Source organism: Capricornis sumatraensis, chromosome 11 (genome assembly GCF_032405125.1).
Source record: "Capricornis sumatraensis isolate serow.1 chromosome 11, serow.2, whole genome shotgun sequence".
In the NCBI taxonomy this organism is placed as follows: domain Eukaryota; kingdom Metazoa; phylum Chordata; class Mammalia; order Artiodactyla; family Bovidae; genus Capricornis; species Capricornis sumatraensis.
The window spans coordinates 61,125,198-61,197,286 of NC_091079.1; the positions used below are offsets into that span (position 1 = coordinate 61,125,198).

At 37.8% G+C, this 72,089-nt stretch overlaps 1 protein-coding gene across 5 annotated transcripts; it reads right to left on the bottom strand.

Moving 5' to 3' along the window:
* Window positions 1–351: 351 nt before the first annotated feature.
* IL7 (interleukin 7) lies at window positions 352–59,513 on the bottom strand. 5 transcript variants are annotated; one of them, XM_068983977.1, is made up of 6 exons: window positions 59,407–59,513; window positions 52,092–52,225; window positions 8,209–8,289; window positions 7,042–7,173; window positions 3,881–3,934; window positions 352–471 (listed from the first exon to the last, which is right to left on the bottom strand). In XM_068983977.1, the coding sequence occupies exons 1-6, from the start codon at window positions 59,414–59,416 to the stop codon at window positions 352–354; spliced, it is 531 nt and encodes a 176-aa protein (XP_068840078.1). In that variant the 5' UTR covers window positions 59,417–59,513. The 5 variants fall into 5 exon arrangements, with proteins under 5 accessions (XP_068840078.1, XP_068840080.1, XP_068840082.1 ...); XM_068983979.1 differs by having other exon boundaries at window positions 52,086–52,225; XM_068983981.1 differs by lacking the exon at window positions 7,042–7,173 and having other exon boundaries at window positions 52,086–52,225.
* Between the last annotated feature and the right edge of the window lie 12,576 nt (window positions 59,514–72,089).

Here is a 72,089-nt window from a genome sequence, read left to right on the forward strand (position 1 = left end):
TTATATACTTCACAGAATTTATATATCTTTGATATATCTTCTGAAGATTTTAAACACATTTAAAAAATATTATTAAACTAATACCTTACATGGATTGTCTTAAACTGTTCAGAATTGATACCAATTAATATATGTCCTCATACGTGTGAAATAGTTTTGTTGATTGCAGCATTTGGTTTCCATTGTTTAGGTCCATCATCTGGTAAGGATTTCTCAGTTGCTGTAATCTGTTTTAACCAGGATGCATTCAGTAACTTCCAGGAGGCATTCTGCCCTCAAAAATTGCATGAGCAGATAGATTCTTGGAGGATACAAATAAAGCTCAAGGTTTTATATTGCTACTCCATATTTTCAATGTTCTGTAATGCCCCTCAAAATTTTATTCCAACAAGTTTTTATCTTTTGTAGTAGTATCTTTAGGAAACACAGGTCATTCTGTTTTCTCTGTTCCTTTAAAGATTTATTCTCTTCCTAGAGAAATATATAAAAAAAAAGGTTTTAAGTTCACATTTTAGTAAAGATACACATTGCAAAACTTTCAATCTGTTTCCACTATACTAGGTTATACTAACAATTTCGTAATTAAAAAGAAGAATCTTGGGACTTCCCTGGTAGTCCCAGTGGTTAAGACTTTGCCTTCTAGTATAGGGTGTACTGGTTCGATCCCTGGTTAGGGAGCTAAGATCCTACGAGCCTTGTAGGATCCTTAGCTTGTGGCCAAAAAAACAAAACATAAAAGCATTATTGTAGCAAATTTTAAAAATGGTCCACATCAAAAGAATCTAAAAAAGGAGAACATTGAATGACATTTTTTAAAATTATGGTTCCTAGCTGCAGTCATTGATGTGTAGGATATACAAGGTTGTTATGATTTAAAATTTAGGATTAAAGAGCTATGTCAGGTGGCCACCATTTTTACCAGTGCAACATAAGTGGACATAAGAGTACTGTTTAAACTTTTGTGAGACAAATCTGTACATTATTCAACTGAGTTTTTTTTTTCAATGGAAAAATATTTTTATGGAAGAAATAATACTGAAAATATTCAGTTTATTTTGGCAAAGATGATTAGTAAGGATATATCCTTATTAATATATATATCCCAATTAAGTTTGTTCCCTAGTCTTCACTAGAGAATGGAAGATGCCTGCCTCATAAGCTAGCTTTCCTACTCTGTCAGAAATCTTCAAATGGGCTACCTGTACAACCTACAGAAAGTGGAGAGACACCTGATATGTAACAGACGTAGAAGAGAGTAGCTGTGCGTACCCTCAGTTATATTTTCATGAGTCCCAGAGATGTGGACTCTGGATGCCTGAGAAGTGAATTACTACAGGGTAATTTCTTCATTTCAATAGCAACCAATTATTAGGTGTTTTCTAGGTCAGGTACTGAGCTCAGTGCTATACATATATTATTTCATCTACTTAGTAACTATAAAATTGATGATTTCACCTTTCACATTTCAGGAAACTGAGATGCAAACAGGGTAAGTAATCTGCCATGGTCACATAATCAAGTAATTGTAGTAGATTGGGTCTTGAGCTTGTCTGTCCTATTTTTAGTTTGGTCACATTCAGATTTCTTTCAATTATATATTTAGTAACACTAACACATACTCTTAATTCATTTAAAAGATTAGAGGACAGATTTCAAAGGTAAACATGAAGGAGGATTTCTAATATTCTTTGTATTGAGGATCCCAGAACTTTTTTTTTTTTTTTTTGAGGCAGGGAATATGACTTTATTTTGAAAGTCAGAAGACCAAGAAGATGGCTATGTCAAAAATCTTCAAAAGGGCTACCTGTACAACCTACAGGAAGTGGAGAAAAGACACCTCAGATGTAATAGACATAAAAGAGAGCAGCTCTGCGTATCCTCAGTTATATTTTTGTTAGTCCCTGAGATGTGGACTCTGGATGTCTGAGAAGTGAATTAATGCCTCTGAATTAACTAATGTCTCAGGGTTTGGATGCAAGATTCCTGTACAGAACAGAGAGCGAGGGGTGTGAGGAAGTAAAATAAAAAAGTCATATACCAAAATATCTTTAAAAAGTATAAACTGAAGTTTATGTGACTAGCAGACTTGAAATACATAGACATGAACATTTCATGACTTTTCTACGTAGACCAAGATTAAACATTCATTAAAAAGACAAATAAACATGATTTTATGTCTGTAACTTCAGGCACACAGGTGTTATCTCCTTTTTCTAAACTTTCTTTCCAAATTCCCTTAGCGAGAAGCACTCCGTATATTGATACTACTCATTTCAACTATTCCACTTTAAGTTGGAATACCTAGGGCTTCCTGAGTGTCAGGGTGTGCAGACTCACTCTGCTTCTCTGAGGAGTAAGGGATTTCCATACTCCTATCCTGGGCTGAGAAGATCTCCTGGAGAAGGGAATGGCAACCCACTCCAGTATCCTTGCCTGTAAAATTCCATGTACATAGGAGCCTAGTGGGGCTACAGTCCATCGAGACACAGAGTCAGACACGACTGATGACTAACACACACAGAGTGGTCAAATAACGTAATAATGGAAATGTGAAAAAAGAGTCTATCACTGTCATGAACCAGGTGTGTGTATTTTTCCATGCCTCATTCTAGTTAATATATCATTGTCACATTTAGTGAAATATTCTTTTTCATTCCTAAATATTTTGCATATTGCTATATAATTTTGTGTAACAATCTAATAGAATGTGTGTACATATAATATAGAGTATTCATGTCCTATTACACGTATACAGTATATAGTGTATGGGCTTCCCTGGTGGCTCAGTAGTAAAGAATCTGCCTGCCAATGAAGGAGACATGAATTCAGTTCCTGGGTCAAGAAGATCCCCTGCAGAAAGAAATGGCAACCCACTCCAGTATTCTTGCCTGGGAGATCCCATGGACAGAGGAGACTGGCAGATGACTTAGCAACAAAACAACAACACTAATATATTGTATAATCTGTACGATTAAAATAGATTTAAAAAGGGTCCTCATTTTTAATATGCATTTCTTTACTAAGGTCACTTTTTTTATTTGTATCTTGTTTTCTAGTTTATTTTTTTCTATATAGTTTGGTCATGTCCTTTGCTTATTACCTATTGAGGTTTTAATTTTCTTTTTTAAAAAATCAATGCTCTGACATTTTCCCTAGCTTCTTTTAATTTTAAAATAGTGGTTTTTAAAAATGCAGTTTAAAGAGGTCCAATTTCTAAGTGGTATCTCACTTCTCCTTTACCAATATTATAATGACTATTTTCAAAACCAACCATTTATAAAAGGAAACAATTCAAAGAGAAACATTCAGAAATTGTTGAGCGAAAAGCTGATAGAAAAGATGTTTGCCTTCACATTGGCCTCTGCCAATTTGCATGGTCTCCAGCCCATGTGTGCGCACAAGCTGTTAGTCGTGTCCAACTCTTGCGACCTCAGGGACTGTGGCCTGCCAGGCTCCTCTGTCCATGGGATTCTTCAGGCAAGAACCTAAAGTGGGCTGCCATGCCCTCTTCCAGGGGGTCTTCCTGACCCAGGGATCGAACCCACGTCTCGTCTCCTGCGTTGGCAGGCAGGTTCTTTACCACTAATGTCATCTAAGAAGCCCCCTCATGCCTGTAGACAGTACCAAACTACTAAAACGACAACATAGAACATGGAGTTGGGAAGAGAGGCGCACACTGGCTCCAGCCCACCACCCAAAGGTTACAGAGTGCTGCTCTGAGGCCTGGCCTTACGGCCCTCCTGATTCATTTATTTTGAAAGCTTGTCATGTATGAGGACTTCTACTTTGTTGTTTCCTTAACAGGGCTGAGCTGTATCAGGATGCTGGAGTTATTTCAAGCTGTTGAAGGCAAACATCTGGAGGGTGTGGTAACTCTTACCAAATTCTTAGTGGGTTGAGCTTCACCCAGGGAAGGTGGTTTTCTTCCTTTACCCTTAAAAACAAAGTCATATTTATAATATTGATTATTAGTCCTTAATTACTCCTTCCATTATTATAACTGCTAAATTTCATATTACCTTCAGCTCATGTAATCTACTTGAGAATCTAAATTGTTAGTATGGCAGAATACTAATTTCATTTAGAAATATTATGAAATATCAGAGAAAAGGGAGAAACAAGAAAGGTTAGTCCTCCAAATAACCTAGACTCATAATTTTGCACATGTATCCAGCACTGTGTTAATTGCTGTGAGATCTGAAAAACAAACATGGAAGGGTATACTGACAGAGACAAAACTAGCATTTCAGTCAACATGAAAATGATATTGCACTAAGTTGTTAAATCCTAACCATAAATTTTATTAAACTTTACCCATCAGAAGCAAGATGAAATACACAACAATAAAAAGCTTGTAGCATGCCTGACTCATGAAGAAAATTCAATGTAGTTAACCATCTTTAATATCTTGTCTTCTCATTACAAGAAAAAAGTGGATTGTATCAGTTAATTTTGTAACTATTTTAATATCAAGATTTAAATTTTTGTGTTATTTCTCTCTCTAAAATTAGTTGATTTTGGAACATGGTGATCCATGCAAAGTTCCTCACACAAGAGAAAGAATTGCAAACATACAGCATATCTATGACCTTTAACCCTTCCTATTCCAAGAGGTGAGATTGCTAGTTTGCTCTGCAGTCTTTTCAGTTAAGCCCTGACTTGAAACTTATACTCAACATAAGGCATTACTAAGCAATTGCATTTGTAAGCAACATGAAATGAACTTCTCATTCCTGCATAAGATAGTACAGTAACCCTTCTGTATTTGTAGGGGGATTGGTTCTGGGACCGTGGTGGATACCAAAATCCAAGGACAGATGCTCAAGTTCCGTATATAAAATAGCATTGAATTTGCTTATCACCAGGCACATCCTCCTGTAGACTTTAAATCATCTCTAGATTACTTATAATACCTAATACAATGTAAATGCTGTGTAAGTAGTTGTAAACACAATGTAGGTGTGGCATAAATAGTTGTAAATGTGGCTTGACAAATTTTAAGTTTTGCTTTTTGGAAGTTTCTGGAATTTTTTTTTTTGAATATTTTTGATCCACAGTTGGTTGAATAAGAGAATGCAGAACCAACAGATATGACAGGCTGACTGTACTTTTTTTTATGTCATCCTCCTTATTTTTTTTGTTTTTTAAGTGTAGAATAATTGCTTTACAATGTTGTATCAGTTTCTGCCAAACAACGTGAATCAGTCATAATTTTATATATATATATATATATCCCCTCTCTCAGAAGCCTCCCTACCCCTTCCCATCCCACCCTTCTAGGTCATCACAGAGTGCCAGACTTGGGCTCCCTGTGTTGTATCGAAGCTTTCCACTAATTACCAGTTTTACACATGATAGTGTATATATATGTCAATATTACTTTCTCAGTTAGTCCTTCCCTCTCCTTCTCCTGCTGACTGTACTTTAAATCATTTGTTATAAGTAAGGATTAAGAGCTGAAATATAAGCTCTTCATGAATCTTAAACTTTGCCTTGAAGGATGTATAGATAGAACAGGAGAGATCAAGTATATAGAAAACAGAACAGAAGAAATTCTATATAAGAAATTAACATGAGTAAGTGGACAAGATTGGAAATAAGCTTGGCAAAAACACCACCAGGAGGAGGCTGGCTTGCATGAAGTAAATAACCATGATGATAAATGAAATAGTTCAACTTATTAAGGTCCAACATGTATTTTCCTCACTGTCTGTAGGGCTCAAGGACAATCATGACATTTTACCTTCTGTGGGCAACTACTAGTATTAAATTTTTTTAAAAAACAATCCTTTTTCTATCATAAAACTGTTAAATATAAGATTAATTTTTTAATATATATTTTGGCTTTATATGGCAGCTGGTAAAATTCCTAAAGAAAGAGTAAAGTAATAATAGTAATAATAAAAATTTATTGAAGCTTTTTAGTACAAAGCAGGCATTCCAGATGGCTCAGTGGTAAAGAATCCACCTGCAATGCAGGGGATACGGATTTGATCCCTGGGTCAGGAAGACCGCTTAGAGGAGGAAATGGCAACCCACTCCAGTGTTCTTGATGGGATAATCCCATGGATAGAGGAGCCTGGCAAGCAACAGTGCATGGGGTTGCAAAGAGTTGGACATGACTGAGCTCTCATGCATGCATGCTATATGCATTATATCATTTAACACTTAACCTTTTCAGCATCCTATAATGCAGATACTATATTTTTCTCCACTTTGCAGGTGAAGAAATTGTTGTCTAGTCCCAAGATAATGTCTTCCAAATTTTGTTTTATTGGTTATATTTCATAACTGCTAATAGAGAAGTAGAAAAAATTAGCCCTGTACTTATCAAAATTATTGAGGCAAAAAAACTGAAAATTGTTGGACATAAATACACTCAAATTTTATATAAAAAGATATTTGTTAAATGTTTGATGAATTTTTATAGGTTCTGAGTTCTTACAAATGTGTACATAAATGGATTAAAATTAAGATATTCTAGAAATAAAAATTCACCATCCTCGTCACTAGCCTCCTTGAAAGTTACTATGGCAATGTGAAGTGAAAGCTGCTCAGTTGTGTCCGATCTTTGTGACCCCATGAATTAGGCAGTCCATGGAATTCTCCAGGCCAGAACACTGGAGTGGGTAGCCTATCCCTTCTCCAGTGGATCTTCCCAGCCCAGGAATCAAACCAGGGTCTCCTGAATTGAAGGCAGATTCTTTACCAACTGAACTATGAGGGACGCCCATGGCAATACTATTTATTATTTTCTTTCATTGATTTGTTTTCCTTTTTTAATTGAAGTATAGTTGATTTACAGTGTTACCCTTTTTTATTTTTAGTCCCCTTTTATAAATGACTTCTTTGCCCTAGTCAAAAGAGGAATAGGTACTTTACAAGTTGAAATTTTCCTCTTCTAGAATTGAGTAAATGCATTTTAGTTTTCTTATAAGCACTTGGATTTTTCTGCTAATGCTTATGATCATCAGAGAATAATAGTATCCTATCACGGGAGGAGTTTATATTTTGGCTCAAAGTAAATAGTCCTCAGCTTACCTTGCTGGTGCAGTTCAGCAGGGTCAGTGTGCCCTGTGAAACTGTTGATAGGTGAAGCTTGAAATCGTCACTGATATTCATTTTAAGGAATTGCTTCAACTTTCGAGCAGCACGATTTAAAAATGAAGCTTCCTATTATAGAAAAAACATCAGAAGGGCTGTGGTTCAAATAAAATATTAAGAAATAGCAAGCTTTTCTAAAGAGCCTAAAGCCAGAACTGTATTGCCAAATAATGCCCCACCTCCACCCCACTTTTCTTCTATTCCAGTTAATCACATGACTGATGAGCAATTAAACTGAAACTGTTTAGCTCCCAGGTGACAGCCTAAAGTGCCTAGAACTCAGTTTAATGATTATGTGACTTTTTAAACTCTCTTTTCTTTGTTATGTATGATCTTATCGCTTATGAGTGAGCACATAAGTTTATTCAGTTTTAAACAAGATAACTAAAGGAGAGCGCTTCTGAAAGCAGCAGTAATAAAAGGTATGTGTGATTTTTATTATTACTGTATTTGCCTCTTTGGAGATATGGATGAATAACTGGCAATAATAAAGGGCCTATTTTCCTAAAACAAATGTTTCAAATACTTTAAGGAATTTTTTTTAGGAATTTATGGATACACTCAAATGCCATGAGGTTAACTCAGTTATTGTGAGTTTCGAAAAGACTTGAATAGCACACTAGTTTCTGAAGAAAGAGATGACACAAACTTTTATTCAAAATTCTGTAAATTGTAACATTACACCAAATAGAGGAGGTAATGATTTGAAGATAAGAAAATATTGAAAGAAAAAATTTTAAAATGCATAAAACTAAATTATGCCCATCAATTATGTGTGTATATGCAAGCAATCATTCTGACAAGCATTTTCCTGAATAAATGTTTCAGAACTGAGATGTGTATCTTTGAATTCAGCAGTTCTACTGTTTTCAAGGTGAAAAACACAATGCTAAAATTGAAAGGAATATTTATCAAATAAGTATAGGGCAATTTGTAAAATAAAAGTATGAAAGACCACAATATAACAATATATCAATGGGAATTGTCAGGTTAGAACCAAAAGACTATGTCATTAATAATCAATATAATAAACAGATACAGGAAATATAAACTTCTATGATATCAAGCTAAAATGACATATAAACTCCAAATAATTATCATTACCTTATTATCATCACATGAATGTTTTTTAAAAAAGTTAGGTTCGTTATTCAGGCAATTGCTATCAAAGTTTATCATGTTGTCCTGTAATAAATAATATAAAATAATATGGTTAAACTGGGGACCTTTCTAGTATGTTGTAATTATAAAAATAACAATGTTATGATATTTGGTATTTATATGTGCATTTTTAGGAAAACAACCTGGCTCAGCTGACTAGGCAGGAAAAATAATTTTCTATATTTGAAGAATAAACAAGTATATACACAAACCCTTAAAAAGAGCTTCTCTAGACTCCATAGCTTAATTCAAGAAATGAGAGAAACTGGTTCTTGGGAGGGGGTAATGAAAGTATCTATTATAGTAGTTCTACTATATAGGAGTTGTACTATATGGGAGAAGGGAATGGCAACCCACTCCAGTATTCTTGCCTGGAGGATTCCATGGACAAGGGAGCGTGGCAGACTGCAGTCCATGGGGTCAAAAGGAGTCTTTCACTATATAGGAAACACTATAAATTTTGAAATCATGAAGTTGAGATTAATTTAAGCAGTTATTTGGTCCAGTTTCCTGGCACAATCAAACAGCGACAAAGGGAATTAAGAATAATTTACTTGACAGAGTGAAGTTGAAATTCATTCTACAACATTTTAATCCGGTTGGTGATGTTTGAGGTAGAATTTTGCTGTGAAAAAGTGAGATTGAATGTGTGTATTGTCATGTAGGAGTGGGAAGGCAGACTGGCACATTCTCATTTTTCTTATCTAAGGAATTTCTTATCTTTCAAAGGTGGGGATTACCTGAATCCAGAATACAGCTGACATATTAGAATTTCCTAAGGATTCAGATTCTTTATGCACAGGATTGGACTAGCTCTGTCCAGCAAGCTAGCAATTCCATCATAATCAAAGCTGCTATCAAGCAATCTTAACCTATGTGTTGTCATCAAAGAAACAGACAAAACTTGGAGTAATGGCAGGATTTAATCATGGGCTTCTAATCTTCATCTGGCTCTCAGAAAAATATGCATTAGTCTTCTCACCTGTGAAAAGCATAAATAGTCTCTGCGTTTATCCTGACTTTAAATGTATATATTATCTATTTTGCCTGTAAGAATTATACAGCCTGAACATGTAATCATTCATTTAACCATTCAGCACTTCCTACAGGTCAGTGTACAAGGTTCTCTGCCAAGCTTAATGGGAAAACAAAGATTAAAAAAAAAAAGTTGCATTTTTTTTGTGCCATTTGATATAAAGGGCAGATGCTGTATTGTTTGACACTTGTACATCATTTGTTATGTTTGTAAAAGTGTGCTTATATAAACAAGATTTATTAGCACCAACCATCCTAGTCATTCTGAAAATACCTCAAGTGCAAATAGATATATTTTTCTATAACTATCCTCATGTTGCCATTATATTAATACACATTCCTGAAAAGATAGTGGAGAATTAATGTTCTCCAACGTTCTCTCATTTTCCTATTGACTTATATTTAACCTCAAGAAGGACAATAAATCATTCATACATTTCTCTCTGATAAGACATGCATTTTGTTTTTGCCATGTTATTGTTGTTTAGTTGCTAAGTCATGTCGAACTCTTTCACGACCCCATGGACTGTAGTCTGCCAGGGCCTTTTATCCATAGGATTTCCCAGGCAAGAATACTGGAGTGGGTTGCCGTCTCCTTCTCCAGGGGATCTTCTGACCTAGGGATTGAACCTACGTCTCCTGCATTGGCAGGTGGATTCTTTACCACTGAGCCACCTGGGAAAACCTTGTTTTTGCCATGCAGTGCCTCCAAAAAAAAAAAAAACAGATTGAAAAATATGCAGCCAATCTGTATGACATTTTTCAATTTACCAAATATTATAATATAAAATAGTACCTATTTCTTTGAGCATTTTAATAAATTGTGAGACATGAATATTTGAAAAGCCATATTGGTTAAGCCACTGCTCCATGTATTAAACAAGACTCATTTTTGGCAGATACAGAAAGGTAATGTTGTACCAGGTGATTTGTTTGTCAAATGTTTGCAGCAGTAGATAAAACTGTTACTTAAAAGGTTGACATAAAAGGCTGACTCCTATAGGAGTCACAATTATAACTGAATAGTTAACTTTAGTTTGCATTTTATGAATAAATTCAATATAAACATAAATGAGTAACAACTACAGTAGCATTCTGCAGTTGTTTTCATTTAAGCCCTATGAAAAAGATGGTTCAGACTAAGATTTATAGAATCATAGAGTTGGAAAGAAGCTTACACATCCATCTTTCGATCTAGAAAATAGCAGAATTACTTTATCAGTAATAGTTTATTAAAGGGATCTTGACATACTTGAATATTCATATTTATTATGAAAATGAAAAATAAGGGACAATCCAAGATCACCTTGACTATGAACTCAATATTCTCCAGTAAAAACATTATCTATGTTGTTCCTGAAACACCTAATGTCCTTTCCATTTGTAGAATTACATCTTCTTTCATTGAGCATAGTTTTCTTCTATCTTGGAAAGTTTTCTGTTGCATTCATATCAGTCCCTTCCTCAAAAACAATAACTACTTACAAAATTGATTTCTAGTTCACTTTTTCTTTGTATATTTTCTTTGATTTTTTTCCCCCAAGGTTCACTTTTGTGTGGTTTTTGCCAACATGCCTTCGATATGCCTATTCTAATTCGACACTCATGGTCACATGTGCTCTAAGTGAACTACTGTCTATTTACAGCCCACTGGAGAAGGGAATGGCAAGCCAATTCAGTATTCTTGCCTTGAGAACCCCATGAACAGTATGAAAAGGCAAAATGATAGGATACCAAAAGAGGCACTCCCCAGGTCATTAGGTGCCCAATATGCTACTGGAGATCAGAGGAGAAATAACTCTAGAAAGAATGAAGGGATGGAGCCAAAGCAAAAACAATACCCAGTTGTGGATGTGACTGGTGATAGAAGCAAGATCCGATGCTGTAAAGAGCAATATTGCATAGGAACCTGGAATGTCAGGTCCATGAATCAGGGCAAATTGGAAGTGGTCAAACAGGAGATGGCAAGGCTGAATGTCGACATTCTAGGAATCAGCAAACTAAAATGGACTGGAATGGGTGAATTTAACTCAGATGACCATTACATCTACTACTGTGGGCAGGAATCCCTCAGAAGAAATGGAGTAGCCATCATGGTCAACAAAAGAGTCCAAAATGCAGTACTTGGATGCAATCTCAAAAACGACAGAATGATCTCTGTTCGTCTCCAAGGCAAACCATTCAATATCACAGTTGTCCAAGTCTATGCCCCAACCAGTAATGCTGAAGAAGCTGAAGTTGAACAGTTCAATGAAGACCTACAAGACCTTGTAGAACTAACACCAAAAAAGATGTCCTTTTCATTATAGGGGACTGGAATGCAAAAGTAGGAAGTCAAGAAACACCTGGAGTAACAGGCAAATTTGGCCTTGGAATGCAGAATGAAGCAGGGCAAAGACTAATAGAGTTTTGCCAAGAAAATGCACTGGTCATAGCAAACACCCTCTTCCAACAACACAAGAGAAGACTCTACACATGGACATCACCAGATGGTCAACACCGAAATCAGGTTGATTATATTCTATGCAGCCAAAGATGGAGAAGCTCTATACAGTCAACAAAAACAAGCCCAGGACCTGACTGTGGCTCAGATCATGAACTCCTTATTGCCAAATTCAGCCTGAAATTGAAGAAAGTAGGGAAAACCGCTAGACCATTCAGGTATGACCTAAATGAAATCCCTTATGATTATACAGTGAAAGTGAGAAATAGATTTAAGGGTCTAGATCTGATAGATAGAGTGCCTGATGAACTATGGAATGAGGTTCGTGACATTGTGCAGGAGACAGGGATCAAGACAATCCCCATGGAAAAGAAATGCAAAAAAGCAAAATGGCTTTCTGGGGAGGCCTTACAAATAGCTGTGAAAAGAAGAGAGGCAAAAAGCAAAGGAGAAAAGGAAAGATATAAGCATCTGAATGCAGAGTTCCAAAGAATAGCAGGAAGAGAGAAGAAAGCCTTCTTCAGCGATCAATGCAAAGAAATAGAGGAAAAGAACAGAATGGGAAAGACTAGAGATCTCTTCAAGAAAATTAGAGATACCAAGGGAACATTTCATGCAAAGATGGGCTCGATAAAGGACAGAAATGGTATGGACCTAACAGAAGCAGATGATATTAAGAAGAGGTGGCAAGAATACACAGAAGAACTGTACAAAAAAGATCTTCACGACCCAGGTAATCATGATGATGTGATCACTAATCTAGAACCAGACATCTTGGGATATGAAGTCAAGTGGGCCTTAGAAAGCATCACTACGAACAAAGCTAGTGGAGGTGATGGAATTCCAATCGAGCTGTTTCAAATCCTGAAAGATGATGCTGTGAAAGTGCTGCACTCAATATGCCAGCAAATTGGAAAACTCAGCAGTGGCCACAGGACTGGAAAAGGTCAGTTTTCATTCCAATTCCAAAGCAAGGCAATGCCAAAGAATGCTCAAACTACCGCACAATTGCACTCATCTCACATGCTAGTAAAGTAATGCTCAAAGTTCTGCAAGCCAGGCTTCAGCAATACATGAACCGTGAACTCTGACGTTCAAGCTGGTTTTAGAAAAGGCAGAGGAACCAGAGATCAAATTGCCAACATCCGCTGGATCATGGACAAAGCAAGAGAGTTCCAGAAACACATCTATTTCTGCTTTATTGACTATGCCAAAGTCTTTGACTGTGTGGATCACAAGAAACTGTGGAAAATTCTGAAAGAGATGGGAATCCCAGAGTACCTGACCTGCCTCTTGAGAAGTCTGTATGGAGGTCAGGAAGCAACAGTTAGAAATGAACATGGAACAACAGATTAGTTCCAAATAGGAAAAGAAGTATGTCAAGGCTGTATATGTCAACCCTGCTTATTTAACTTCTTTGCAGAGTACATCATGAGAAACGCTGGACTGGAAGACACACAAGCTGGAATCAAGATTGCTGGGAGAAATATCAATAACCTCAGATATGCAGATGACACGACCCTTATGGCAGAAAGTGAAGAGGAGCTGAAAAGCCTCTTGATGAAAGTGAAAGAGGAGAGTGAAAAAGTTGGCCTACAGCTCAACATCCAGAAAACAAAGATCATGGCATCCGGTCCCATAACTTCATGGGAAATAGATGGGGAAACAGTGGAAACAGTGTCAGACTTTATTTTTGGGGGGCTCCAGAATCACTGCAGATGGTGACTGCAGCCGTGAAATTAAGACGCTTACTCCTTGGAAGAAAGTTATGACCAACCTAGATAGCATATTCCAAAGCAGAGACATTACTTTGCCGACTAAGGTCCGTCTAGTCAAGGCTATGGTTTTTCTTGTGGCCATGTATGGATGTGAGAGTTGGACTGTGAAGAAGGCTGAGCACTGAAGAAGTGATACTTTTGAACTGTGGTGTTGGAGAAGACTCTTGAGAGTCCCTTGGACTGCAAGGAGATCCAACCAGTCCATTCTGAAGGAGATCAGCCCCTGGGATTTCTTCGGAAGGAATGATGCTAAAGCTGAAACTCCAGTACTTTGGCCACCTCATGGGAAGAGTTGACTCATTGGAAAAGACTCTGATGCTGGGAGGGATTGGGGGCAGGAGGAGTAGTGGATGACTGGGGATGAGATGGCTGATGGCATCACGGACTCGATGGACGTGAATCTGAGTGAACTCCGGGAGATGGTGATGGACAGGGAGGCCTGGTGTGTTGCGATTCATGGTGTTGCAAAGAGTCGGACACGACTGAGCGACTGATCTGAACTGAAATGATTCTCATTGGGAGCTACATAACTGATGGCTCCCTCCTTTCTATTCTTCTTCTATTTTGTTGATATGGGATTAAGGATTGGGGTTTTGACATAGAAAATAAAGAATTAGTCTCATGGCTTACTACTCTGCTCATGAACTTGGTCCCTACAGAATATTCTTCCATTTCTGATTATCACTATTACAACCCACTCATGCCCCAAAATCTTATGACATAAAAAGTTTCATTTGGAGGACCCTTTGAAAAGTGAAACTTCTTTTTAATGAAATTTGTAATCTGTATGAAATTTGAAAAGGTCTATATTGTTCTTGTAATCCTATTTCAAATGTTACCAATTTTACCATTAGTCAGGTAGCTTGTCAGATTATAGTAAGAATTGGTAGTTAATTCCTAGCTTAAATGAAACATCATCCATTTATTCTTCAATCAACACTTGTTGAACATCTACCATGTGCCTTATAGTAACTGGGGATAGAACTGTGATCAAGATTACGGATGGTTCCTTCCTTTAAGAAATTTACCTTCTGGTATTAAAGACAGACATCAATCCAATAAATGCAATAAAATCTCGAGTTGATAATTGTCATAAAAAGTATATGCTACCATGAAAGCCTATAGAGAATTTTATTTAGGAACTTCAGTGAAGACTTCCCTCAGAAAGGAACACATCACCTGAGATCTGAAGCATGAGTAAACTAGAGAAAAAGAAAATAGAGGAGGTGAAAAGATATAGAAAACAGCATTTATGGCTTCAGGTAAGTGAGATGGAACAATGGCAAATATGCTGCTGAATGAAAGAGTAAGAAAGCTAGTATATAGCTGAGAAAGCAAGAGAAATCACTGGTTCCATATGAAACAGTAAATCTAGAGGATACCAGATTATGCAGGGGCTTAAGAACATGTTAAGGAGCCTTGCCTTGATCCTCAAATTAATAACTAATGGATAAATACTTTTTTGAAGGATCATGTTAATACCCGCATGATAAATGGTTTGGAAGGATTCAAGAAAGTAATGGGAGGCTATTATAGTCAGTGCTTGAAATAATAGTTTATTGGACTCAGTGGTAGGAAAGAATGTAGCAATAGTTAAGTTGACTTGAGAAATATATATAAAGCAAATTAAAACATGATTTGAGAATTAAAGTTAATGAATACTGACAGACCAGGGATGATTCCTTGGTCTCTGGTGTGTGCAACAGAATATACTGTGTTGCCATTCACTGAGATAAGGCATAGTAGGAGAGATGGTGTGAATAAAATGTTTGCTTTTAAATACATTAAGTTGACATTCAGAGATCCAAGAGCATACACAGAGAAGCCAAAAAGTTGGGAAAATAGGGGACTAGATAGTTTTAAGAAGGTGGTGATCCATAATGTACAATGCCAACCAAGGCGTCAAGTAAGTTGTCTTGTACAAAATCTATGCCCATAAAAAAAGCAAAATGAAATTAGAAAAACAAAACCTAAACTGCTGTGATTTTTATCAGAGTCTAACCTATCTGGGGTAAGAGAAATACTCAATGTCAGTCCTTGCTGATCAGTCCATCCTTTCTCACATAAGTTGGTAGGCACTAAGAAGCACTAGTAAAGTTTACAGTCCAGGAGCACAGACACATCAAAAGACTGAGACTTAATTGACGGACTAAAAAATGCTTCCCTCCCCATCTCCCCACTTTAAAGCTGGCTTGAAATTAAACATTAAAAAAATGAAGATCCTGGCATCTGGTCCCATCCTTCATGGCAAATAGATGGGAAAAATTTGGAAACTCACTATTTTCTTGGGCTCCAAAATCACTAGAGATGGTGACTGCAGCCATGAAATTAAAAGATACTTGCTTCTTGAAGAAAAGCTATTGACAAACCTAGACAATGTATTAAAAAACAGATATCACCTTGCTGACAAAGGTCCATATATGGTTTTTCCAGTAGTCCTGTATGGATGTGAGAATTGGACCATAAAGAAGGCTGAGCACTGAAGAATTGATGTTTTTGAACTGTGGTTCTAGAGAAGACTTGAGAGTCCCTTGAACTGGAAGGAGATCAAATCCTAAGGGAAATCAACCCTGAATATTAATTGGAAAGACTGATGCTGAGGCTGAAACTCCAAAACTTTGGCCACCTGATACAAAGAGCCAACTCATTGGAAAAGACCCTGATGTTGGGAAAGATTGAGGGCAATAGGAGAAGGGGCAAGCACAGAATGAGATGGTTGGATGGCATAGTTGACTGAATGGACATGAGTTTGAGCAAACTCTGGGAGAAAGTGAAGAACAAGGGAGCCTGGTGTGCTGCAGTCCATGGGGTCACAAAGAGGTGGACACAGCTGAGTGACAGAACAGCAATAACAAAGCAGTTCAACCATCAATAACCTTACAAAACTAAAGCACCAGGCCCAGATGGGTTTGCTGATTATTTCTATCAAACATTTAAGGAGGAAATCAGCTATTCTCTATAATGTCTTCCAGAAGACAGAAGCAGAGTGAATACTTCTTATTTTGTTCTATGAGACCAGGCTTGCCCTAATACCAAACTGAAATGAAGATAAGACAAGAATAGTAAATCACATATCAATATATCTTATGAAAATAGATGCAAAAATCCTCAACAAAATATAGGAAATTAAATCTGACAATGTATAAAATAATTATACACCATAACCAAGTGATATTTACCTATACATGCACGACTGGTTCAACAGTCAAAAAAAATCAATGTAATCCATCCCTTTAACAGGGTAAAGAAAAAATGATCAAATTATAAATAGCAGGAAAAAATAATTGAAAAACTCAACACCCATTCATTTATAAAAACCTCAGTAAGGACTACGGGGAAGCTTCCTTAACTTGATATAAAAGCATCTACAAAATCCTATTGCTAATATATACTTAATGGTGAGAAACTCCAAACTTTCCTGTAATTAGGAACAAGGAAAAGATGTCCCTCTCATCATTGCTTATCAACACTATATCAAAAATCTTAGATGATTTGATAAGAAACAAAAAGGAAATAAAAGATTTACAAAGTAGGAAGGATGAAATATAACTGTCCTTTTTACTATATGACATCATAATTTACTTAGACAATCCTAAGGAATCAACAGAAAAAAGAAACAACAACCCTCCTGGAACTAATAAATGATTATGTGAGGTTGCAGTATACAAAGTAAGACAAAAGTTAATAGTTTTCCTCCATACCAGCAATGAACAAATGTAATTTGAAGTTAAAAACACAACAGTGTTTACAGTACTTAGGTATAAATCTAACAAAATATATACAAGATCTTTATGAAGAAAACCACAACTCTGGTGAAAGATCAAAGGAGACTTAAACGGAAAGATCATCCGTGTTCATGGATTGGAAGACAACCTTGTCAAGATGTTTGTTATTCCAACTTGTCCTATGGATTTATCATAAACTCAATCTCAGCAAGTTATTATGTGAATATCAACAAACTGATTCTAAAACTTATATGGAGACGCAAAAGATCTAGAATAGCCAACTCAATTTGGAAAGAGATGATTAAGTCATAGAACTGACTCAAAAACTATAGCAATCAAGATTGTGTGACAGTGGCAAAAGAATAGACAGATCTATTTGCAACACAACAGAGAGCCCAAAATAAACCCACAAACTCAGTCAACTGATCTTTGATAAAGGAGTAGACAAAATACAATGGAACAAAGTCCCTTCAACAGTGCTGGAACTGGATATCCACATGCAAAACAATTTAAACAGACCTTATACTCTTCACAGAATAACTCAAAGTGGATCACAGTCCTAAATCCAAAATACGTAACAATAAAGCCTAGAAGATAACATAGGGGAAAATCTAGGTGATCTTGGGTAAAGCTTTGACTTTTTATATAAAATTCCAAATGCATGATTCTTGAAGGATATAACTGATAATCTACTTCACTAAAATTAAAACTTCAAAACACATACACATACATATTATATATATATACATATGTATACTTCCCCTGATTATAATAATTATAGTAGCACTATTCATATCCACATATATGGATAAAATATATACATGATAGCAGCACTATCCATATCCATACCATAATATATTTTTTATATAGTACAAACACATGCACACACAAACACTTCTCTTTGAAAACAAAATTGGCAAAATAAACTTTTTATAGGGACTTGTTTACATAGACAAGTGGGGCACCAACAAAGTTAACATGCTGTCATTTAATGGCTGCATCTGTGATTAGTCTTGCATGCACAGTATCTGATTTCTTAAGAATTTAAATGTTTTAAAGTGTCATTTAATATCAGCATTCCAGCCAGAGGTTATTTTAGCCAGACAAGGTGAATACCAAGACAGGAGTGTAACCTTCTCTTGCCACCTAGGATCCCATTAAGAGTGGCCCAGTATACACTGAAATCATAGATTCTTGCCTTAGCTCTATTAAACCACAGACATTTGAAAAACTGAGTCATAACTGACATATAACGTTAGGTTTAAGCATTCAATAATTAGATATTTGTGTATACTGCAAAACGATCACCACTATAAGTCTAGTTCAGTAAGCTTAACATCTATCACTGCTGCTGCTGCTGCTGCTAAGTCGCTTCAGTCGTGTCGGACTCTGTGCGACCCCATAGATGGCCGCCCACCAGGCTCCCCCGTCCCTGGGATTCTCCAGGCAAGAACACTGGAATGGGTTGCCATTTCCTTCTCCAATGCATGAAAGTGAAAAGTGAAAGTGAAGTCGCTTGGTCGTGTCCGACTCTTCGCGACCCCATGGACTGCAGCCTATCAGGCTCCTCCGTCCATGGGACTTTCCAGGCAAGAGTACTGGAGTGGGTTGCCATTGCCTTCTCTGAACATCCATCACTACATATAATTAAAATGTTTTCTCCTATGATGAGAACTCTTGAGATTTACTCTGTTAGCAATTTTCAAAATATATATACAGTATTAATAACTATAGTCACTATGCTGTAGACTACATTCCCAAGATTGAATTCCAGTTTTATGGGATCATTCCGCTTTATACCAGAATGACAGCTTGTTTGGTTAGCTCCCCCTTGCATTCTTAAAAGTCTTCCAGTTTGGGCAATAAAGTATTTTCTCACCCTACTTGTATTATGGTATTTTGATTTTGGTTGGCATGATGTAGCTTTTCCATCTGTTGACTTTTTAAACTGTTTTGAACATAAAAATATTTTTGTGTCATCTATATTGCTTACATGTCATTATTCAAACAATACTAAAGTGTATAATGAAAAACTTTCCAATTTTTCTCCACTGCCCCCACTAGAATCACCTCCTCAAGATGATTCAAATTAACAGTTTGATAAGAATATTTTTTAATTACTTTTAATTGGAAGATAACTGTTTTATAATATTATGCTATTTTCTGCCATATATCAACATGAATAGGCAACATGAATAGGTTTATGTATGTCCCCTCACTCCTGAACCTCTCTCCCACCTCCTACCCCCTCCCACTCATCTAAGTTATCACAGGGCACTGGATTTGAGCCCCCTGTATCATACGGCCAGTTTCCACTGGCTATCTAATTTTACATATGATAATATATATGTTTCAATGCTTCTTGCTTAAAAAAAATAAAAACTATGCATGTGTGTAATGTGCATTCAAAATTCACACATAAATGATACATAGGGTTTATGAAAGCATGTTCCTCTACCAGTTAAAATATAGGATCATAAAATATATATTACTCTTCAATCTGTTATGTATTATTTTCACTTTATATTATGATCTTTATGATTATCATTCTAAATTAAATATCTCTTTTGAATAACTGCATAATCTACATTAAGTGTATTCTGAGGTTTATTCAACACTTCTCTCATTGATGAAAAAAGTCAATATTTGTTCCAACAAACAGTGCTACAACTGACATCTTTGTATGTGTATTTGTATGTGTATATTGTTATTTAGTTGCTAAGTTGTGTCCAACTCTTCTGCCACCCCATGCACTGCAGCCTGCCAGGCTCCTCTGTCCATGGGATTTTCCAGACAAGAATACTGGAGTGGGTTGCCATTTCCTTCTCCAGGGGATCTTCCCAACTCAGGGATTGAACCTGCATCTCCTGCGTTGGCAGGAAGATTCTTTACTGCTAAGCCACTAGGGAAGCCCATATATATACATTATCTCCTTTTATATTAATTTTTGCATTTTTATAGAGTTAGTTTCCATAATTGTGACTTGGTGAAGGGAATAGTATATCCATTTAAAAATCATTATGTTCAGTACAAATGATTCACACTTCCACCAGCAAATGTGTCCATTTTGGCACGTCTTTGCCAGCACCAGATGTCATAAGCTTTTAACAGTTTTACCAATCCTGATATGTGAAAATTTGTGCCTCATTATAGCTAAAATTTGCATCTCTATGACTACTAGAGGATAAGCATCATTTTATGTTAATTGGCAATTTGCATCTCCTTTTCTATGAACAGCCTCTTCTTAGCCATTTTCTTAAGTTGTTTTTCTTTTAATGATCAGTTTCTACATTTTATATTAGGAATTTTTAAAAACTTTCTGTTTTGTTTCTGGTGTGTCTTTTATATAACATACTTTTTATATAATTAAAGTTCAGAGATTAGAATAATACAGATATTTATTACTATTTTGTGCTCCTTTTCATCTGTTTTGTAATTTTGGTATGTTGTTGGCTTTAGTGTTTATTCTTTGTTATAACTAATTAAGCTCTGATATTCAAGAAAAGGAAGATACTTAATACAGTAATTTAACAGATAAAGTGTTTTCTACTAAATTTTATGCTAAAATTCTAAGGTGAATATATAGTACTACTAATTAACAACCAAAAGTTAATTAATCAAAGCTCTGAGGTTACCAAAATATAATTATGTTCATTCCAGTCCTTCCTAAGACCAAGAGTAGCCAAAGCAAAGCAATTCTAAGGAATTTTTTGTCACTTTGCTTCTTATTTAACTTACATTCATGAAATAATGTTTCATATTGTATGTCTCCAGGAGCTTCCCTGGTGGCTCAGACAGTAGAGAATGTGCCTGCAATGCAGGACACTCAGGTTCAGTCCCTGGGTCTGGAAGATCTCCTGAAGAAGGAAGTGGCAACCCACTCCAGTATTCTTTCCTGGGAAACCCCATAGACAGAGGAGCCTCGTGGGCTATAGGCCACGGGGTTGCAAATATTTGGACACGACTGAGTGACTAGCATAGTACATAAAAGCAGAATACAGAGTTAAATGCTTTAACAATATTGACAGTCATTCTGTAGAGAACAATCCAGGAATAAAAGCAAAAATCACCAGTCCAAAAACAATATTGAAAATGACTATATTATCAAATATGGAGTGTCAAAATAATATCATAAAACTACCCTCAATATACTTTTCATGCAGAAAAGTTAGAAAAGAGTCAAACAGGACTGAGCACACACACACGCATGCATGTACACACACACATATATATATAATGAAATCACTTTGCTATACACCAGAAACTAATGCAACACTGTAAATCAACTATACCTCAATAAAAAAACATTAAAAGTCAATCAGCCAGCAGAATTCATTAGAAACACTTATATTGTTATGTATACAGAATAAAGGAGGATACCACAAAAGGATAATGAATAAATCTTAGTTTCAAACCCATTCTTGTGTAAAATTGTCTATGCATTGTATGCCTTTTCTAGAAGTGAATATATATGTTCTATTTATGGATGCCTTTCCAGTGTTAAAACACACCTTAGATACATAGCTTCATGTTTTATTCAGTTATGTTATCAAGTTATGGCTTTGTAAGCTAGGAGATAAGAAACAGTGTTCCAGGAATGGTATGATTCAGCAGTTGGCAGATTTCATTAAATATCAATGTTCATGTCAAACAGAAATACATAGTAGTTACTGAAACCTGGTGACATATTCGTCTATAGTTCGCGCAGTGCCATGAATCCAGAAGTTGTGCATATCCACTCTGGATATGTAGGAACTCTTGTTATGAGAGATATATAAAAGTTTCATACAGGGCATCCATTCTCTGTGTCTTCTAAAGAGAATGCAGTCCTACTTCAGTACCATGGAAAGAACACTGAAACTGAGACGTGGATAACTACATCTTAGTATTTCCACTATTGGCCTTAAATAATTTTCCAGCAGTAATAAACTTACAGAGATTATGTAAGCCAAATTTCTAATCTTATGAATTATAGTAGAAAAGTGAGGCAAAACAGCAGTCAACTGACTTGTCCAAGTCTCAAAGTCAAAGTGGCAGAGCTGGGACTCCAACCCTAACATTTTCATTTCAGACCAGTGGGCCTATTAATACAGCACTGTGCTGACATAAAGTAGCTTCTCCTTGAATTTCCTCATCTGTAATATGAGTTTGTTGAACTTGAGCAGTGGTTTTCACACACCATATTCTATGTGATCCTAGGGTTTCACAGGATGACTTGAGGACCACTTGGAAATAAGCATGAGATGATGCATAATAGTCAAGACTCAGGGCCTCATTGTTTTATGTAGGATTCATTTGAAAAAAAAATTTCATAGATAAAAATTAATGCAGAGTCATCATGTATATGTTTAAATTTTAATAGAATTTCACCTTCATAAATCAAGCAATTTGTAGTCTCCTCTTTTTCTCTCCAGCTGCTGGGAGTCATTTCAGTCCCACTACTCCTTTTGGAAATTTTCACCGAAGAACTCCATCCACTTAGTATTTACTACTTTTTGCTGACTTGTTTCCAGTGCAAGAGCTACAGTTAACTAGTCTTTAAGTTTTCCATTGTATCTTCATGTAATCAAAATTTACTGATTGACAATTGTATTTATCACATATTACCAAAATTTCAGAGAACATCAGTCATATGTAAATTCTGAATTCAGAAATAACTCATCTTTCTGAATGCTTATTTTATGAGCCATATGAGTTACCTTTCTAAATCCCAAACCGAATTCTACTGTTGTGCATGCTAAGTCTCCTCAGCCATCTCCAACTATTTGCAACCCAAGGACTGTAGCCCGCCAGGCTCCTCTGTCTATGGGGATTCTCCAGGAAAGAATACTGGAGTGGGTTGCCATGCCCTCCTCCAAGGGTTCTTCTAGACCAAGGTATTGAACCTGCATCTCTTATGTCTCCTACATTGGCAGGCAGGTTCTTTACCACTAGCGCCAGCTGGGAAGCCCAATTCTACTGTTACGGAGTTTAAAAAATCATCAATGGCTCCTTATTACCTAGACCTAGAAAGTCAGGTTCACATTCCTCAGGTTGCCATGCAAGACCTTCCAAGATCTGATCACAGCCTAACTTCCAAACTTTATACACACATCTCAACCAATGCTCAAGCCACATAGGCCGTTGGCTGCTAAATGTGACTTCCTAGCCCCCATATTTAATGTTACTGTCTCTATGTTTTTTATCTTCAATTATCAGCACTATCCTGTTGTGTTGTAACTCTTTATTTAAGAGTTTGTCTTTCAAAACTGTTAACTTATAGGACTGAAAATTAGTCTCATGGACTTTTTTTTAATGTTCAATATAAGCACAGGCGGCTGCGAGAGCCGGCGCACTAGGCGCGGCTGAGAGGAGCTACCTCACGTCGGAGGTCAGGGGCAGCGGCCTAGAGTGCCAGGCTGCGACGGTGCAGGAACGGCCGAGAGGAGCTACACTGTGTCCGAGGTCAGGGGCGGCAGCCGAGAGGAGCTATCCCACGTCCGAGGTCAGGGGCGGTGGCCGGGAGGAGACAGCCCGCGTCCGAGGTCAGGGGCGGCGGCGGGGAGGAGCTATCCTACGTCCGAGGTCAGGGGCAGCCGGGAGGAGACAACCTGTGGCCGAGGTCAGGGGCGAAAGGGAGAAGCCACCTCGCGCCAGAGACCAAGGGCTGCAGCTGGGAAGAGACACCTCAGGGCCGAGGCCAGGGGCGGTGACCCTGAGGAGCCACCCATGCCTGAGGCCAGGGCTGGAGGCCAGGAGGAGCATCCTGAGGAGCAGTGCCTACGCAGGCACAGGAGGGCCTAGAGGAGCTATCCCACGTTGAAGGTCAGGAACTGCAGCGGTAAGCAGATACCCCTCGTCGAAGGTAAGGAGCAGCAGCTGTGCTTTGCTGGAGCAGCCGCGAAGAGATACCCCACGCCCAAGGTAAGAGAAACCCAAGTAAGATGTTAGGTGTTGCAAGAGGGCATCAGAGGGCAGACACACTGAAACTATACTCACAGAAAACTAGTCAATCGAATCACACTAGGACCACAGCATTGTATAATTCAATGAAACCAAGCCATGCCTGCGGAGCAACCCAAGACGGGCAGGTCATGGTGGAGAGGTCTGACAGAGCATGGTCCACTGGAGAAGAGAATGGCAAGCCACTTCAGTATTCGTGCCTTGAGAACCCCATGCACAGTATGAAAAGGCAAAATGATAGGATACCGAAAGAGGCACTCCCCAGGTCATTAGGTGCCCAATATGCTACTGGAGATCAGAGGAGAAATAACTACAGAAAGAACGAAGGGATGGAGCCAAAGCAAAAACAATACCCAGTTGTGGATGTGACTGGTGATAGAAGCAAGATCCGATGCTGTAAAGAGCAATATTGCATAGGAACCTGGAATGTCAGGTCCATGAATCAGGGCAAATTGGAAGTGGTCAAACAGGAGATGGCAAGGCTGAACGTCGACATTCTAGGAATCAGCAAACTAAAATGGACTGGAATGGGTGAATTTAACTCAGATGACCATTACATCTACTACTGTGGGCAGGAATCCCTCAGAAGAAATGGAGTAGCCATCATGGTCAACAAAAGAGTCCAAAATGCAGTACTTGGATGCAATCTCAAAAACGACAGAATGATCTCTGTTCGTCTCCAAGGCAAACCATTCAATATCACAGTTGTCCAAGTCTATGCCCCAACCAGTAATGCTGAAGAAGCTGAAGCTGAACGGTTTTATGAAGACCTACAAGACCTTGTAGAACTAACACCAAAAAAGATGTCCTTTTCATTATAGGGGACTGGAATGCAAAAGTAGGAAGTCAAGAAACACCTGGAGTAACAGGCAAATTTGGCCTTGGAATGCAGAATGAAGCAGGGCAAAGACTAATAGAGTTTTGCCAAGAAAATGCACTGGTCATAGCAAACACCCTCTTCCAACAACACAAGAGAAGACTCTACACATGGACATCACCAGATGGTCAACACCGAAATCAGGTTGATTATATTCTATGCAGCCAAAGATGGAGAAGCTCTATACAGTCAACAAAAACAAGCCCAGGAGCTGACTGTGGCTCAGACCGTGAACTCCTTATTGCCAAATTCAGCCTGAAATTGAAGAAAGTAGGGAAAACCGCTAGACCATTCAGGTATGACCTAAATGAAATCCCTTATGATTATATAGAGGAAGTGAGAAATAGATTTAAGGGCCTAGATCTGATAGAGTGCCTGATGAACTATGGAATGAGTTTTGTGACATTGTACAGGAGACAGGCATCAAGATCATCCTGATGGAAAAGAAATGCAAAAAAGTAAAATGGCTGTCTGTGGAGGCCTTACAAATAGCTGTGAAAAGAAGAGAGGCAGAAAGCAAAGGAGAAAAGGAAAGATATAAGCATCTGAATGCAGAGTTCCAAAGAATAGCAAGAAGAGATAAGAAAGCCTTCTTCAGTGATCAATGCAAAGAAATAGAGAAAAACAACAGAATGGGAAAGACTAGAGATCTCTTCAAGAAAATTAGAGATACCAAGGGAACATTTCATGCAAAGATGGGCTCGATAAAGGACAGAAATGGTATGGACCTAACAGAAGCAGAAGATATTAAGAAGAGGTGGCAAGAATACACGGAAGAACTGTACAAAAAGGATCTTCACGACCCAGATAATCATGATGATCTGATCACTAATCTAGAGCCAGACATCTTGGAATGTGAAGTCAAGTGGGCCTTAGAAAGCATCACTACGAACAAAGCTAGTGGAGGTGATGGAATTCCAGTTGAGCTGTTTCAAATCCTGTAAGATGATGCTGTGAAAGTGCTGTACTCAATATGCCAGCAAATTGGAAAACTCAGCAGTGGCCACAGGACTGGAAAAGGTCAGTTTTCATTCCAATTCCAAAGCAAGGCAATGCCAAAGAATGCTCAAACTACCGCACAATTGCACTCATCTCACATGCTAGTAAAGTAATGCTCAAAATTCTGCAAGCCAGGCTTCAGCAATACGTGAACTGTGAACTTCCAGATGTTCAAGCTGGTTTTAGAAAAGGCAGAGGAACCAGAGATCAAATTGCCAACATCTGCTGGATCATGGACAAAGCAAGAGAGTTCCAGAAAAACATCTATTTCTGCTTTATTGACTATGCCAAAGTCTTTGACTGTGTGGATCACAATAAACTGTGGAAAATTTTGAAAGACATGGGAATACCAGACCACTTAACCTGCCTCTTGAGAAGTCTGTATGCAGGTCAGGAAGCAACAGTTAGAACTGGACATGAAACAACAGACTGGTTCCAAATAGGAAAAGGAGTACGTCAAGGCTGTATATTGTCATCCTGCTTATTTAACTTATATGCAGAGTACATCATGAGAAACGCTGGGCTGGAAGAAACACAAGCTGGAATCAAGATTGCCGGGAGAAATATCAATAACCTCAGATATGCAGATGACACCACCCTTATGTAGAAAGTGAAGAGGAGCTAAAAAGCCTCTTGATGAAAGTGAAAGAGAAGAGTGAAAAAGTTGGTTTAAAGCTCAACATTCAGAGAACGAAGATCATGGCAACCGGTCCCATCACTTCATGGGAAATAGATGGGGAAACAGTGGAAACGGTATCAGACGTTATTTTTTGGGGCTCCAAAATCACTGCAGATGGTAATTGCAGCCATGAAATTAAAAGACGCTTACTCCTTGCAAGAAAAGTTATGACCAACCTAGATAGTATATTCAAAAGCAGAGACATTACTTTGTCGACTAAAGTTTGTCTAGTGAAGGCTATGGTTTTTCCTGTGGTCATGTATGGATGTGAGAGTTGGACTGTGAAGAAGGCTGAGGGAGAAAGAATTGATGCTTTTGAACTGTGGTGTTGGAGAAGACTCTTGAGAGTCCCTTGGACTGCAAGGAGATCCAACCAGTCCATTCTGAAGGAGATCAGCCCTGGAATTTCTTTGGAAGGAATGATGCTACAGATGAAACTCCAATACTTTGGCCACCTCATGCGAAGAGTTGACTCATTGGAAAAGACTCTGATGCTGGGAGGGATTGGGGGCAGGAGGAGAAGGGGACGACCTAGGATGAGATGGCTGGATGGCATCACGGACTCGATGGACGTGAGTCTGAGTGAACTCTGGGAGATGGTGATGGTCAGGGAGGCCTGGCGTGCTTTGATTCATGGGGTCGCAAAGAGTCGGACACGACTGAGCGACTGAACTGAACTGATCTAATAGATTAACAAGAGATTAATTTCCAAAATATACAAGCAGCTTATACAGCTTAATATAAAAAAAACAATAAGAAATGAGTAGCAGACCGAAAAAAACATTTTCTTTAAAGAAGGCATACAAATGGCCAACAGGCACATGAAAAATGGTCAGTTTCACTAATTAACATGCAAATCAAAACCTTAAGGAGGCATCACCGCGCACCAGTCAGAATGGCCATCTTTAAAAAGTCTAAAAATAATAAATGCTGAAGAGAGTGTGGAGAAAAAGGAACACTTTTACACTGTGTTGGAAAGGTAAACTGGTATAGTCACTATGGAGAGCAGCATGAAAGCTTCTAGAGTTGCAGCAGGATCCAGCAATCCCACTCTTGGGCATGTATCTGGAGAAAACTCTTAATTCAAAAAGATATATGCAGCCTAGTGTTCATAGCAACATTATTCCAGGACACGGAAGAAACCCAAATGTCCATCAACAGATGAGTGGATTAAAAAGATGTGGTACATATATACAATGAAATATCACTGAGTCATAAAAAATGAATGAAATAATGTCACTTGCAGGAACATGGATGGACCTAGAGATCATCTTAAGAAGTGAAACATGTCAAAGACAAATAATTGATATTACTTATATGTAGAATCTAAAAAATGATACAAATCAACTTATTTAAAAATATGAATATATTCACAGACATAGAAAACAAACTTACAGTTACCAAAGGGTAAGGAGGGAGATGAGGAGTGATAAATTAGGAGTTTGGGATTAATATATACACACTACTATAGACAAAAAAGATAACCAAAAAGGACTGACTGTATAGCACAGCGACCTATACTCAGTATCTTGTACTAACCTATAATGGAAAAGAATCTGAAAAAGAATGTATATATATATATATAACTGAAAAAAATAACAGGTTGCATCTAATCACCAGCAGACATTTTGTAGATTATATCAAATTGTATTAAAACCCTGGACTCCAATCTTACTTCCTTAAGACCTATCCATTTTTCAAAGTACTATTAAAACTGTAATTCTCCCTTTACTAGTCACTAGAATTCTCAGAGTGTATATTATATGTCTTTGAATTGGCAGAATATAATAAGCAGATGCTTAATAAATATTTAACTGAACTATTAAGAAAGAGGAGTTAAGATTTTTCCAGAGATCTAGAAAACCTCATTGCAAATCTGCCAGTGTATGCACAATGATCATCTTAGAAGATTTTAATTATCAGTCTTAAGGTTAATATGCAGTAATGGTTACACAGGATCTCCTAAGCATGGCAATCAGCAATTAACAAATGTGCCAAATATAAAATTCTAATTACCAGTGCTTATATAGTCCATTCTCTAACTGCCGTACCATGTGCCTGAACTTTATGTATAGTTGTCCAACTATAGGGCCCATAGGGTTTTATGAATAAGAGAATATGAGCCAAGTATTAGACTGAATATATTTAAAGATTCTGGTGAGCTGAAGTGAAATGGTCACAGATAGAACAAGATTGAGATTTACTGGAGAAAACTGTCCAGCAAAGCAATACAACCAAGCATGGTGGACCAAATTATTATGCAAAATCACAAGGGGAGTACTTTATTCTGAGAGTATCACTGTAAACACTGTCTAGTCAAGCAACAATAAGCAAGACATTAGGTAAGTTATGTGTGCTTGCATTCATAGCACATGAACCAAAAATGGTAGTCATGAGTATAGCTAATATGGTAAAAAACTATAAGTCATATAATAAATTTTGCAATGTCACTCATATATATTTATATCTTTATACTAAAGTTTAAAAATGACAATTCAGGTTTTTTATATAAATATAGTAAAGTGTGTAAATTCATTTATTCAGTGATTTTGAGGGACCTACTCTATGCTAGGTAATATTCGATAGATGCTGAGAATACAGTCATTAATAAAAGTGGCATGAAGATAATGAAAGTATATAATGCATTGCAGGAATAGGAGTGAATTTTATGCTCATCAATTCACCTTTCTGTTGTTTTTGGTTGGGTGGATTTTGTGGCTAGTAATTATTTTCTTCTTTTTTAAGAAAAGGCTCATGAGTGCTCTGCCCTGTTCATTTTGACAAGGATGCATAATTTTCTACCTGTGCACTTTACACTTAAAGAATATTTTTGTTGTCATTGTTGTTCAATCACTAAGTCATGTCTGACTCTTTGCAACCCCATGCACTACAGCACTCCAGGCTTCCTTGTCCTTCACTATCTCCCAGAATTTGTTCAAATTCATGTCCGTTGAGTCAGTGATGCTATCTATAGCTCAGATGGTAAAGAACCCATTTGCAATGCAGAAGACATAGGTTTGATTCCTGGGTTGAGAAAATCCCCTGGAGAAGGAAATGGCGACCCACTCCAGTATTCTTGCCTGGGAAATCACATGGACAGAGGCACCTGGCTGGCTAAAGTCCATAGATTGCAGAGTTGGATGTGACCGAGTGACTAAGCACATATGTGGGTGTATCAAATTGAGTAAAAAAATATCTTGGCTAGGTATAAGATTCTTCAAGTCACATTTTATTTCCTTCAGAATTTTGTAGCTATTATTCCAGTAGCTTTTGCCTTTAGATGAGTAAAATTTGAAGCCACTCTGATTCCCATCCTTCCCTTGGATGAGGTACCATTTATACCTGAACTCTTTATTTATTTTTAAATTTAGGATAATTGCTTTACAGAATTTTGTTGGTTTCTGCCAAATAGCAACATGAATCAGCCATAGTGTACCTGAACTCTTGAATTCTTCTTTTGTCTTAAAGTTCAATCCCATTACCACGATATAATGTACTGAAAATCATTTTAAATCAGTTTCTTGTAGTATATGAAATTCTATGTTTTTCAGTCACTTGGAGGAAAACTTTCCCCTATCATAGGTTAATTTACTTTTCCATTTGCAGTTTATTTTTTATAGGAACATTTATCCATACATTGCTTTATTACTGTCTATGGTATTTCTATATGGTTGCCATGTTGTTTTTATCTGAAATTTACAGTAGCCAACTCTGTGCTGATATTTATTCAACTCCATATTTCATGATGCCCTTCTCACCTACCAGAGAATACTGTCTTTTCTTAGCACTTCTAATTGGGAGAAGACATGATATTGTCCATTTTATCTGTTCTCATGAAGCCTGAGAACCCAGGGTGGATTTATAAGGGTGTGTGGAGATGGTAGTGTGGCAGGGAAATGGAAGACAGCAAAATTATGGTCAGTTGTATTGGTGAGCAAGGACTATGCTCCCTATTAACTATTTTTTGAGTCCACTGTGGGGTTTGATGATTTGCTTTTTTTAGTGAGAGAGTGGTCACTTGGTCTTCAAGATTTCTTTCCAAGTAAAAGTGAAGTGTTTTGCTTTTGATGGAGACCATAATATTCGGGGGTTATTTGCCTCTCTGCAATGTGGAGTACTGAGATCTTTTTCAAAATTCTGTCCATTTTTGTGACCATCTGTAGAAGTTTTCTATGGCTGCCATAACAAATGACCACAAACTGGATGGCTTCAGATGAGAAATGTATTCTTTCACAGTTCTGGAAGCCAAAGTTTGAAATCAAATTGTTGACAGAGTTCCATGCCTCTCCCCAAGCTTTTGGAGGCTGCTGGTGTTCCTTAGCTTGTAACTGTCTAACTTTGATTTCTGCCTCTTTGTTACATGGCATTTTCCTGTTTGTGTCTTACCCTCTTTCTTCCCTTCCAAGGATGCTTTGGATTTAGGACCCACCTAGTACATGGCTATCTCATTTAGAGAGTCTTAAATTAATTACATACATCTGCACAGGCCTTTTTTCTACATCAGGTCACATTCACAGGTCCTAGCTGTGCATATCACTTGTGGTGCCACCATTCAATTCACAATACCACCAATATTATTATTTGGGGGAGGGGCTGTTGTTTTAGATGTTATTCATCATGTAGGTCCTTGAAAGTTTTTTCTCATTTGCAGGCTGCCAGCTTTTAATGACTTTTTTGCATAAAGAAATGCCTTTTACTTAGTTTGATTCTCTATTTTATACTTTTGTAAGGTTTTAGGCACCCAGTTTTAGCTCATTTTAATGTGCTTCCACCTGTCATCTTACCCCACTAGTATGTTATAATTTATGGATAACAGCAATACAGATACCTTTAAACTGTATTGTGGCGCTTCCCATGTGGCGCTAGTGGTAAAGAACTTACCCGCCAATGCAGGAGATGTAAGAGACATGGGTTCAATCCCTAAGTCAGGAAGATCCCCTGAAGGAAGGCACAGCAATCCACTTCAGTATTCTTGCCTGGGAAATCGCATGGACAGAGGAGCCTGGCGGGCTGCAGTCCATAGAGTCACACACAACTGAAGCGACTTAGCATGTGTAATTATTAAAATTATGGTAAAGTCCATTATGAAATTCAGAATCTATGTTATATCATTTCTTTGCTGTCATGAGATCATTGTTCAGTCGCTTGGTTGTATACTACTCTTTGCATAATGAGATCACAGTAGTTTTTAAGAGTATGATATGGCATCAAAATAGGTATGACATACTTCAGCAGATAGAGAGCACTCCTGATCTATCTTTTCAGTTTTTCCAGTTAATGTAGTTTTATATCTACCTGCTAAATTTCTAGAAATCTCTTTTCAGTCTACTGAATTGTCTGAAGAGGAGAGTGAAAAAGTTGGCGTAAAGCTCAACATTCAGAAAACAAAGATCATGGCATCTGGTCCCATCACTTCATGGGAAATAGATGGGGAAACAGTGGAAACAGTGTCAGACTTTATTTTTTTGGGCTCCAAAATCACTGCAGATGGTAATTGCAGCCATGAAATTAAAAGACGCTTACTCCTTGGAAGAAAAGTTATGACCAACCTAGATAGTATATTCAAAAGCAGAGACATTACTTTGCCGACTAAGGTCTGTCTAGTCAAAGCTATGGTTTTTCCTGTGATCATGTATGGATGTGAGAGTTGGACTGTGAAGAAGGCTGAGCGCCAAAGAATTGATGCATTTGAACTGTGGTGTTGGAGAAGACTCTTGAGAGTCCCTTGGACTGCAAGGAGATCCAACCAGTCCATTCTGAAGGAGATCAACCCTGGGATTTCTTTGGAAGGAATGATGCTAAAGCTGAAACTCCAGTATTTTGGCCACCTCATGCGAAGAGTTGACTCATTGGAAAAGACTCTGATGCTGGGAGAGATTGGGGGCAGAAGGAAAAGTGGACGACCGAGGATGAGATGGCTGGATGGCATCATGGACTCGATGGACATGAGTCTGAGTGAACTCCGGGAGATGGTGATGGACAGGGCGGCCTGGCGTGCTGCTATTCATGGGGTCGCAAAGAGTTGGACACGACTGAGCGACTGAACTGAACTGAACTGAATTGTCTGAGAATACAGTTTATTCAGGCTTCCTTGGTGGCTCAGCCAGTAAAGAATCTGCCTGCAATGTAGTAAACCCAGGTTTGATCTCTGGATTGGAAAGATCCCCTGGAGAAGGAAATGGCTACGCACTCCAGTTTTGTTGCCTGGAGAATTCCATAGAGGACCTTGGTGGGCTACAGTCCTTGGGATTGCAAAGAGTCAGATATGACTGAGTGAGTAACACACAGACACACACACACACACACATACACATGAGTTTATTCAGTGTGAACAAACTAGGTTTCTTTTCAAATGCCATATAGAGAAAACAGGGTTATCTGAACCATCCACAGATTTTGGTTTGTGCATTTTTTTCTGTTTGTTTTTATTTCTGTTGCAGCTCAAAGGTATCAACAGAGAAAACCAGTGCAGCATAGTCTGATGTTCTTGCTGGTCTGGATATTTGTATAAGCTCTAGTTGTCAAGCCTGGGTCCCAAGTTTATAAATATCTAATGCAAGTTTATATGCCCAGCATTATCTCCAAAGAGATCTGCAATGTCAGGGTACTTGCATCTGCAAGTGATGCCAATCCATACACTCTTTTCCAAAGTAAACTTTCCCCAACAAACATCTTGAACCTGATGTTGAGCCCAGGTGACCAGTCAGTATTCCTGACCAGTCAGTATTCCTTTTTCTCATGATGAATTCACCCTATCAGTGGATATCAGTCAAGAGAAACCTCACTCTTTGATAAAGAATATCATGAAACTTTAAAAAAAAAAAAGAGGTTGGGTTTAATCTCATTCTTCCCAGGAAACTATCTATGGAAATGTAATTGTTTCCTCTTTAGCAACCAGTCATGTATAAAAATACACATTGGATTTCTAGAATTTATGTCACCATAAAATAAGTGTTACTAGTCTTATTTTTAGTTATTTTATTTTGCATCTTTTGTAAAAATAAACTTCACTGTTTTAAAAAATTGTTGTTGACTTATAATGTTGTGTCAGTTTCTGGTATACAGCAAAGTGACTCATATATACATGTTTTTCATATTCTTTTCCATTATGGTTTATTACAAGATATTCGATATAGTTCTGTGTGCTATAGGACCTTGTTGTTTATCTAAAAATAAACTTTCCTTTTAAAAACAGTTTCAGGTTTTCAAGAAAACTAGAAAAAAAGGACAAAGTTCACATATATCCCTCCCTCTTGATCCAGTTTCCTAATGATGTATTGCATTAGTGGCAGCTTTGTTACAACCCATGAATCAATATTGTTACATTATTATTGACTTAAGTTCATCATTTCCATTTGGGTTCATTCTTGTATGGTAAAGTTTTATGGGCCAAAACACAAAACACAAAAATGTATGTGATATATCTACCACTGAAATATCATATTGAATTTTCTCTGTTCTAAAACTATCTTGCTGCTGCTGCTAGCTGTTGCTGCTAAGTCGCTTCAGTCGTGTCCGACTCTGTGCGACCCCATAGACGGCAGCCCACTAGGCTCCCCCGTCCCTGGGATTCTCTAGGCAAGAACACTGGAGTGGGTTGCCATTTCCTTCTCCAATGCGTGAAAGTGACAAGTGAAAGTGAAGTCGCTCAGTCGTGGCCAACTCTTAGCGACCCCATGGACTGCAGCGTGCACCGTCTATTCCTTCTTCTCTCCCTCCCTCCCCGATCCCTGTCTTTTTATTATCTCCATAGTTTTGTCATTTCTAGAATGTCATATAGTAGTCCTTTATCACTGGATATATATATATATATATATATTTTGCACAATATTCATTTGAAATTCCTCCCTATCCTTTTGTGGCTTCATAGTTCATTTCTTTTTATCACTGATTATATTCCACTGAATGAATATACCACATTTGTTTGTCCATTTACCTGCTGAAGGACACTTTGGTTGGTTCATTTTTGGCACTACGAATAAACAAAACCTCTTGAACTTTAGCATGGCAGTTGGGAAGGATTAATATCTTAACAATAGTAAGTCTTCCTATTGATAAATATGGAATATCTCTCTATCTATTTCTTTTTTATTTCTTTCATCAGAGTTTTATTGTTTTTCTTATATATATATACAGAAGAATATATATATGTGTATGTATATATATATATATATATATATATATATATATATATATATATATATACACACAGTACCTATTTCATTATTGTACTTATTTTTACCTGATTACTTCATTTTCATGCTAATGTAGGTGGTGTTGTGTTTTTAATTTCAAATGCCAGTTGTTCATTACTGGTATATAAAAAACAATAGACTTCTGTAATTAACCTTGTACCTTGTAATCTTACCTTTCATATAATTGCTTAATAGTTTCATGAATTCTTTTGTTGATTCCATTGAATTTTTTATTAATACAGTCATGTCATCTAGAAACAAAACTCCTTTTTTCCTTCTGTATCTGTGTTACTTTGTTTCTTTTTATTGGATTAGGTAGATTTCTCAAATGATGTTGAATAAGAGAGGTAAACATTAACTGGTTCTTAGACTTAAAAGAAAGCATCTAGTTTCTTACAAATAAGTGTGGTGTTAGCTGTAGGATTTTTGTAAATAAACTTTATTGGTTGTATAAATTCCTCTCTATTCCTAGTTTGCTGAAAGTGTTTATAATGAATCCCTGTTAGATTTTGTGAAATCCTTTTTCTGCATTTATTGATTTGATTGTTTTTAGCCTGTTGACGTTATTGATGAAAATTAATTGATTTTCAAATATTAAACCAATCTTACATACATAGTTGAAATGAATTCCAATTAATCATGTTGCATAATTAATGGATTGTTGAAATTAATTTACTAAAATTTTGTTGAGGTTTTTCCCCACCTATGTTCATAGAAATATTCATCTGGAGCTTTCCTATCATGTTAGGCCATCATCAGGTTTTGGTTTTAGGGTGATGATGGCCACATAAAATAAGTTAGTAAACAGTCTCTCTATTTCTACTTTTGCAAGACTTTGTATAGAACTCGTATACTTTCTTTCTTAAGTATGTGGTAGAATTCACCAGTGAAACCATCTGGGCCTGGAATTTTGTTTTGGAAAGTTGTTAACTGTTGATTCAATTACTTTCATAGAGAAAATAGACCTATCCGTATCATCTATTTCTTCATGTGTGAGTTTTGGTTACTTATGTCTTTTAAGGTTCCTTCATTTAAATTATCAAATTTATAGACATAAAATTGTTCATATTTGTATTAGGCAAGATTCTCCAGAGAAAGAGAACCAATAGGGGATGTATATATATATACACATGTGTGTCTATACACATATATGTTATTATATGTATTATACATATATTACACATATATTTATACATATATCACACATATATTTATACATATATGTATATATACTTATATATGATATTTAAATATATATTTATATATGCATATATGTGTGTATGTATATATACATTTATATGTGTGTATGTGTATATATATTTTTTTTTTAAGTAATGGGCTCATATGATTTTGGGAACTGGGAAATTCAAAATCTGCAGGATAGGTCAGTAGGCTGGTGGTCCAAGGAAGCTAATGTTTCAGTCTTGAATCTGAAGGCGTCTGAAAGCAGAATTCCTTCTTACATGGAGAACATGGTTTTTACCCTTACAGCTTTCAAGAGACTGACTGATGTCTTACTCTGCTCAGGTTGCTATATTAAAATACCACAGAATAGGTGGCTTAAACAACAGATATTTATTTCTCACAGTTCTGGAGGATTTTGGTTCCCAGTGAGAACCTTTCTGGCTTTCAGAGGATAATCTTCTCACTGTGTCCTCACATGTTGGAGAGAGAAAGCTCTGGTGTTTCTTTCCTTGTGTGTGTGTGCTCAATAGCTCAGTCTTGCCTGACTCTTTTGCAACCCCACGGACAGTAGCCACCCAGGCTCCTTTGCCCATGGGAGTCTCCCAGGAAAGAATACTGCAGTGGGTTGCCATTTCCTTCTCCAGGGGGATCTTCCTGACTCATGGATTGAACCCGCGTCTCTTGCATCTCCTGCATTGGCAGGCGGATTCTTACCACTGCGCCACCTGAGAAGCCCTCTTCTTCTTCTTCTAAGGGAACTAATCCCATCATGAGTAGTCTACTCTCATAATCTCATGTAAAATTACCTCCTGATGTCCCCACCTAGTACCATCACGGTTTAGTTTAGGGCTTCACTATATTAATTTTGGGAATAATATAGGCATTCGGTCCATAAAAAATGAGATCATCTGCACCATGAAGGTAACTTAACCTGTTTTCTTCACAGTCTATTGATTTAAATGTTAATATCATCTAAACTATACCTTCACAGCAACATCTGGACTGCTGCTTGACCAAGCAGATGGGTGCCAGAGACTAGCCAATTTGACCCATAAAATTAATCAGCACAGTAATGTTCCTTTATTATTCTTTTAATAGCTATGGAATTAGTAGTAATGATCCCTCTTATTACTAACATTAGTAATTTGCATCTTCTTTCTTATTTTTTTAGTTAGCCTGACTAGAGAGTGGTTTACTAATTTTATTCATTTCAAACAGCCAGATATCAGTTTCATTGTTTTTTTTCTCTATTAATTTTTTGCTTTCAATTTTTTCTCTAAATTTTAATTCTTTTCTTCTGATTATTTTTTTAATAAAAATAAATTTTTGGAGTATAGTTGATTTACAATGTTGTGTTTCAGGTATATAGCAAAGTGAATCAATTATACATATATATATATTGCTCTTTTTTAAATATTCTTTTCTCATATAGGCCATTACAGAGTATTGAGTAGAGTTCCCTGGGCTGTACCGGAGAAGGCACTGGCAATCCACTCCAGTACTCTTGCCTGGAAAATCCCATGGATGGAGGAGCCTGGTAGGCTGCAGTCCATGGGGTCGCTAAGAGTCAGACACGACTGAGCAACTTCACTTTCATGCATTGGAGAAGGAAATGGCAACCCACTCCAGTTGTTCTTGCTTGGAGAATCCCAGGGATGGGGGAGCCTGGTGGGCTGCCATCTGTGGGGTTGCAGAGTTGGACATGACTGAAGTGACTTAGCAGCTAAGCAGCAGCCCTGTGCTATACAGCGGGTTCTTATTAGTTATTTATTTTATATATAGAAGTGAGCATATTTCAGTCCCAGTCTCTCAATTTATCCCCCCACCCCATCTCCTGATAGCCAGAGTTTGTTTTCTGCATCCATGATTCTATTTCTGTTTTGTAAATAAGTTCATTTGTACCCTTTTTTAAAAGTCCATGTATGTGATATCATATGCTATTTGTGTTTGTTCTCTCTCTTCTATTTTCCTAATATGAAAGCTTAGAGGATTATCTTGTATCTTTCTTCTTTCTATATTAGCATTCAGTGCTCTAGGCATTGTTTTTACTGTGCCCCACACAGTTCATTAATCTGTATTTTCTTTTCATTAAGATTAAAATATTTTAAAATTTCTCTTGTGATCTCTTCTTTGATTCATGTGCTATCTAAAAGTATATTTCTTAATCTCTGAATATTTGGGTACTTGCCATCTCTGTTTCTGTTATTTATTTTCAGTTTAATTACATTTTGGTTTGACGGCATAGTTTTCATCATTTTTATTTGTAAAAAACTTGTTAAGGTGTATTTTTTGACTCAAAATGTCTTCAACCCTATTGAAAATCCCATGTTAGCTTCCATTTAATGTGTATTGTGTTGTTGTTGAATGAATTATTAATATTTTACAAATATCAATTAGGTTTGGTTAGTTTTCTATGCTTTTAGTTCAATTATATGCTTACTGATTTTCTGCTTGCTGAATCTGTCCGTTAGTGCTACAGAGGTTTTGAAATCTCCAGTTATAATGGTGGATATATCTATTTCTTCTTGCATTTTATCAGTTTTTGCTCCCAAGGTTTCAATGCAGCCGTTAGGCACAATCACATTAAGAATCAATATGTTATCTTGGAGAACTGACCCCTTAATTATTATGTAATGCCCTGTTTATTCCTGAGAATATTCCTTGCTCTGAAATCTGCTTTGTCTGAAATGAATATAGCTGCTTCAGCTTTCTTTTGATTAGTGTTGACATATCATTCTCCATCTTTTCACTTTTAATCTGTGTCTTTACCCATTTAAAGTGGGTTTCTTGTAGACAATATATAGTTGGGTTTCATTTTTTTTTTCTATCTACTCAAAGAGTCTTTTAATTGATGTATTTTATTTTACTTTTATTTCATATTGGAGTATAGTTGATTAACAATGTGTTAGTTTCTGATGTACAGCAAAGTGATTCAGTTATACATATACATGTATCTATACTTCCCCTATTGCTCAGCTGGTAAAGAATCTACCTGCAATGCAGGAAACCTGGGTTCGATTCCTGGGTCAGGAAGATCTCCCAGAGAAGGAAATGGCAACCCACTCTGGTATTCTTGCCTGGAGAATTCCATGGACAGAGGAGCCTGGTGGGCTACAGTCCATGGGTTCACAGACACAACTAAGTGACTAACACACACATACACACACACACACACATATCTATGATTTTTCAAATTCTTTTCCCATTTGGGTTGTTACATAATATTGAGCAGAGTTCTCTGTGCTATGCTGTAGGTCCTTGCTGGTTTTGCATTTTAAATAGAGCAGTATATATATGTCAACCCCAAACTTCTAACTGTCCCTCTCTAATTGGTATATTTTTATATCATCTTTACAACTTTAAAAAGTCATTAATAAAACAAAAAATAACTTACTTCTTAAAAGTTTACTTTTCCTGTTAAATTGTAACAGATTCAGTCCTGCTGCTAAATTATATACACAGGAATTTTTTTTTTATCTTCTAGAATAACTCAATTAATAAAGACCTACTTTAATTTTTACTTTAGTTAATTTAAATAGCTTCTCTGTTAATTATAGTTATTTAAACATAATGTGGGCTTCTCAGGTGGTGTTAGTGGTAAAGAACCCAACTGACAATGCAGGAGACACCAGAGATGCAAGTTGGACCCCTGGGTTGGAAGATCCCCTGGAGAAGGGAATGGCAACCGACTCCAGTATTCTTGCCAGGGGAATCCCATGAACAGAGGAGCCTGGTGGGCTACAGTCCATGGGGCTGCAGAGAGTCACACACAACTGAAACCACTTAGCATGCAAGCAAACATAATCTATTTGGACTATTTCTAAAGTAATATTTGACTAGAATTTGATCATTTATTTTCTTAGCTACTTCTGTTAGCAAACCAATCAATTGTAGGATTGGTATTAGGGGAGTGAGACTTTAAAAAATTAAGGTTTTTGAAAAGGAGAGAGATTTGAATTTTGGAAAGATAACTCAAATGGCAGTGAAGAAGATGGAGGCACGCAAAGGGTGGTGAGATGAGCCAGGGGCCCACCTGAATGCTGTAGAAGTAGTGCAAGGACTGTGCTGTGCTTAGTCATTCAGTCCTGTCTGACTCTTTGCGACCCCATGGACTGTAGCTCCTGTCTTCTTGGGGATTCTCGAGGCCAGAATACTAGAGTGGGTTGCCATGCCCTCCTCCAGAGGATTTTCCCAACCCAGGGATTTAACCCAGGTCTCCTGTATTACAGGTGGATTCTTTCCTATCTGAGCCACCAGGAAAGCCCTGAACTAAGACTAAGATAGTGGAAATCATAGAGTGACTGACTTGACTTTTACAGGTGTTACGGAGATATACTACTCTCTAGAATTTAATGATGGATGAGATGAAGGAGCAAAGGTCTTAAAAGTGATTCCAGGCTTTGATGACTAAATAATTGAGCAAATGCTGTTCCCTAAGACAGAGAATGTAGAAGGGGGAGCAGCTAAAAGTAATGATAATTAGTCTTCCACTGTGTCACAGAATATCCCGGTGGAGATTTCTATGGTGTTTGAATTGAATGATTCTAAAGTTCATGAGATAGGTGCAGACTTGAGGGTAGATTTGAGAGTTATCTATGAAATTTAAATCTGTGAGGGCCTCTGGAATAGAGACAGAGACAGTGTTAATGATATTAGAAATGATAAAAGCTAATTATTAGTCATTAGATTATATAATTTAATAATTTAAAGGACAGTCCTTTATATGGCTGCAGTTAGACTGAATCATTCCTAGAAAGTATTTGGCCATATTTAGCAGCCTTTATATTTTTAAACAGATGCTGTTCTGGTGACTAAGAGTCACATCATTCAATCATATGAGTCATGTTTAGGCAAAACAATTTTTTAATGGATAAACTAATGCTGTATAATGTAAAAAACTAGCTTATACTGGATATCAGAAAAATACTTGACATTTGATTCATAAGAAATTTTTAAACAAACAGGTGGTCAAGAAAAAAGACTTCTTAGCATATTTGAAGCAAGTTCTGAGTTTCCATTAACTTATGGTGTTGACTTACAGTTCATAATTTATGTATTATATAAGGTTGGCCAAAAAGTTCATTTGGGTTTTTCTGTAACATCTTATGAAAAATCTGAACTTTTTGGTCAACCCAATATATTATTACAATTCATATTATTATTTATATGAAAAACTACAATGTGAAAGATACTTTTGCTGGCATTCTGTGCAATGCAAAGATGAATCAAACTGTCCTTAAAATATCGATACCTATAGTGTTGTATGAGGAACTAAGACAAAAACTTAGTTATAAGAAGCACAGTTAAGACTCACAGATAATTTTTAAATAAAATTAAGAGAACAATCTCATTTATAATAGCATCAAAGATACATAAAGTACTGAGAAATAATTTTTAACAAAATAGGTTTAAAACTTACAGCCTCAAAACTACAAAACATTGTTAAAAGAAATTAAAGATCTAAATAAATGGGAAACATCCCATATTCATGGGTCAGAGGCATCATTATGTATTAAATTGATTTATAGGTGCAGCAAAGTCCCTAGCAGAATCCCAACTGACTACTTCTCAGAAATTAATGAGCAGATTCTAAAATTCATATGAAATTGCAAGGGACTGAACAGTCAAAACTGTCTAAAAGAAAGACAAACCAGAAGGAGTCACACTTTCTGCTTTCAAAACTTACTCCAAAGCAACGGTAATAAAAGTCTGGTACTGGCCCAGCATAAATACATATCTGTGAATGAAATGTAAGCCACACATGTGATCAACTGATTGGCTTTTTACAAGAGTACTAGGACTAGTCAATGGGGAAAGGATCATCTTTTCTTCTCCAATATGGTTTATTTATTGCTTTATAAATTGCTGAATACATTTCACTCCAGTCCTTGATTATATGTAGATTAGAGACAGATAGCTTATTAATTATTACTAATATTATTAATTTAGAGGTATAATGTTTGACACAGAACGTTCCATACAGTAGAAGATTGATACATGTTTATAAAAGGAGGAAAACAATCAATTGTTCAGGCCAGTAATAAAGGAAGGGAAGAAAAGAAAGAAGAAACTAAAATGTGGTTTTTGTTCCCTGTTTCAAAAAGTTCGGGCACTATGATGGACCTCAGAGATAATTCAGTGTTCATAGTTTGTGGGGGATTGAAAAGTACCCAAGTGGTTAAATGAGGTGTCCAAGATTGAACTGGGGTCTCCTGAATTGCAGGCGGATTCGGTACATACTGAGCTATCAGGGAAGCCCTCCAAGATCACAATGCTTGCTAATAATAAAGCCAGTAACACATTTAGGTCTTCTGATCCTTCACTCAGTGTCCCTTGAACTTCACTGCAATGCAAATTCACTGAAAAGCAATCTACTCAAGGCTATCAATGAAAGGATATTTTTTCTTGCTGCAGAAGATTGTTTGATTTATCCATAAAATAGATGCTTAATCATGGATGCTAAAATAAAATGAGGAAGGAAGTGTTAGTTACTTAGTCATGTCTGATTCTTTGCGACCCCATGGACTGTTGCCCAAAAGGCTCCTCTGTCCATGGGATTCTCCAGGCAAGAATACTGGAGTGGGTGGCCATTTCCTTCTGACCCCAGGAATCAAATGTATTTCTCCTGTATTGCAGGCAGATTCTTTACCATCTGAGCCACCAGGGAAGCTTAAAATAATAGCTAATTGAATTTATGATGTGGTGTTGTTTATTTACTTATTTTTGTTACTGTGGTTGAATTAAACACTGAAAAAGAAACAAACTTCATAGGACCTGATACCCACAGAGCAAAATATGCCTTTCAAGATCTGAGGCAATAGAATTTAAGTACCAGACTGATATCAGGGTACTATTCTAATTTTTCCTTTAAGTTTATAAATTTTTCCATACAAGGCAAGGACATAATGAAGTTATCCAGTGGAATTCGCAGATCAAAATTCCTTAAAAAGTCTCTGGGAGTAGGTCCAGCACTCTATGTTTTAACAATCCTTTCAGTTCATCTCAAGTACCTTAAAGTTACAAATCACTGTGTTGCTCCACAATCATCAACAATTTTATCTAAAGTTCTCTGAAGTTGTTCCACACTCTCTCCTTGCTTTCCATGCTAACCTGCAAATTATCTACATTGCCAGAAAAAAATTATAAGATATAAATCTGATGATGTTATTTCATTCTCCATTCATTCATCAAGTATTTATTGAGAGTTTTAGGCCTTCAGGGAATAGCCATGAGTACAAAAGACAAAGATCTCTATTCTTGTGGTGCTTATATTCAGTGTCTTTTATTCCCCTCCAAATTCCCCAAGGACTTCAGAATGCTTAGAAAAGAGGTCCAAACTCCTTTGTATAATGAACCCAGCACTCAGTGGTCCAGGCTTTCTCTGAGGATTTGGTTCTTGTCTTACATCCTACAATCCAACAACACCATGCAATTGATTTCTTAATTATATTCATTTGCAAGGTAATCCATCCCCTCCGTAGAGAAGCCCCCCAAGCATGTTCTATTCCTTTTGGTAAAACCTACATGTGTTTTAACATTCAAGAATTATTTGTGACCCTGATATTTTTAAAATAGATAACCAAAAAGGACCTATTGTATAGCACATGAAACTCTGCTCAATGTTATGTGTCAGCCGGGATGGGAGAGGAGGCGTTTGGGGATACATGTATTTGTGTGGCTGAGTCCCTGTGCTCTTCACCTGAAACTATCACAACATGATTGATTGGCTATACCCCAGTTCAAAATAAGAAGTTCTAAAAAATAATATAAAACAGAAAAAGAATTATGTATGACCAAAACTCACAAGAAGAAATAGATGATCTGAATATGCCTATGTCTATTGAAGAAACTGAATCAGTAATTAATAACATTCCAAGCCAGGAAACACCAAGTCCAGATGGGTTTACTGATAAATTCTAACAAACACTTAAGAAAGAAATTAGACCAATTCTCTACAATCTCTTTTAGAGGACAGAGGAGAGGGAACACATCCTAAGTCAGTCTATGAGAATACCATTACTTTAACACCAAAACCAGAAAAAGACAAGAAAAAGGGGGGGAAAAAAAGAAAAGAAAACTACAGGCCAGATTCTTCCATCAACACAGATGCAAAAATCCTCTACAAAATATTAGTATATCAAATCTAGTAAAATACAAAAAGAATTATATACCACAACCAAGAGGGGTCAATTCCAAGCATACAAGGCTGATTCAACAGTGGAAAATCAATTAATTTAATCTACCACATCAGTACAGTTTCTTCTTTTTTTTTATCACATGATCATATCACTTGATGCAAAAAAAGCATTTGACAAAATCTAATACCCATTCATGAGAAAAAAACTCTCAATATACTAGGAAAAGAGGGAACTTCCTCACCTTGATAAAGACTACACAAAAATACTACAGCTGATGGCTTGCTTGCTTCCCTGGTGGCTCAGCAGATTAAAGAATCCACCTGCAATGCAGGATATGCAGGTTTGGTCCCTTGGTGGTGAAGATCCCCTGGAAAAGGAAATGGCAACCAGCTCCAGTATCCTTGCCTGGAAAACCCCATGGCCAGAGGAATCTGGTTAGCTACAGTCCATGGGGTTTGCTAGAGTCAGACATGACTTAGCGACTAAACAACAACAATGATAATGTCTTACTTAGCAGTGAGGCATTCGAAGTTTTCCCACAAAGATCAGGTAAAAAGCAAGGATGGCCCGTCATACCACTTCTTTTCAAAATTGTATTGAAAGTCCTTGCTTATTCAATAAGTCCTTGTTAATGCAATAAGGCAAGGAAATAAAAGGTATATAGATTGGGAAAGATGGCATAAAGCTCAAAATGGCAAAGCAAAGGAAACAATATAAAGATGAGTGGTTGAAAGAGGTTGGTGGGGGAGGAAGGATAAATAGGCAGTGCATAAAGGACTTTTAGAAAAGTGAAAATACTCTGTATGATATTACAGTGATGGATATATGCCATTATGCTTCCTCCACATCCATAGAATGTACCACACAAGTGTGAACCCTGGGGGAAATTGTGGACTTTGGGCAATTATGATGAGTCAATATGTAGGTACATCCTTCATAAAAGTTGTATTTCATAAAAAGTGAATGGTGTTGATAATAAGGGAGGCTATATATATAGGTGGGAGGATTGGGTACATAAGAAAAATGTACCTCCTTCTCAGTTTTGTTGTAAACCTAAAGCTGCTCTAAAAAGTTGTCTTTAAAAAAAAAAAATCAGGAGAAAAAAAGTCAAGTGTTCCGTGAAGACTTGATTGTCTTCTCTCCTTAAAATGTGAGATGGCAGCTTCCACTTTGGTGCCCATATTATATCCTAATTTACAGGTAATCCTATTTTTATAGATGTGGCTACATAAAATAAAATCTGTATATCAAAAAAAAAGATAAAGAGTAAATGTAAACTGGGAAATGTTTTCAACAAATAATGCTAGTCATAAAGTTGTCATATTTATATAATGATCTCTTACCAAATGATAGCCAGTAGGAGAATGGCAAAGGATCTTGAGGGCTATAAGGAAGAAGATATTTTTAAACCAGTCTCCATCCTGTCCATTGTCATCTCCTCTGTCCATACCACTGACATGGCCATGATTACAGGTGTGTGGAGTTATGCTGTATAATTATTGCACAGAGGGATGGCATCACCAGAGTTTTGTACTACATTTAAATTCTAAAGCTTTTAAACAACAGAATCCCTAGAAAAGTAGAATAAATATCAACAACAGACTTAAATAAGTGATGAGGATCCATAAGAGCCAAAACAGTCTCAAAAAAGAACATAGTTGGAGACTCACACTTCCAATTTTAAAACTAACTACTGTGCTACAGTCATCAAGACTGTGTGGTATTGACATAAAGATGGGCATATAAGCAATGGGATGGAATTAGAAATTTAAAGTATACCTATACATGTTAATACAACTGATTTTCAATGAAGGTGCTAAGACAATTCAATGGGAGAAAATAGTCTTTTCAACAAAAGGGGCAGAACAACTGGAAAAAAATAAAATTGGACTCCCTAGCTCATATCATATACAAAAATTAACTAAAAACAGATCAAAGACCTAAATATGAACTAAAACTATAAAATTCTTAGAAAAAACATAAATGTGAATCTTTGTGATCTTGGATTAGGTAATAGTTTAACTATGCTACCAAAGGCATTACCAAAAAAGAAAGAATAAATAAGTTGAACTTCATCAAGGTAAACTTTCGTGCTATAAAAGATACCATAAAGAAAGGAAAATAAATGCAAAGAATGGGGGAAAATATTTGCAAATTGCACATCTGATAACATCTAGTATCCAGAATATATTTTAAAAACTCTCACAGCCAAACAAAACACAACATAATTAAAAGTGAGCAAAAACATTTGAAAAAAATTTCTTCAAAGAAGATACACAAATGGCCAAGAAGCATGGTCAATACTGAAAAGATGCTTGACCTCATTAGTCATCAGTGAAATATAGATCAAAGGAACAACGACATACCACTTCACAGCCACTAGGATGACTATAATAAAAAAGTCAGACAGCAAGGAAAATTGGAATCCTCAAATACTGCCGATGTGAGTGTAAAATGGTGCAGTCACTTGAGAAATAGTTTGGCATTTCTTCAAAAAGTTAAGCACAGAGTTACCATATGACCCAGAAATTCCATTTGTAGGTGTATATCAAAGAGTATTCCACAAAAGCTTGTATAACCAAGATGTGAAGAAACATTACTCACAATAACCAAACAGTGGAAAAAATTATCCACTCAACTGATGAATGGATAAACAGAAATACAGTATATCCATTCAACAGTTTATTAATCTATAAGAAGAAATGAAGTACTGATTCATGCTATACTATGGGTTAAGCTTGAAAACATTATGGTAAGTGAAGTCCAATACAAAAGGCTCCAAATTGTATGTTTCCATTTGTATGACTCATGGAGAAAATGCAGATCCATAGAAACAGAAGGTAAATTAGTAGCTACCAGAGTCTAGTGATGACTAATGGAAAACTATTGCTAATGGTTTTATCATTCTTTGAGGTGATGAAATGTTCTGGAAGTAGATAATGGTGAGGACTGCACAACTTGTGACTATACTTAAACTGTACACTTTAACAGTACTTTGTATTTTATCTCAATGCAAAATAAAAACATAAAGGATGAATACAGGTTAAAAAAAACAGTCAATGTCACAAGCAATCAAAGAAATGTAAATCAAAACAAATTGTTTCTCTATTGCCCTGCTAGATACTATCAAAAATAAAAATACTCAATGCTGACAAAAATGATGACCTCATATATTGCTGTAAGAACTGTAAATTTGTGGGCCCTTTTTGGAAAAGAATTAGGTAATATGAATTAAGGAGCTTAAAGTGCTGATTCTATTTAACTTAGACATCCTAGTTTTAGGAATCTAAATTCCTTACTTAGTGGACCATATAGAAAAAGGACCTTTATTATTTATTATGAACTTTCCATTCCTTCTGAGCCAAGTAGAAAAATGAGTCTCTCACCCTTACCCTGAACCTTGTATGGATTCTATGTCATGGCTTCCATCATTTCTATTTACATCCAGATGTATTCAAAATGTCTGTCCAGCTCCCCTTCACCTTTCCCTACAATACAACCAGATCAGTTATCATCTTAGTGTTCCTGACACCCTTCTTTCATTATGTTATTACCATAACTCTCTATCATGTGTTCCCCACCCCCACCAAAACAACAGCAACAACAACAACAGGCTATTGCCTGCTTTGCCTCATCAAAATGAGGACTTTTTCTGGAACTAGACTGTTTGGATTTGAATTCCAGCTTTGCCACTTGCCAGCTATGTGGTTCAGGTCTCACTTTCCTCATTACATGGAATTATCTAATTATTATATTAGAATTATATAATTATTACATGGAAAGTGGTCAGAGCAGTGCTGGCACATAGTAAACCCTGAATTTGTGTTATTCTTATTATTATAACTAACAGAGGATAAGACAATTGGGTGGCATCACCAACTCGATGGACATGAGTTTGAGCAGGGTCTGGGAGTTGGTGATGGACAGGGAAGCCTGGCATGCTGCAGTCCATGGAGTCACAAAGAGTTGGACATGACTGAGCAACTGAACTGAACTGATTATTATTATTATCATCTCATAGAGATATTATGAAGCTCAAATAATGTGTATGAAACCACTTTGTAATGCACTACTCATTACTTTCTATTACAGTAACATGTGTTTACCTTATCCTCATAAATTATAGAAGAACAAGGGCTATCTTATTTTCTAATGACTTATGTTGTACACAGTAAATTCTCAAAATTTGCATTGAAATTAAATGTTATTTTATGACCAAATCACTGTTGACTTTTGTTTATGTCTAAATAACATCACATCAAGATAACTCACAATCTTGTTATAGACACACTTGTGTCTACCACTATGTTAGAGGTCTTTTCAAAGTAGAGTCTACAATGGAGAATCCACTGCAAGCATGGAAGGAATAGTTTTAGGAATTCTATCTACATTTTTTCTTCATCTTTTGTAAATTTTTATTGTTTGGAATATATCATTACTAACATGTATACAATTACTATGTAAATACTATAACATGTAAGTAAATGTATACTGGGAGTGCAGGCTTAAGACAGTTTTACTAAATGGTGTACTGTTCAAAAGGTCTGGAGATCAGCATATTAACCCACAGTATGGTTTCTTTCCTGGTGTCAAGCTGATCTATTGAGGTCCTCCTAGCACACAGTTTGTATTTCTTTGTTTCCAAATCTGACTCACAACCAGTTTGTTTAAAATGAGAGTATGGCAGCCACTCCTTTTCAAGCTGCAACTTGCATTCTTCACACCAAGACTTAACCATCACCAAATGTAAACTCCTTAAAAGACAGGTCTGTATCTGGGCTATTTTTGCATCTACCCCCACACCCCCATCTCCCCACCACACAACAGGGTTTTCTATAGTAACTGGAATATAACAGGCTCCACATAAGTGTTGGCTGAATGCATATAATGACACAGTGATTGCTCCTGGAAGGCAGGAGAGTGTGCTGGTGAACAGCAGAAGCTCAGATCCTGGCTCTGCCACATAACGGTGACCCTGAGCCTCAGAATTTTCCTTTGTGAAATGAAAGTGATTAAGTAAAGGGACTCTCCTCCACCAATGCAGGGGACATGGGTTCGGTCTCTCTGATCCAGGAAGATTCCACTAAGTGCCTGCACCACAGTTATTGAAACCCCCATGCCCTAGAACCTGTGCTCAGCAACGAGAAAAGCCACTGTAATGAGAAGCCCTTGCTCACTGCAACTAGAGAAAGCCTACAGGCAGTAATGAAGACCCAGTATGACCAAAAATTAAAATGAATAAATAAATAATCTTTTTGGAAGTTAGTAAAGAGTAAAATCCATTTCTTGACTCAAAATATTAATTTAGTAGCATAATTTAATGCAGAAAATGCCCTCCATTCATGAAATGAAAAACTGGGCAATTACTATTTAGTGCGCATTTTTCATCAGCCGTTCTATATATTGAAGTGGTACAGCATACAGTTATATAGCATCTTGAGTTTCCTGTATCCCCCCAAGAGGTGAGACACTGATTTCTCAAGGAGTTGTGCCCCTTCAGTATGAGTATGCAGAGAAAGATTGAGTCGAAGGAAGGGAAATATTAGACAATTATTTCCATCTTATGAACATGAAAGAGAGTTTGCTTTGTCATTTGGGGTTTCAAGTACTGATTACTGTTAAATCAACACATCCTATTACATTATTATAACTCTTAAACTGTAAAAAATATAATTTTGGTCAATGAATTATTTGTCTCTGTTGAAAATCCCAAAGAATAGCAACAATACCAATACCACCTCCTGGAACTAAAAGCAGTTCTAGCAAGGTTTGAGGATACAAGGTTATATACAAAAGTCAATTGCTCTCCTATATACCTGCATTGAATAATTGGAACTTGAAATTCAAAACACAACACTTTACAAAACTACCCAAAATACAATATCCTGTGCTTAAGTATAGTTCTAACAAAATATGAACAAGACTGGTATGAGGAAAAGCACAAAACTCTGATAAAAGAAATAATAAATAGAAGGATATTCCATCATCATGGATAGTAAGATTCAATATAGTTAGGATGTCAGGTAGGAGGTGAGTTCTGATACCTCACCAATGAAGATATGCAGATGGCAATAGTATGTGAAGGATATTCAACATCATATGACATTAAGGAACTGCTAATTAAAAATACAGTGAGGTACAATGAAACATCTATTAGAACGGCTATAACTTAAGACACTGACAACAGCCAATGCTGGCAAGGATGTAAGGCAACAGGAGCTCTCATTCATTGCTGTTAAGAATGCAAAATGGTACAGTCACTTTGGAAGACAGCATGGCAGTTTAATACAAAGCTAAACATAATCTTACCATATGATCCAGCAATCATTCTCCTAGGAATTTATCCAAATGAGCTGAAAATGAATGTCCACACAAAACCCTGCACACGAATGTTTGTAGAAGCTTTATTCATAATTGTCAAATATTAGAAGCAACCAAGACATATCCTTCAATCAGCGAATGGAGAAACAAACTATAGTACATCCATTCGATGGAATTTTATTCAACAATAAAATGAAATGAGCTATCAAGCCACAAAAAGGCAGGGAAGAACCTTAAATACACATTGCTAAGTCAAAGAATCCAGTCTAAAAAAGCGACAAACTGCATGATTCTAACTATATGACATTTTTAAGAGGCTAACCGCAGAGACCGTAAACAGATCTGTGGTTGCCATGGGTTGAGAGGAGGGAGGGAAGTATGAATCAGTGGAGCACAGGGAATTTTAAGGATAGTGAAACTATTTACATGATACTGTCAGGATGGATACAGGATATTATCCATTTGTCAGAACCCATAAAACTGTGCAACACAAGAAGCAAACACTAATGTCAACTATGGGATTTAGTTAATAACAATGTATCAATATTGGTTCATCAATTGTAACTAATGTACCACAGAAATGCAAGATGTTAATTACAGGGGAAATTGTACAGAGGGAGAGTGGGTATGTGGGAATTCTCTACATTCTCCTCAACTTTTCTGTAAACCTAAAACTACCCTAAAGAATAATAGCTGTTATTCAAAAATGTCCAAAGTAAGTAAAAAATACCACAGCAAATTATATATATATATATATGTATAAAATGCTTAAGTATATGCCAATACACACATTCAGATAAAATAAAATAACTATCCATCTCTTTCTCTTCATGATAATTTTTCAGTTTTAGTTCCCTGACCAGGGATCAAACACATTCCCTTGTAGTGGAAGCATGGAGTCTTACCACTGGACTGCCAGGGAAATCCCTTCATGATACATTTTAAACATTATATTCTGTTATTTTCCTTCTTCTAATATAATGCTTTTATATGTACTGTCAATCGTGTCCGACTCTTGGCAACCCCATGGACTGTAGCCTACCAGGTTCCTCTGTCCATGGGATTTTCCAGGCAAGAGTACTGGAGTGGGTTACCATTTCCTTCTCCAGGGGATCTTCCCGACCCAGGGATCGAACCTGGGTCTCCAGCATTGCAGACAGATGTTTTACCATCTGAACCACCAGGGAAGCCCCACAATATAATGCTTTTATATGGACTGTCAATGGAAGGTGAAGAGATGCAGAGAGTTATGCTAAATTATGTTCAGGAAAATTTTGGTAGTGAAGGGAACTCGGACTGACGAGTCTGGGATCTTGGAAAGAAATCTTTTTAAAGGATATAATGATGCCAACTCTAAAAAAAATACTGTTAGCCCCCATTCGTTTTATTCTTTAGTTATTTCACTGTCTTTCAAAGAATAGAAGTAAATACTAAGGTATAAAACTGCATACCAACAGTACATATAAAATTTTGCCAATGAGTTAAAATGTGAGGAAAACAAACACATACCAAGTCATCGATGCTGACCATTAGAACATTCTGATATGCTCCACCGTCTTTACCGCTAATATCACAATCAGATGATGCTACTGGCAACAGAACAAGGATCAGGGGAGGAATTCCAAAGATATACCTAAAAGAAACTGAATTCAACAGTAAGTAAGAATCAGCCAAATGTTTTAAGTCATGTTATATCATATGATGGCAGTGTTTCAATTGGCCTGACCACTAATTTCTAAGAATTTTTAAAATGTATCTTGCTTCTGCAGAGTGTAGGAAAAAACTGCAAAGTTCAGTATTATGTAATAGCCAAAGTAAGACAATATTTCAGAGTCTAGGTTTCTTTCATTTTAATTCAGATATAACTCTTTGGGATAGTGCAGAACAGGTGTGATGACAGCAAAGTCTCTTTGCTCCATTGACAGAAAAACAGGTAAACTATAGGTTAAAAATTAGAAATTCTTGAAAGTTTATGATCGATGGCACGTGACTGTATATTTATGTAAAACTTGGTGGCTGATCATGTGTCCAGCTGTTTCCTGGAGGCAACATTGCAGGAAGTTTATCTCCATGGTACAGCACTATGATTATATTCTTTCTTTTTAGTAATGGACCTTAGAAGCCTTACCTTTCCTAGAACTGGCACAAAGTTGACATTTATATTATAATACTCCTTATCTTTTCAGTATCTTCTATTTCTAAATGCCCAGAGACCCACATTCTCTTCAAACACAGCCCTGTTTAGCTTCTTGACATGTTAGGAAAACAATAAATAAATTCATACCCTGTTAACTAATTATCTATATCTGTTTTTAAATAAGGCTTCTTAATTAGGGGCATTTTTTAATCAAAAGGGATAAAATTATAAATGACATCACTTTTGGGAATAGTAATACACTGATAGAAAGCCAGGGATTCCTTGAGGCATTAAAATCTGGTTTTATGGGGACTTATTTTATTTCTTCACAAGCTTGCCAGAGTGTCTTGCTTGAATCTTTCTGTAAACTATTGAGTGTTGATGACAATATATTTCCTGTGACTTTCACCAGTGAACTTTAACTATTCTTGTTGCGTGCAAGACATTTCACATGTATGCCTACTCCTGATTAAGATTACAAATAATGCTGCTTGGAACCCAAGGAACTAAAGACTGTCAAATATATCATAAACTTCCTGATAACGTTACAATCTGTTACATATTATCTGTCATACAAAAGTGGGTAGCTCTCCTCATTAAATTATGTGCTGTTAGTGAACCATATAATGGAGAATGTCGACTGGATAGCAGATAGAGGAACAAACATGAATCTCACATCGAATCTTCATATGTCACTGACATTTAACAAGGTAAGAAAAACAAAATGAGAGGCAGGATCTACTCAGAGCTCTGACACTAAGTTTCTGTAGGCATGATGAGCAAGAATTCACTTAGGAGATTAATGATGCAGCTGCTGCTGCTGCTGCTGCTAAGTCGCTTCAGTCATGTCCGACTCTGTGCGACCCCATAGATGGCAGCCCATCAGGCTCCCCTGTCCCTGGGATTTTCCAGGTAAGAACACTGGAGTGGGTTGCCATTGCCTTCTCTGGATGATGATGCTAGTTACCTTTAACTGAGTACCTGTCATGTACCAAGCACTGTTCAGTGCCTTATACTTACTGATCCAAAGATCCAAAGGGTCCTACCAGGTAGTTAATCTTTTTGTTAAACGTAAATAGTAGGTGCCAGGTCTGGATTCTAATCCTGATGAGCTGATTGCTTCATCGGGATTTGATCATAAACACCCATAATCTTTCTAGAAAATAATCTATTTATTTTTGGTTGTGTTGGGTTTTCCTTGTTGCGTGGGCTTTTCTGTAGTTGCGGAGCATGGGTTTCTCATTGCCATGACTTCTCTTGTTGAAGAGCACCAAATCTAGGGCATACAGGTTTTAGTAGTTGTGGTCCCCAGGCTCTGGGGCACAGGTTCAATAGCTGTGGTGTACAGGCTTAGTTGCTCTGAGACATGTAGGATCTTCCCAGATCAGGGATTGAACTCATGTCTCCTGCATCAGTAGGCAGATTCTTTACCACTGAGCCACCAGGAAAGCCTACCCATAATCTTTTTATAACATGTCATCATTTTGGTCTAAATGAAAACTACCTCCAGGTTCTATTATCTATCTCCACCTCTCTTTCTTCTGCTATTGTCTCTCCCACCTGAAGATTCTCAAACAATGATCAATTGCTAATTATTTAGCATCCTAACTTTGTAATTAGGTTTGTATAGATAGTGCAGAGCCAAACTTTTTCTTTTCTCTGTCATCTTAAAGGTGTCTGGCAGGGATACTTCAGGAGGAATAGAGGATAAGGAAAGTTTATACACCATATAACTTGAAATGAGCTTTAAAGGAGTAATAATAAAATAATTAAATATTAGAATGAAAAGGAGACATTTTTACTATTGTACATAAATGTTATTTTAAAGGTCCACATTTTACACTTCGATTTAGGAGGCAGTTTTATTTTTTCTGAGCACTACTTATTGTGCCCTCTTCATTCCAAATTTCAGTAATGAGTGCTCTCAAAATTCACATTGATCCATTTGGTCATTGGATGGTATTTTATCAGTGCTTTCAAATGATGACTTAGTAGGAAATTAAGTCTTTTGTGCAATTCTAAAACAATATTTGCCTTATCTGTAGAGTGTCTTTGGTTGCCACTATTGTTGTTAAATGGGCTTCCCTGGTGGCTCAGAGGTTAAAGCGTCTGCTTGCAATGCGGGAGACCTGGGTTCGATCCCGGGGTCAGGAAGATCCCCTGGAGAAGGAAATGGCAACCCACTCCAATATTCTTGCCCGGAGAATCCCATGGATGGAGGAGCCTGGTGGGCTACACCCCATGGGGTCACAGAGAGTCGGACATGACTGAGTGACTTAAACTGTTAAATAGGTCAGCCCTGGGTTTCCCTGGTGGCTTGGCAGTAAAGAATCTGCAATGCAAGAGACATGGGTTCAATCCCTGGGTTGGGAAGATCCCCTGGAGAAGAAAATGTCAACTCATTCCGTTATGCTTGCCTGGGAAATCCCATGGACAGAGGAGCCTGGCAGACTACAGTTCACGGGGCCACAAAAGAATCAGACACGACTTCTCAGGAATTTAATCACTACCAGCAGCTCAGCTCTAGATAGCCTCGGGCAGCACAAAGTACAGAGGGAGACTTGGAGGCTTTGTCTTGGTGTGGAAATGGCTTAAAGGTAAGGGTGAAGGTGCTCAGTCGTGTCCGACTCTGCGACCCCATGGGCTGTAGCCTACCAGGCTCCTCTGTCCATGGGATTTTCCAAGCAATAGGACTGGAGTGGATTGCCATTTCCTTCTCCAGGGGATCTTCCCAACCCAGGGACTGAACCCGGGTCTCCCACATTGTAGACAGACGCTTTAACCTCTGAGCCACCAGGGAAGTCCCGGGAAATGGGTTAAGAGACCACTTAAAGGACAGAGCATCTCAAAGTCTTCACTTCCCTAATTTGTAAAATGAAAACCTCAGATTAACTGATCCCTTGATGTCTCTTTCAACTTGTGAAGGTGAAGGTGAAGTCGCTCAGTAGTGTCCGACTCTTTGCGACCCCATGGACTGTAGCCTACTAGGCTCCTCCATCCAGGGGATTCTCCAGGCAAGAATACTGGAGTGGGTTGCCATTGCCTTCTCCAGGGGATTTTCCCAACCCAGGGATTGAACCCAGGTCTCCCGCATTGGAGGCAGATGCTTTAACCTCTGAGCCACCAGCCTGAATTCTAAGAATCTACTTAGCCATCCAAATACATTAACTCTTTAAACTTGAAATCCCCTGATGGACAATGTTGCAAATACATTCCAGTGCTTCAAACCCAGGTCTCAGAGGTTCCTAGATTTCTCATTAATGACTTGCCTTCAACTGAAGTCTTTTCTCCATACCACATAGAGAGTAAAGGTAAAGGTAAAGTCGCTCAGTTGTGTCCGACTCTTTGCGACCCCATGGGCTGTAGCCTACCAGGCTCCTCTGTCCATGGGATTTTCCAAGCAATAGTACTGGAGTGGATTGCCATTTCCTTCTCCAGGGGATCTTCCCAACCCAGGGACTGAACCCGGGTCTCCCACATTGTAGACAGACGCTTAACCGTCTGAGCCACCAGGGAGGATTAACATATTAATATTGCCTAGTTTGAGCCTGCTTTTGACATTGTTGTCACAATAGGAAAGGACTCTGCTTTTATTTTTAGATTATGCATAGAATACCAACCTTATCCCCCCCACCCCCACCTCACCTTGACCTTTCCCTTAGGTTACAAAAAAAGATAAACCATAAAGAATAATGCAAAGCAAGCTTGGGCTTGTGGAATTTTCTTTAGATTTCCTGAAGGGATTGAAACTGGAGAATTTGTTTTCAGTAGGGAATTTGGTTAAACCAGAATGATAGCTGTCTAAAAAAGTCTTGTTGGTTTTTATATTAAGCCAAATAATACATTGAATCCTCAGATGCTTAAGTTATGGGGTCAAAGTGAACGTAAACAAATTAGTTTCTACAATCCTTCAAATCTAATCTTCATTACTGTTAAAGACCAATCAGTGTGTATTGACTGTCTACTGTACACATTACATAGACCTATTTTCACTGGGATTTTTAAGACACGGTCAACAGATATTCAGGATGGAATGAAAGACATTATCTGAATATATAAGATTTGTCTTTAGTATGAGCAATTGGCATAAACAAGTAAGTGAATAAATAAAAAGTTAATAAACAGTAGGAAATAACCATATATGAAAACCAGCTTTTTAAGGTTCTAAAATGAATTTTATGTTCACACAAACAATTCTAATATTTGCCACAAACATATTGATTGGATCATAAATTCTATCCACAAGTCCTATGATAAATAGCAGATAAAGACATTTCTGAAGCCACCCTATAATACTATATACAGTATTTCATTTAACCCCATAACCATTTCTTGAGGTAAGTACTATCAATTACTAAACATTTTGGCAGATGGAGAATCTGGGGCCTAAATTTTTCACCAGATAAAATGAGTTTTGTAAGAGGCAGGATTCAAATCCAAGATTGTCAGGTTGAAAAGTCTAGAAACCAAGCTTTTAGTCACTGAGCTACATTGCTTCCTATAAAAATAACTGCATGTGTGTCCTCAAGGGAAATGTGCAAAACCCCCATCTTTCTCCACATGAAACTCACTGGTGCTTCCTTGGCCAAGCTCGGAAACATTGCACCATGTACTCCTATTTCAGGGGAAAAAAGACATTGACTGTTTGGTTTTATTACATTAGATTATGTGTCACAGGTCCAGGAAGAAAAAAAAAAAAATCTCACATCACAGAGAAATCAATATGTAAGGTGGTCCTACAAAGTAACCTCTTCCATTTTTGTCTAAGGTATTTCAGCATTGTTTTGATGCCCTGTGTAATTCTCTTTAAACTTCTTCAGGCTTTCTAATCTTCCTCAGTTCTCCATTTGTACCACTATTCCATTTTTGGGTCCTCAAATAATTAAATTATCAAAACTAGAGAGCACAATCATCAAGGACCACATAGGAGGTCCTCAACTGCTTCAACTTCCAAAAGAAGTGTCAAATGAAAGGATAAAAAGTAATGAAACCTCTAATGAAATCTATTGGAACAAACTGCAGATAGCCACTCAGAGTAATTATTATTAGGAGTTTAGAATTCTAATATTTTGGTTGCTGATAACTTATGCTACATGATTAGTGTAGATATTCAGGAAACAGAGGTTCCTTGTCAGTAATGGACACCTTAGCTTCCTCCTCTTGCTTTACCTCTCTGCTCTAGATCAGAGGTGATGGGAGGATCAGAACTGGGAGCCATCCAGAAAGAAGCAATTGCAGGAGCTCTGTGGGCATTGTAAGGAAAACAGGAATATACCTAATTTCTAATTCTATATTAAACTTCTAGAGGAGGCCCATGAAGAATTCTACACCCTAAACCCTACTCCTTTATTTTGTTACTGATCAGGTACTTCTGGGCTATGTCAATTTTTGATGCTTGAATACCTGTGAGTGGGCAAAAGGCTCTTCTAATCTAAAGGTGCGGCTTCCCTGGTGGCTCAGAGGTTAAAGCGTCTGCCTCCAAAGAGGGAGACCCGGGTTCGATCCCTGGGTTGGGAATTTCCCCTGGAGAAGGAAATGGCAATCCACTCCAGTATTCTTGCCTGGAGAATCCCATGGACGGAGAAGCCTAGTAGGTTACAGTCCACGGGGTCGCAAAGAGTCGGACACGACTGAGCGACTTCACCTCACCTTCACCTCACCTCAATCTAAAGGTGCAGCCAGGAAAGGCATCAAGCAGGAAAACAACCTCCTGTCTATTCTGGCCCCCTCCCCATTCATCTCCTTTTGATAGAGGAAGTATTTACTGTAAAACTGCAGAATTTTCCTCAGGCAATCCCTCCCTAAGCACATTTCCCTTCCCCCCAAGCCCCCCAACACACCTCCCCCGCCCCCAGTCAACTTTTGGACTCTATACTAGCCATGTGGCTGCTAACGCCATCGCTTCAACTCTGTCCTTGCCCATTTTAAATTCGTATTCCACACAAGTAAATCCTACTCGGTCTGAGCAAGTGTCTAAAATGTAGAATTATGCCTGTTAATTCTGCCTCCGTCAAGGAGCACCCATTTAGAAAAGACAAAACAAAACAAAACCCAAAGTGGCCCTTCTCAGTGCCAGCCCGGAGCACTTAGTTTCCCAGCAAAAGACACCGGTACAGCCCCAGTCGGAAACTCCCGGCCTCAGTAAGTGGGTGAAAACGGGGTTTTCCGGAGACCTGTCCCTTTGGGGTTTAAAAGCGTGTCCCGTGGGAGCTTCGCTTTCACTTCTCTAAGGACTTGGAGCTGCAAGAGCCCACATCCTCGCAGATCCCGGGGCGCCGGTGAGTATCTCGGCGCGGCCAGGAGCCCGGGGTTGGGTGGGTTGGGCATTCGGTTGACAGCCGGCGGCGTTGGCTCGGGGAGAAGGACGGAGCTCATTGCTACCCCAGGATCTGGGCGCGGGCTGCCACCTCTGAACCGCGCGGAGGCTGCAGCGCCGGGTCTCGGGGACAGAGGGCCGGCGTCGGGGACCGAGGCTCCCACGCAGCCTGCCAGGTGCAAGTGGCAATGGGCCAGGGTACTCGGGCGCGGTCGCTGGCTGCCCCGGGGCAGAGCCCGGCTCTCCGCAGGTCCAAAGTGCAAGGCCAGGCTGTTCCCGGACGCGCCTGGGCGCGGGGCGCCGCAGCGCGTCCCAGAGTCCCCGGGAGTGCCGGGCGCGCGAATTTCTGCGCCCGAGAGAGGAGCGCTTACCATGGAACATGGTCTGCGGGAGGCGGGCGTGGTAATGATGACCGCAACTGCAGCAGGAGCACGCTCTCACCGCCCATAGTCACTCCCAGGACCCTGGTCTTCCGCGGAGTTACCGGGAGTCCGTGCCGGGTAGGGCCGTCTCTGTCACTGGTTCCTCCTACCCACGCCGAGCCTGCTGTTTCATCCATCCCAAGGGGGGCGGCACACACCAGGGCCCGGCTCTGCGCTTTGCCTTTCCCATAACTTCCGTAGGATCAGCCGGCAGTGTACTTTCAGTTTCTACTTTGCGCTTGGTCTGCAGGTTCGATCTCCAAGTTAATCACTGGGGCGCCTTCACAGCACCCCCCCTCCCCCCCCCCCCGCCTCCCTTCTCCTGGTCACCCGCGTCCTCCCCGAGCGCTTCCTGTGCGCCTGGACCAAGACCAGAGGAGCGCGCGGATTCCCAAAGCACCGCAGGAGGAATGAGTTGGTCTTCTGATTCCGGGCGATTTGAGGCAAAAGACTTCCCAGATGACCTCTAGCCGCCTTGGCAAAATTAGGCGACTAGAATCTAAAAGCATCGGTTGCTAATGAGTCCACAGAAGCCGCAAATGTGTGCGGCGGGAGCTGGGCTATTGCAAGCGGGAGCCAGGGAGGAGGCGTAGCAGCTCTTGCCGCGGATGTGGTGGTGGACGATGCCAAGTCCTCTTTTTTTTTTTTAAAAAAAAAAAAAAAAAAAAAAGGAAGTAAAGAATGATGAATGATTAAGAGGGCCATGGGCCACTCCCTCGGCCTCTCTAACCTCTCTTGGTCTCTTTCCTCTCTGTCTTTTGTACATGCACCTGCCCAGGTGAGATCTCAAAGGAAAACAAAACGGTGGGTCAGTCTCCTCTGGTAAGAGCTATCTTTGGACCTAGAAATTAAAGCCCAGATTAGGTGGAGAAAGTGGAGACCGATAATAGCTCCTAACAATGTCTCCCACTTGTGCGTTTTTTCTTTATTGGCTAATAAATCAAATTATCCATCGTGACTGTGTGTTTACAGAAGAGATCTTTTTTTTTTTCTAGACCTGAATTATTTAGATATTTTCTGTCTCGGTTCAGTTTCTGATATTCTGCAGAAACCCTGCTTAAATGAAGGTGGGTGATGTAAAGAAATAAGTGATCATAATATTATGGCTATCATTTACCTAGCATTTGTTCTGTACTAGTATTGTGCTAAGCCTTTTATATATGTCATCTCAGGCAAAATTTTCTCTGTGGTAGATAATTTTGTGGGAACTAAGACTTCCTTAAGTATCTGCCCAAATTCACTCCCCTGGTTAGAAACAAATGTGGAACATAAACCTACTGTAAATCAGCTCTAGAGTCTGCACTTGGAATCCTTGGGTTAGAAATCCTGTGAACAATGTAGAAATTGATGCCAGGACAGAAACAGAGTCACATGTAGTGTGAGTATGGCTTTGCCCCAGTGTGGGGACCTCAGGACAAGTTTCTGGAATTTGTGAGTTCTCAGTTGAGACTCCAGCAGGTCAATTAACTTGAGGATGTGAGCATTTCAGATTCTTTGATAGCATGAACAAAGAAAAGAGGAAAAGAAAGCAGAGAGAAAAAGGAAAAAAAAAAAAAAGGAATACAGGGTGAAGCAGTGTTGCTTAAGGCTGAAACTTGGATTTCTATTCCTCTTTTAGCCTCACTTCTCACATCCAGTCCATATGGAAGTCCTGTCAGCAATACCTCTAAAACAAATCCCGAATCTATTCTGCGAATTGCCTAAGGTTAAAGCATTAAAACCCTGCTATCTAGGGACCTTTCAGGTTCCACTCTTGCCCACAGCCTCTTCATTCTCTTCAGAGCAGCAGGATATTGATTTACATTTGCCATTTTCTGTGACCACCCCCTGACCACGTCCCGCTGTACACGGGGCTTTCACGGCCCTGAGTGATCTGGGCTCCTGCTGCCCTCCCTCGCTCTCTGGTACCCATGACTTTTTTCCTCCCTGTGTCCAGCCAAGCCGACTTCCACGTAGACGAGCATCTAGGACTTCCCTGGTGGTCCACTGGTTAAGACTGCTCCCTTCCAGTACAGGGGTCATGGGTTCGATCCCTGGTCTGGGAACTGAGATCCCATATGCCATGTGAAAAGAAAAAAAGGTATCTAGCACAGAGCCATGCAGAAAGTAAGAGAATGAGAGAGGACAATTGAGTGAGATGCAGGAAGGAGAACACGTGTGGCAGAGACAGTATGTGAAGGCAGGAGGAAAATAGGAGCAAAGAAGAGAACAAGGGAAACGAATAAGAACACAAGGCAGAATGTGGCAGGGGTGGGGCGGGCATGTCAAGTATTTCCATCTGACTGGAACTTAGGGTGGAGGTGGGGAGTGGAGAAACAGGAGGCTGGAGTGACAGGTAAAAATGAATTTTGTAATTAAACACGACTATGTTGGTTATTGATTTATTTAAAATCCCTGACAGCAGAATTGAGGTATGTAACTGCATATAGCCTGCAGGTTTTATTTTTTTAACTTTTCTGCTGCTGCTGCTAAGTCTCTTCAGTCGTGTCCGACTCTGTGCAACCCCATAGACAGAAGCCCACCAGGCTCCCCTGTCCCTGGGATTCTCCAGGCAAAAACACTGGAGTGGGTTGCCATTTGCTTCTCCAATGCATGAAAGGGAAAGTGAAGTCTCTCATCATGTCCGACCCTCAACGACCCCATGGACTGCAGCCTTCCAGGCTCCTCTGTCCATGGGATTTAACTTTTCAGGGACAGATAAAAGAGCATCCATCTGTAACTTGCTCAGCAGGAAATCTATCTTCCTTTTTCATGCAATCACTGTAAAACCTGGTTGAACAAGAGCTTGTGCATAAGTGAACTTTTGGGAAGCATGAAGGAAAATTATTTAGAGCTCCAGGAGAGGAGATGTAAATTCCTCACCAGACTCTGACCCTAAATGTGAAGAATCTCTGAAGAAAATATTCATAAAGCATTGGGCATTTTTATCATTATATGCAAATGGGCACTTTCTAACTTCAAGTTATTATTTTTCTGTCTATGGCAGAATTAATACCATTTGGAAAAAAAAATCCAAAATGTAGTCTTAAATTTGTAGTTGATATTTTGATAAAATGAACATTATTTTTCATCAGACAGATAGATAAGGATAAAAGAAATATCATGAATTTTTATATGCTAATGTTTTGTGATTAGAAAAGCTGGGTGGTTACCATCAAGTTCACTGATAGATCCAACTGGTGCAGAAAAGCCAATATGGAAACAAAATAGTATATAAAGTTTATGAATTAAAACCAATAAATATTAAGAAAGAAGACATTCTCAGAATGATTAATACAATGTACTTGAAAAAATGGAAATAAAACAATTTGAATGTCAGCTTAAAGAGAGAATCATTTGAGGTTAATGAATGTCTTTTTAAATGTTCCACAATCTGAAATCTAAATAGTTCATTATTGGTAATCTGAAAATCTTTTCTTGATAATTATCTGAACTATTTTTATGCAACATAATATGACCATTTTTTGTAGTCTGAGATCTGAATGCTAGCTATCATTTTATCAGTATTTTCTGAAGTTCCTGTAGCTTAAATTTCCAGGCATAATATTCAACATATTTCAAACACACACACACACACACACACAAAACAGATTTATGGGCATGTGTTCGTGTGTGTTCGTGTAGAACACATGGGACCTGTGCTTAGAAGGGCTATAGATTTGGTTTAATGGTCTGCAGTCACTGTCTTGAAATTCTTAATTATTTTTGGACAAAGGAACTCTCATTTTCACTTTGCATTGGGCCCCACAAATTCTGTAACTGGTCATGCATACTCACACGTATTAAGCTACACATTGTGGACAGCAACACATGTCATCAAGGTGATTTCAGCTTAGTGGAGAAAACAGATGTTAAATGTGGAATTTCAAGGATAGTAAATATTATGAAAAGGAAAATTTGAGATGTATTTCAAACTAGAGTTTTAAGGAAGTCTAGGCCTGTTTTAAAAATTAGCGAAACTAGGATCCAAAATAGGTTAATTTACCTGGTGGCTCATATGGTAAAGAATCTGCTTGCAATCCAGGAGACCTGGGTTCAATCCCTGAGTCAGGAAGATCCCCTGGAGAAGGGAATGGGTACCCACTCCAGTATTCTTGCCTGGAGAATTCCATGGCCAGAGGGAGGAGCCTGGTGGGCTATAGTCCATGGGCTCTCAAAGAGTTGGACACGACTGAATGACAAATAACAACACACTCATTCAATGGGAAAATAGCTAAAAGTGAATAAAACTTTAATTCTAAAGCAGATCTGTTTGATTTTCAAGCCTGAGTTTGACAATGTATTTTCAATTTTATCAAATGACTACTTAGAATTTATTTACATGATCATGTTTTTTCTTGTGCTCCTGCTGCTACTGCTAAGTCACTTCAGTCGTGTCCAACTCTGTGCAGCCCCATAGATGGCAGCCCACCAGGCTTCTCTGTCCCTGGGATTCTGCAGGCAAGAATACTGGAGTGGGCTGCCATTTCCTTCTCCAGTTGCTCCTGAATAAACCACAAATTTACCATAATGCTAAATTCAATTTGCTAACATTTTGCTTTTAATTTTTCAATTATATTCATAATTTATGTGTGTTTGTTCTTCATATCATATTCAACTGAGCCGGGGCTATTTTTGTCCAATTTTCTTAGCTTCATAAAGGGATTTGGGAATTCTGTTATTTTCTAGAAACTGTAATGTTTAAGCACTATATGACTGATTTGAGCTCAATGATGAAACCTATTTTATTTTGTGGGATGCAACCTAGGATAAAATGAGACCACCAGTTTCAAGCATGGCAAGAATGAAAATGAAAAGGATTCGTCTGAAGGCTTAATCAAAACGGCTACTTCAAAATATCAGGAACTGCTGAAAATATGCATATCAGCATGTGAATGATTGCTTGAACCATGAAAACGAATGAAATCTCCAACCTGCAATTTCAAAGAAAGGAAAGAGTCAGTCAGTGCCAGGAGGAAACTTGAGACGTGGGCATTAAGGAGAGGTGGAGAATGATGCCAGACGACAAACTGATGAACAATAGAGCATGAAATAAGAGAGATGTTAGCTTAGCATCCCAGAAGTGAAAGAGAGAGGCTTTTGAAACAGATTAATTAGTCAGTATTTCCAAATATCACAAAGAGATTGAATAAGATGAGGACTGAAAAGCATGTCCACTGAACTGGACAGAGTAGAAGAGATTTCTGTGGTCCTCATGACAACAGTTTGAGAAGAGCAGTGTAGGGAGACATAATATTCTGGTTTGTGGGATGTAAGGGAAGATGCAAATAGAGTGAGAGGGGACAATTTCTTAGGATGTCTGGTGAAGATAAAAGAAATCTGACAATGACTTGAAAGGCATGTAAAGCATAATGGACGTGCTAGTTTTCATATATGAGAGGTACTACAACATATTTATATATTAATGGTTAAAATTAGGTTTTTCTGAAGAAGTAGAAAAGAAACCCAAGATATCAGAGTAATTTTTTTCTTACACTCCCTCCTCTTTCATCTCATTCCTTAAATTCTGTAATTCTAAACAATTAGAATCTACTGTCATCCACTATGTCTAGTTTTATGTTCCTTGTTGAACTATTCCCTATGATACTCACTTGTCTTCTTCTAGACTGAGTACTGGCTAGTCTGTGGAATCTAGAAAAATGGTACAGATGAACCTGTTTCCAAGGCAGTAGCAGAGATGCAGATGTACAGAACAGATCCGTGGACGCGGTGGGTAGAGGAGGAGGGGAGGGTGAAATGAATTGTGAGGTTAGGATTGATGTATATACACTACCATGTGTAAGATAGATAGCTCCTGGGACCTTCTGTAAAGGACAGGAAGCTCAGTTCAGTGCTCCGTGGTGACCTAGATGGGTGAGATGGGGGTGGGGTGGGAGAGAGGTTCGAAAGAGAGAGGATATATATATACTCTAGCTGGTTCACTTCATTGTACAGCAGAAACTAACACAAGATTGTAAAGCAATTATATTCCAATAAAAAAATGCTGCCAAATTACCTTTCAGAAGGAGCAGCTGTAGCATATGTAGTTTGCATTAACCTATCCGTTTGTACACTAAGGGATGTGGTGTTAGCAATCAGAGGTCCAGGCAATTCCGTTTACTGATATGGTATATTGTACCTATACAATGGGAAAAGCACTGAAAGAGAACTGCCAAGGAAATCTACTTGATAGAACAGATTTGCCGTTATTGATTTCCTTTGACAGTTTGCCTGTGTGCGCTAAGTCATGTGTCTGACTCTTTGCGACCCTATGGACTCTATCCTGCCAGGTTGCTCTATTCATGGGATTCTCCAGGCAACAGTACTGGAGTGTGTTGTTATGCCCTCCTCCAGGGCATCTTCCCAACCCAGGGACTGAACCCGAGTCTCTTACATCTTCTGCATTAGCAGGCAGGTGTTTTACCACTAGGGACACCTGGGAAGCCCCTTTAACAGTTTAATATTTGATAAATATTTAGCAAGAGAAAGAAAAGAAGGAATTGTATAAAGTCAAATATAGGACAAATTTGAAACAAGTATTTCTTAAGGCCCTCAAAAGACCTGGAGAAAACTAAAATCATAAGATGGTGGATCAAGATTAATACAAAGCAACTATAGCAGTAACAACACCAGCAAAGTATGGATTTGACCTACTTGCTATCTCCTAGCACTTTTCTAGATTCAACTTCCCCAAATTTCTTTGAAAATTTACTCTTTTTTTCCTTCTGATAGTGATCTTTGTGGCTATTGAAAATCTTCAGTTTTGTTTTGTTTTGATTGTTTTTGGATTTTGCTTTAAAGTCACTGATTTAAATCTGGGTGTTACTGGAGAATGCCTGCAAACACTGCTAGTTTCGGAGGTTGATTCTTAAATGAGCAATGTATTAGTACAAGTAAACACAATATACATTTTTTTGTCCTATTTTTTTATTAGGTCTCATTGTAGGCCAGCCACATAAAGCATGTCCTACAAAGTGAAAATATATCTACTGAAAACTTAAAAAATAAATTGAAATAACTTAATACATTAAGAATGTGTTTGTATTTGGTAAACAGTCCTAATTTCATCAAGCTTACTTTAGAATAAAAAAGTTATAAAATGGGTTAGTTTGGAATTAGAATATAAGGAGCCTTAGTTTTATAATCTGAATAAAAGTTTAGAAAGCTCAGAGAATGAAAATGACAGAATATCATTTCGAAAGGAGGGAAATAGCAAGAAATAGAATGTATCACAGTTCACTGGTAATAAAAATAATGTATTACTTAAGACAAATCAAATGAAAAGTGTTGGTCAAAAAAAATCTGAGGAAGACATGGTTAGAAAACCTGTTAAATATTAGAGAGAATTAGTAACATAGTAAAACAAACAAAGAAATCAAAGCCTATAGCTACCATTTCATAGGCTATATATCTCAAGAAATACATAACACTTCATTGCATTGTTCAAAGGTATCATTATATCTTCCTAGAAATAGTGAAGGTCAGCACATAAATGTGTTGAAATCTCTCTCAACCCTAAATAACCCCATTAAAAAAAATTCAACACAATTATCAAGTAATATGCCATACACTATTCTTGATGCTTGGAATATATCAGTGCACAAAACAGACAAAAATAATTACTGTTGAGCTTACATTCTAGTGGAGGAGATAAACAATAAAAAAGTAAAAATTATATTAAATGTTAGAAGTTTATTAAGGTCTATGGAAAAAGGGTAGGATCAAGATAGAGACTTTGTGTATGTGGAGGGGAGTGTGAGTCGGGAAGGGTGCTATGATTTTAAATGGGGTTCAGTGGGAACCTGACAGGACAAAACCTGAAAGGTGATTGAGTGCTGTACGAAGAATCTTCTGGAGAGAGGAAAGCCAACACAAAGTCCTGTGGCAGAGAGAATACCTGGGGATTTCAAGCTGAATGCTTCTAATTATTCTCCTTTCTTCTTCCTTTTTTATGTACCTGACTCATTGTGAAGAGCTTATACTCCTGGTCATTTTCTACTACTGCAGCCTGACTTCTGGCTACCACATCCCAGTCATCAGTGAACTAGTTGGCTAGTCCTTGTTGATGGTGTTACTTCTTAAATTGTCTTTTAAAACAATTATAAAAACATAGCATGCAAAGTATAAACATTTTTAAATTATTTATTTTTAATTTAAGGATAAATGCTTTGCAATGTTGCCTAGGTTTCTTATGCACAACAATGCCAATCAGTCATAACTATATATAAATATATATATATACAGGTCCATCTTCTATGTCTGCATATTTAGTCCTTCCCTAAAAACATTTTTCTAAATTACATATTTATGTGTTAATAAATGATATTTTTCTCTTTCTTACTTCCCTGTATATAACTGGTTCTAGGTTCATCCACCTCAGTTCAAACTGATCCATACTGGTTCCTTTTTATGGCTGAGTAATATTTCATTGTATGTATGTATGTACCACAACTTTTTTTTATCTATTCATCTGTCAGTGGTCATCTAGACTGCTTCCATGTCCTGGCTATTGTGAATAGTGCTGCAGTGAACACTGGGGTGCATGTTACATGTGTCTTTTTGAACTGTGGTTTTCTCAGGATATATGCCCAGTAGTGGGATTGCTGGTTCATATGATAGATTTATTCCCAACTTTTTAAGGAATCTTCATACTGTTCTCTATAGTGAAAGAAAATGAAAGTGAAAGTTGCTCAGTCATGTCTGACTCTTTGCGACCCCACAGACTATACAGTCCATGAAATTCTCCAGGCCAGAATACTGGAGTGGGTAGCCTTTCCCTTCTCCAGGGGATCTTCCCAACCCAGGGATTGAACCCTGGTCTCCCTCATTGTGGGTGGATTCTTTACCAGCTGATTCTTTACCATTCTTCCCATAAGGGAAGCTCAAGAATACTGGAGTGGGTAGTCTATCCCTTCTCTAGCGGATCTTCCTGACCCAGGAATCGAACTGGGGTCTCCTGCATTGCAGGCAGATACTTTACTAAGTGAGCTATCAGGGAAGTCTGTTCTCTACAGTGGGTGTATCAGTTTACATTCCCACCAACAGGGCAAGAGGATTCCCTTTCCTCCACATCCTAATGGAGATAAGAAACATTTTAGAAAATCATAACTCCATCTACCGTCACATCTGTGTCAATCCTGCTGTTTATATATATTTTTAACCAGAATGAGGTCATACATATTGTTCTACAACATGCTTTGTCTTCAGCCATCTGTTTCTCCTTTTATATTTCAATAATTTTAATCTAATACCTAGCTATTCAAATTTCTAAAACTGACCCCCAAACATTCATTACATTGGACTTCTTGTTTCTTTCAGTAGGTTATGTTAGGAACCACAATCTGAGCACTAGACGTGCTCGTTATTTCTAGGCCTCTTTGGTGGTCATAGCTGGAAAATTATAAATTGGTATTCTCTTTCTAATTAAATTTCAATAGTTCAGTTTTTTAAACTTAATTTTTAAATTTAGAATGTTATCACTTTTCCCTTCCACTGAAGAAATTGACTCTTAATATCATTAACTTAATGGCTAATTTTTAAACAATATGCACGAAATATATAGTTGCAAAATATTGAGTCTAATATTACATTAAGTAACATAAATTCTAAGGGAATTTTAGACCACATTCAAGCTCTTTCTGTTCCTTGAATGCATCTCTCTAAGAACATATGTAACATCAAAATTCTGTATTGCAAAGTCGTTTAAATCAGTCTATTTTATGCTTATTTTAATCAGTTTAGCTTACAATAGTTTCAGTTGTTTTCAAGGGTATTCTAAAATTTAGTGGTTTAGGAAGTGTAGTACAGAGTGACAAGTTCTCTTTTCCCTCTTATACCCCTTGTCTTCTTCACCTAGTGGGTAATATTTTCCCATGTCAGAAATAGAGGGTTTTTTTTTTTTTTTTTGGTTTTCAATAGATGCATTATATGTAAATGATTCATAATTCTGTCAACCAAACCTCTGCTGCTGGCTACTTCGTTTGGACAGAGTCATAAAAAAGCACTTCTGGTACTTTTCACCTCTTAGTTTACTTGACATCTCAGAAGCACTGGGCCCTCAATTACTCTTTCTTAGGTTTTTATCCCCTCCAATATTTCCACTAACATCATTCTCCTAATTCTCATCTTATAGACCTACAACCTTCCCTTCTCATTCTTTGTATTCACTTCCTCTTTGTTGGCAGATTTCTCTTCTCCAGGGCTTTGTTCTTGGCCCCTCTCCTCTCGTTTCCTGAGTCACCTCATCCTCTTGGATGGTGTTAACCACTGTTTTACGCTCATTGCTCACCTTGTACATCTCCAGCCTAGTCCTGCATGCCTGTGTGCTAAGTTGCTTCAGTCATGTCCAATTCTTTGTGCCCCTATGGACTACAGCGTGCAGGCTCCATCTGTCCACGGGATTCTCTAGGCAAGAATACTGGAGTGGGTTGCCATGTGCTCCTCCAGGGGATCTTCCCAACCCAGAGACTGAATCTGTGTCTCTTACATCTCCTGCACTGGCAGGTGGATTCTATATAGCTTTAAAATCCAACCCTGTTATCCAATAGGCTCTGGTGCATCTCTGGGTTTCTAAAACATAGCTCAAACTCAACATATACAAACACATACTGATTTTCTACTTCATTCCTCCCATCCTATATCCTTCTAGAAGACAGACTTTAATTTTTATCCTCCATGTTGGAGGAAAAGTAGGATTGATAAAAATTAGTTGTTAAATCCTATTTGATGCTATGTGCTTGCTTGTAACTGTCCTCTTTCATCCTTTCCTGCTGCTTTTATTTAGGCTCTTTTTCCATCTCCCCTCAATTATAAAACTCCTTGAAAGATGTTTTTGACAAAATTGCTTCAGTCAATCCATGCTTGAAGGTGTTCAGTGGCTTCCTGTTTCCTTAGAGAAGTGTTCACGGGCACTGTACACAGAACTCGAGCTCCTGCATGATTTAGTGCCACCCTCTTGCCACCCAATCACTTTGATACCCCACCTGGCATCTTGAACCCTCAAATCATTTAGACTTACAGGCTCCCCAACCTCTGCACAAACTGTCCTTCAGCTTAAAGTGCTTCCCTACTCCACTCTTCAAGTTAAGCTCAGGTTTTATTTCCAGTGGGATGTTCTACTTAATGTCACTTGTATGGTCTAGGCCTTATTTTATCAGATGTTCATCAGCTATACTGTACTTGTTTTAATAATTTTATCCCTACCATGTGAGATCCTTGAAGGCAAAGCCTTCTCTTTTCTTATAGTGTCTTTTGCGTCCAGCACAGTGACTGTTTTGCATTAGGTGTTTGATTTAAGCTTGTTGAATGAATGCATGACTAATTCTACTGGTGCTTGTGTTACACTCTAGACTTACAATTTTCTGAAGACAGATGTCTATCTTGTTTGTGATTCTATTCTTAATGTTAGCACAGTCCCTGACCATCACATTCAGTAAACATATAGTCAATATCATCTTAGACCTAGATGCATATATCATTGTTGTTCAGTCACTAAGTCGTGTCTGACTCTTAGTGACCCCATGAACTGCAGCACGCCAGGTTCCCCTCTTCTTCACTATCTGTTAGAGTTTGCTCAGACTCATGTCCATTGAGTCATGATGCCATCCAACCATCATGCTAGATATTTACTCAACGGGGCTTCCTTGGTGGCTCAGTGATAAAGAATCCAGCTGCCAGTGCAAGAAATGCAGATTCAACCCCTGGGTCAGGAAGATCCCCTGGAGAAGGAAATGGCAGCCCACTCCAGTATTCTTGCCTTGGAAATCACATGGACAGAGGAGCCTGGCAGGCTAGAGTCCGTGGGATCTCAAAAGAGTTGGACATGATTTAGTGACTAAACAACAATTTACTTATCTGCTGATAATTAGGGTTTAGATTAATTAGAATATCTTGCGCCTCAGAATTCTAGATACAGACTTCACCTTTTAGACACATTCAACTTAGTCATATATTCGAACAACAAATTCACTGTTATGATTTCATCATACATATCTGATATCATCCATGTTATCTAGCATATTTGGCATATTAAAAATGCAGTGCAAGGAAGAATTCTTACCCTAAGGAGTTTAATGTACTCAAACTTCGAATAATCTTGATAGAGCAGCATTATAAATATAAAATATTTCTTGTTAAAAAATGGCCTCCAGATGGGTTTAATGCCTTGTGTATTGTGTGTTATTGTGTGTGTTCTATAACTGAGAAATAGATATAAGGATATAGCAAAATAGAGGGAAGGAGAATTGAGATAAATGTTAAATAGTTTCTTACATCAAATATTTATTTAAAGCATTCCATTTACATATATTATTAAATTGAAAATAAAATTATTCCTGAGTCACTTGTTTTTATTTGTGACATTTGGTTTATGGGAATTATTTGATTATAGCAATGATTATGATGACTAAGGGTGGTTTCTAGGCAGCTTTGTAAATAGAATTTAGTTTGCATGTGTCTTGGCAGATGACAGGTGATATTGGAAAAACTAAGTCCATGAAATATGATTTATAAACGAGTGCAGATATTGGTTTTCATGTTGATTTTAAAATGTATTTGCATTTTGAAACTGTGAATTGGAAAAAGATATCCTATCTGAATTGGATGGGCAATAATTTGATAGTAAATTCATTGATGAAAACATACTTTTAATTAAT

Bases quoted from the DNA above. Each gene is read 5' to 3' on its own strand.
- IL7 (XM_068983979.1), bottom strand. The intron at 7,174-8,208 runs GTAATGATAATT...TTTCTATAATAG, and splicing joins ATTCATGTGATGATAATAAG to GAAGCTTCATTTTTAAATCG. The intron at 472-3,880 runs GTAAGAGTTACC...ATATTTCTCTAG, and splicing joins CTCAACCCACTAAGAATTTG to GAAGAGAATAAATCTTTAAA.